The sequence below is a fragment of the Meriones unguiculatus genome, assembly GCF_030254825.1.
Source record: "Meriones unguiculatus strain TT.TT164.6M chromosome 13 unlocalized genomic scaffold, Bangor_MerUng_6.1 Chr13_unordered_Scaffold_39, whole genome shotgun sequence".
Taxonomy (NCBI): Eukaryota; Metazoa; Chordata; class Mammalia; order Rodentia; family Muridae; genus Meriones; species Meriones unguiculatus.
The window spans coordinates 1534269-1596217 of record NW_026843648.1 but is presented as its reverse complement, the minus strand read 5'-3'; the positions used below and the strand labels follow the sequence as shown (position 1 = coordinate 1596217).

The 61949-nt window shown below is 39.4% G+C and overlaps 1 protein-coding gene across 1 annotated transcript; it reads right to left on the bottom strand.

Moving 5' to 3' along the window:
- Positions 1-20817: 20817 nt before the first annotated feature.
- On the bottom strand, positions 20818-25571 carry LOC132651038 (zinc finger protein 120-like; the record flags this gene model as incomplete). The annotated part of the gene is made up of 4 exons (XM_060376348.1): positions 25566-25571; positions 23318-23444; positions 23045-23105; positions 20818-21517 (listed from the first exon to the last, which is right to left on the bottom strand). Coding segments are annotated over exons 1-4 (894 nt in total), but the record flags the coding sequence as incomplete, so codon positions are not given.
- Between the last annotated feature and the right edge of the window lie 36378 nt (positions 25572-61949).

Below are 61949 nucleotides of genomic sequence, written 5' to 3'. Positions count from 1 at the left end.
AGGGCTCAAGAAACTCTGCGTGCAGAGTGTAAGTGCCAGAGTGGATGAAGGACACAAGGGTAACAAGGCCTTGTAAACACAGCAGGACCAACACACATATGAATGCACCCTGACCCACAAGCTAGCTTTTCTTTCACTTTCCCCTGTTGGGGTTGCTTCTCCAGGCAAAGAGTATGTGTTCAGTCCTGATGCCACTTGATATGCTGGGGTGGGTGGGTATGCACAGGAAAGGCAGTGTGATCCCCTTTTCTGAAGAGCCAGGTGAGGGATGATAGTGGAAAAAGGGAAGGTAGGACTGGGAGGAGAAGAAGGAGGGGTCTAAGACAGGGATGTAAAATGAATAAATAAAAATTTAAAAAATAAAATTAAGAAATAAGGGGGCAGGACAGATAGCACAGAGTTTAAGATCACAGGCTGCTCTTCCAGACTTTCTGTGCTCAATTCCCAGCACCCACATGGTCATATCAATCTATAGTGAGACCTGGTGCCCTCCTCTGGCATGCAGACAGAATAATGTACAAATAATAAACAAATCTTCCATAATAAAGAGAACTACACTATGAATCATAAATAAAGTTTCCATCCCTCCAAAACGAACACTCATTCCCCTTAATAATAATAATAATAATTAATGAAAATCTTAGTTTTCTCCAAGGGACTCTCATTGAGGCAACAAACCAGACAAATGTGTATGGCAACAGAAAAATTCAAGGGTATACTGTGGGTTGTCAATGCTGCCTCTTCAGGCACCAGGCATCCACCTGGTACACAGGCACACCTATCCATGCAGGCAAAACAGTCATACATGTGAAAATAAACTAATAGATGGGATTTACACTTCTTAGAAGAGGGGGAAAAAGCACAAGGGTCCATTAGTAATTAAAGCTAGTTCATTGCCCACCCAGCCCCAGCTTAAATTTATGTATTCCCAGTTTAAATGTGCCAGTTCAAAATTCCCTGCTCAGCCAGGGCCCAGCCATTCCCTGCTCACTGCAGAAGGAATCCAGGGGGCCCTGCCCCCCTTTCTTTTTGTGAGTGCCAACTCTCCCAGTCAAAACAGGGCTGGTTTCAGGAAGGCAAACAGAGATTATAAGTCATTTTTAAAGACTATAACAAGAAGCCAGGTGTGGTGTCGCATGCCTGTGGCTGTCAGTGGGGCAAGCAGAGGCTGGTTTGAATTCCAGGCCATATGGGTTTGCAAAACGAGTTCAGGACAAGGCAAGGCCACAAAAGAAACCCTGTCTCCAAAAGCAAGGGTTTGCACCCCTGCCAGCTCTTCACACTCACTTGTCTAGACATGTCCTAAGTCATGAAGTATGACTTCAACCAGGCTATAAGAAAGCCCTGCCAAGCACAGTGCACACACATTTAATCCCAGCACTCGGGAGGCAGAGGCAGGTAGATGTCTGTGAGTATGTCTGTGAATTTGAGGCCAGCCTGGTATACAAAGAGGCCTGGACAGCCAGGGCTACACAGAGAAACCCTGTCTCAAAAACCCAAATTAATAATAATAATGATAATAATAAGATTGAAATAAAAAAATCAGAGCCTGGCCTGCTGGCACATTGCCAGACCCAGGTTCCTTTCACAAGGAAGGCACACAGTAGAGTTTATGGGAAAAATAGCAGATGGAAGAAAGATTTTAAACTTCATTTTATTTCATTTTTAAAATCTCAATTACATTAATTCTTAGTGGATTAGCGAAACCAAAGACTTAAAGTCAGTGGGTATTGTTTTAAAGTTTAAAGCAGAAGCATGAATAAAGGCTAGTTAGTTGGAGACATGTCCAACCTCCTTTGAGGAAGAACTAGCCTTAATGCCCTGAGGGGACAAATTAGCCTTACTACATTCTTTTCTGCCCACTAATTATACAGTTGCTAGGAAACTGGCCCATAGGGCCAGGCCAGAACTGTTTGTACTCTTGCTGCCCAAAGTGGACCAACCATTTCAAAAGTCAGTTTCCATTTCACAATCACATAACACCAAAGCATGTAAGTCCCTGCTTGCGGTTTTGCCCCATAAAAACATTGCTTCCCTAGATCTCAGGGCTACATTCCTCTCCTGTGTCCACAGGAAGTTTGTGTCCCATGTCTGAACATGTATACAATTTTAAAAACCTCATGTATTTACAGTAGAGTGTACCCCTGGGCTTTTGGGGTTCCCAAACTGGGCATAACAGTTTCACTCTGAATAAGACCATTAGTAATTTATAAACATCTTCCAATGACAATAAACACTTGTAGCCACAGGAAACAACCCAAAAACTACCCAATCTCCCTTAAGGAATATAGGACATCATTCTCATTGATTTCATCTAGCTGACATTTTGGACATGCAGAAATATTTTTGGGGACCCAAAGAAAATTGGAAAAAATGTTTAATTAAATAAGAAATATTTGTGGTCCAGTCTTTGAATGTTGAGAAAATAATAAGTTAGTAAAAGTCCTGTTTAGAACAGTCTAAAATGCGGGACCAATTAAGATTTGTAGCTTTCTTCAAAGCTCTCTTGGGAACAGGCTGTGATGAGAAACAACAATTGAAGCAGTTGAGGCAGAAACAAGTAGAATTCTGGAACATGCAAGATTCTGAAACAGATGTGTTAATGTCTCAGCATGCTGGAAGGAGTATTCTGTCAGGTTTTGTCCAGCATCTCCAGTATTCACTTCTTTTGTTCTGCAAACATATAATTTCTCACAAGCATTATACAGTTCTAAAAGTATAAATGTATGAGATGTTCAGAATGAAATTAAACTGTAAACCAATTTTATCAATGCCAATTAAAAGAATGGCATAATAAATATTGAGGATATTATAGCCAAGGATTTATTGGTCGTGTACTGCTGAAGTTCTGGCTAGAGACATTTTTTATGTCTCAGTCAGCTTTAGAATTATGTGAAGCGATTATCAATTTATATTGCCTGTTTTGTTTGGTATTCTTAATTTCTTTCTTCTTGTGTGTGACCAAGGTTTTCGGGTGGTCTTCCTCTGTGATATCTGATTTTTATTTGTTTTGAAGGAACCCATAATTTCTCTTCTCCTGTATGAACATATGAAAAACCTCTTCCCCAGTATGTAACACATCCCCTACTGTCCATTGTGAAGTTAGGGTATCTTTGAAATATATAGGCTGAAATAATTCAGCAATTTTTTTCTATAACCCAGTGTCTTTGTGCAGCTGTTGTTTGTTGTTCATTAACATTTAAGAAATTTAAGGTCAAAAAAGCATTATGTAATCTATCTCGTGGGGGGGGGTTAAAACCCCTCTCTGTTTGTTAAGCATGTCCCTTAAAGTATGATTCAATTTTTCAATGACTGCTTGACTGGCAGGATTCTGCGGAATACCTGTTACATGTTTTATCTTATAATATGTAAAAAAATCTTTCCATTTTATTAAAGACATATGCTGTAACATTATCAGACTTGATTTGTGTAGGCATAACCATAACTTCCAGAACTTCTAATAAATTTGTAATAACTAAATCAGCCTTCTTAGAACTTGTGGCTTCGCCTGAAAGATGGAGCTGGTTTCCGCCATCCACCTTCCCGATGGTGAGTGCTCTCTGTCACAAACAACTCCGCATTTGGCTAAGGCTGAGGATCTGGCTTGCTTCCATGTATGTGGACCTATCTGCATTGCCCACGTGGCATGCTGAGGTTGGCTACCCAGAGGATATTTAACCTGTGGGCTGGCTTTACCCAGGGTCAGATGATTGTTCAAGGTTCCTGAATAAACTGCATTGAAAAAAAAAAGAACTTGTGGCTTTTGTTCATTGGAACCCTGAATATGTGTCTATAGTATGGTGCACATATTTCAGTTTACCAAACTCTATAAAATAAAACACATGATTTGCTAAATTTCATTTCTTTGTTTACCATTTGGGTTACTTCCTGCAGGTAGTGGAGTTTAATTATATAAAGAACAAGTGGGACATTTTCGCACAATTTCTTTGGGTTGTTGCCAAGTGATAGAAAACTCTCTTTTTAAACCTTTGCTGTTAACATAGTGTTTTTAAAATGAAATTCTGAGGCCTCTAACAAACTTCCTGTCAATAGTTGATCAATTTCATCATTGCCTTGTGCTAGAGTGCCTGGTGGATGCATATCAGATCTGATCTGTTATATACAATGTATTATTTTTATTTCTTATTACTCAGTGTAATTGAAGAAACAGTGAAGTTAAGTCCAAATAATCCTGAATTAGATCAGAAGTTTCTATATGTAGAACAATAATTTTTGCATATTGAGAGTCAGTGACTATATTAAGAGATTCTTGAAAATTTGATGACACCAAGAGAATTGCATATAATTCTGATTTTTGAACTGAATCATAAGGACTCTCCATCACTTTACTCAGATTTTCTGACTTAGAACCTGCCATTTTTGATTTATTGGCATCCATATAAAATGTGGGAGCTCCAAGAATTGGAGTTCCTTTTATTATATGAGGAAGAATCCAATTGTTTCTTTTTATAAACTGAAGTGACTTGATTTTGGGGTATCTGTTGCTGATTTCTCCGAAAAACTCACAACAAGCTCTTTGCCAATATCCGTTCACTGCCCATAATGATACAATCTCAGCATTGGGAAAGGTCACCACAATTCCAGCTGGATCTATTCCAGCCAACTGATGAAGTCTCATTTTTCCTTTTAAGAGTAATTCAGGAACTTTTCTATATCGATTTTTAATTTTTTTTTATTTTGCTTGTGTACCAAAAATACCCCATTCTAAGACAAAGTCCACCTTATGCATTAGAATTCCTGTGGGAGAATGAGTGAAAAGCAAGATAACCAAAATATAGGCCATCTTTGGATCAATATGGTCTATATATGCATCTTGTAATTTCCTTTCTACCAGAGACAATTCATTTTCATCTTCAGTTGATAACGTTCTTGGACATTTAAAGTCCTTATCATCATATAAGGTTTAAAATAAGTTATTTAGCTTTGAGTAGCTAAACAAAATGTAGGCTATAGCCAGTTAATATCTTACAGTAATTTTTTGAAAATCATTGAGAGTTTTTAATTGGGTTCTTCCAAGTTGTTGAGTTTTTTTGTAGACCTATTTTGTATCCTAGGTAATTAATAGAATCTCCTCTTTGTACTTTTTCGGGCGCAATCTCTAAACCCCAACAAGGCAAAGTTCTATTTATTCCATCAAATATATTTTCTAATGTTTTTCTATCTGAATCAGCCAATAAGATAGCATCCATATAGTGGTAAATTATTGATTGAGGAAATTTCTTACAAATTACCTCCAACGGTTGTTGTACAAAATATTGGCACAAAGTAGGACTGTTCAACATCCCTTGTGGTAAGACCCTCGAGTGGTATCTCTTTATTGGACAGCTTCTATTCAAAGTGGGTCCTGAGAAAGCAAACCTTTCCCTATCATACTCATGTAAAGGAATTGTGAAAAAGCAATCCTTTAAATCAATCACTATAATAGGCCATTGTTTAGGTAACACGGAAGGCAATGGGATTCCGGATTGTAATGACCCCATTGCTGGAATAATTTTGTTAATGGCTCTGAGATCTGTTAACATCTTCCATTTGCCAGATTTCTTTTTGATGACAAATACCAGAGAATTCCAAGGGTTGTTGGACTCCTCTATATGCTGAGCCTCCAGTTGTTCCAGGACTAGCTGTTCTAGTGCCAGTAATTTTTCTTTACTCATAGACCATTGTTCAATACAAATAGGTTGGTTTTCCAACCACCTTAGTGGTAAGGCTGTGGGAATTTTATCAGCAGTGGCTTTCCAACAGGCAGTTGAAAAAATGGCCTCTGCTGTATTTTGTTTATGGACAGCCTGGACAGTCTGAAACTGTTTTTGATGGCATTTTAAAATAATTTTAGCTTCTTTATCAGGAGTATTACCTGTTTTTTGCCTCATAACATGGGGGGATGTTAATCTGGGTCTTCCATTGTTGTAACACATCTCTTCTCCATAAGTTTATGGCTATCTCAGCCACATATGGTCTTAGTTTTCTTATTTGACCTTCTGGTTCTGTACATTTAAACCATCTAACACTTTGTTTCACTTTAGATAAAGTCCCAACTCCTTGGAATTGAATATCCACCTCCTGAAGTGGCCAATTTGGAGGCCAGGATTTACAAGTAATAATTGTGACATCAGTCCCAGTATCCACCACACCTTCAATTTCAATACTATTTAAAATTATCTTTAACTTTGCCCTATGATCATTTATAGAGGTTTGCCAATATATTTGCTTTTTTGTTCCCTTCCCTTCCTTTTTTTTTTATTTACCTATAAAACCTACCCTGGCCTCACTGTTGAAATTTTTAATGTTTATTCCCAGAGCAGTGGTGTTTATCTTTCTTGTGGAGGAGTATCCCTGTCCTGTACTGGGGCCTGAGAAAGGCCCCTTCAGGCAGTTTTTGATAAAGGATTACCCCATTTATCTGTGCTCTATATTCACTTATCCGATGTCAACCCTTGCCACATCTGCTGCATATTCTAGGAAGTATAGGCTTCCTTTTTGAATTATTTTGTTTTTTACTGGTAACTCCATTTGCCCATCAAAATTAAGACATTTCCCAATGTCTTTAGGGGTAGCTTCTCCTATCAAGGCTAAATTGGGTGACTGAGGTTTGTTGTCAATTGTATTTATAACCCATTCATCTATTTGTGCACACCTTGCTTTTAATGGCTGTATTACCTCTTTGCATTCAAAATCTTTGCATTTCAAAAAAATTTTCTAGCTAGTGGATGTGATATATTTGTATCCCCAGCTGAAGTCAATCTTTGCAAAACATTAATGAATGTTTTACATGGAGCTTGTATGACCTGAGAGAATGGATCAAGCCTTTTTCCTGATTCCTCAACCTTGTCCCAGGTATTTAAGGCTGCTAAGTGACATAATGCTAAGGTTTCTTCATTATATACAGCTTGTATCTCTGTGTCAGCCTATTGGCCATCACCAAACAACTGTTCCTTAGAAACACCAACAGCCCTGACTCTATTTTTGTATGCTATCTCTCTAGCCTCTTCTCTTCACCATGAAAGCGATTGTAAATATGGCTCAGGTTCTTTTATTGCCTTTGCCATATCCTCCAGAGTCCTTTGGGATTACTCTACTGATTGGCCAGGAATTCAGCACTTATTTTAAAAATGGTGAATGCATTCCAAAATTGTTGACACTTTCTTTAAATTTTCTCTAGTCTGGCACTTCCACAGGGTGCCATTCAGCCTCATGGTGATCCTGTGGGAAATCATCATCTGCTGGTCTCTGTTGTACACTGACTGGATAAGCTAATGTTTGTTTTCTAACCACCTTTGTTTGACTTTACTTATTATTATCTTTTGCCTCTGCCTGAGTATTTTCTTTACTTAGTATTCTAAACAATTTTTTAAGGTCTGTACCCATATTTCACAACTATCTCTCTGTTGTTTGTTTTGTTCAATAATCTCTTCAATCTCTTGTTTTATGCCTCTCTTCTAACTTTTAATTTTTTCTTTATAGTGTTCTTGTTGTTTGTTGTGTTTTCCAGTATCTTTTCTAAAACCTCTGTCCTATTTTCCTGTTGTTTCTTATGTTCTGTAAGTTTTTGTATCTCTAATTTTATTTCCTGTTTCCAACCTTCATTATTTCTTTATATTTTTCTACTTGTTTTTTTTTGTGTTGTTCCAGTATCTTTTATAAAGCCTTTGCCTTTGAGAATACATAAAAGGCTAAATCAATTATTAAAGTTAAATTGAGGAATATGAATGTAACCATAGTCATAATTTCTAAACTTTCCTTTATTTCTGTCTTAATACAGTAGAAGAGATTATCAGCCAAGCTCAAAGAAGTCTGTTTTAATGTTTCTCTCATCCTGTTAGACTGTAGTGGCAACCAGTTTTGTTCAGTCTCAGGTCTGCCCACAGTAGGCTGTCTTTTGCTCTGAGGCATGATTAAGAGTCTCTTTTAAAGAGCCAGTAATTTATCTGGGAGTTTTTAGGTTTAAAGTTTGGGTTGTATTGCTGAGAGCTTATTCCTCTCCCCCACCAAATTATATTAAAGAAGTATTTAAAGTGTGTGGATACTTAGATGAGTTGGGTGCCATTTGTTGTAGATTATTAATATTTACTATTGATAAATATTTTAGTTAAGCAGTGGTTATTCCTAAACAGCTGTATAACCAAATCACCACACAGAGACTAGGATTTATTTAATTAACCTAGAGCACAATGCAAGCCAACAGTTACTCCATCCTAAACCTCTAAGCCCACAGAGTTTCCTACCATTCAGATTCACCCATCATATGGCGTTTAGTGATATCTTAGTTCCAGTTCATTTCTACATGTGGTGTCAAGACCTCTCTTGGAGATTCTCCTCCTCTCCTCTCTTGTCTCCTTCCTCTTCCTCCCAGGACCAGGGTGTCTCACCTTATCCTCTCCATTACTCAGGATTTGGGCTGGTTGTTTTAATTGACAATATAGAGAACAAATGGTGGCATGTTTATGCAAACTTGAGACAGGTGATGCTTATAAAAAGCATCACAATGCAGTATCTGGATTGAAACCAGACAATAGAGGAGAGAAATCAGCTTTTGAATGAACAAGGGTAAATTGTATACATTCCAACAAAAGAATATTATAACAATATAATCTCTTGTATCATATTAAAACAACATGGTCTAAAACTAGACCTTAATAATAACAAAAAATAGTAAACAGCCTGCATATACATGGAAACTGAACTCTACTCAATGACAGCTGGATTATGGAAGAAATAAACTAATTAGACTTTCTAGAATTTAACAAAAATGAAGGCACAACTTACCCAAACTAATGAGACATAATGAAAGTAATTCTAAGAGGAAAGTTCATAGAACTAAGTGCCTTCATAAAGAAATATGAGGCATCTCAAATCAACATAACAACACACGTGAATGACCTAGTCAAAATGAAGCAGACATATACAAGAGGAGTAGATGGCTAGAAATAATCAAACTTAGGGCAGAAATCAATAAATTAGAAACAAAGAAAACAATTCAAAGAATAAGCAAAAGCAAGAGTGGTTCTTGGAGAAAATGACAAAGATAGACAAACCTTTAGTATAACTAACTAAAACACAGGGAGACACTATATAAATCAGCAAAATCAGAAAATAAAAGGGGGTTACAGACACTGAGGAAATTTGAAGAATCATTAGGTTTCACCTTAAAAGTCTATATGCCACAAAACTTGAAAATCTAAATGAAACGGAATATTTTCTTGCTAGATTCTAATATTTGATTAGATTCAACTAATCAAAGTTGAATCTGGATCAGGTAACTAAATTAATAGACCTACATGCCCTTTTGAAGCATTCATCAAAAGTCTCCCTGCCAAACAAAGCCCAGGGCCTTATAGTTTCCATGCAGAATTCTACTAGACCTTCAAAGAAGAGGTAATTCCAATACTCTTCAAACTATTTCACAAAACAGAAAAAGAAAGAATATTACTAAATTCTTTCTATGAAGCCACATTCACCTTGATACCTAAAACTCACAAGAGCTAAATAAAAGGCAGAGATACACTAACAAAGATTATTTCAGACCAGTCTCTCTTATGAATATTGAAACAAAAATACTCAATAAAATACTTGCAAAATGAATCCAAGTAAACATCAAAAATGTCATCTACCATGACCAAGTGGCTTCATCCTAGGCATGCAGGGGAGATACAATGTACAGAAAACCATCATTGTAATCCACCACATAAACAAACTGAAAAAGAAAAACCACATGATCATCTCAATAGATGCTGAAAAGCATTTAATAAAATCCAAGTTCCATTAATGTTTAAAGTCTTGGAGATATCACAGATAAAAGGCACATGCCTAAACACAGTAAAGATAATATACAACAAGCCTATAGCAAACATCAAACTAAATGAAAAGCAATTTAAACCAGTCCCACTGAAATCAGAGACAAGTCAAGTTTGCTCACTCTCTCCTTTCTCGTCAACATAGTACTGGAAGTTCTAGCTATAGCAGTAAAACAACTAAAGAAAATCAAGGGGATACAAAGCAGAAAGGAAGAAGTCAAAGTATCACTATTCACAGATGATATGATAGTATACATGAGTGACCCTAAAAATTCTACCAGAGAACTATTACAGCTGATAAACACCTTCAGCAAAGTGGCTGAAAACAAAGTTGCTAAAAAATATCTGAAGCCCTCTTGTATAGAAAAGACAAGAGGACTGAGAAAGAAATTAGGACAAAAACAACCTTGCAATAGCCACAAATAACATAAAGTGCACTGGTGTCACTCTAACCAAGCAAGTGAAAATCTGTATAAAAAAACTTCAAGTGTTTGAAGAAAGAAATTGAAGAAGATATCATAAGATGGAATAATCTCCCATACTCATGGATCAGTAGGAATAACAGCAAAATGGCCATCCTACCAAAAGAAATGTAGATATTCAATGCAATTCCCATCAAAATACCAACACAGTTCTTTACAGACCTTGAAAGAACAATTCTCAACATCACATAAAAACACACAAAAAAAGCCAGAATAGTTAAAATAATCTGGTACAAAAAAAAAGCTTCTGGAGATATCTCCATCTTGGATCTCAAGCTGTACTACAGAGAAACAGTAAAAATGGTGTTTTATTGTCATAGAAACATACTGGTGAATCAGTGGAATTGAATCAAAGGCCCAGAAATAAATCCACACACCTACAACACCTGAGTTTTGACAAAGAAGCCAAAACCATTCAATGGAAAAAAGAATATCTTCAACCAATGGTGCTTTTCTAACTGGATGTCCACATATAGAAAGATACAAATAGATCCATAATTACCACCCTGCACAAAAGTAAAGTCCTTGTGAATCAAATACCTTAACATAAAACTAACATTCTTAATCTGCTATTTAAAAAAGTGAGGAAGATCTTGAACACATTGGCACAGGAGACAACTTCCTGAACAGAACACCAGCAGCACAGGCTCTAAGATCAACAATCAATAAATGGGATCTCATAAAACTTAAAAGCTTCTCTAACGCAAAGGACACTGCCAGCAGAACAAAAGGATGGCTTACAGACTGGGAAAGGATCTTCACCAACTCTACATCTGACAGAAGGCTAATATCCAGAATATATAAATAACCCAACAAATCAAATAATCCAATTTAAAATAGGGTTCAAGGCTAAACAGAAATTCTCAACAGAGGAATATTGAATGGTGTAGAAACACTTAAAAATGCCCAACGTCCTTAAAAATATGAGAAATGAAAATCAAATTCTTGTCATAACGCAATGTCTATACTTCATATCTTTGTAAAATTTATTTATGTGCTAAATCTAAGTATTCTTTCATTAATTTGGTCATACAACACCACAGTGATACTGTGCAAGCTAATATATCTAGGAAAAGGAAGTCCTAATACAAACTTTGTTTGCCTTTTAAGAAAACGTTGTTCTGATTATTTTCTTCTTGAGGAAGCACAAGGGTAGATTTTGCAAGACTATCTTGGAGCTGAAGTCTCATAAGGAGTTATATGCCATTTTTATGTGAGTTACAACTTCCATGAGGAAGACATTCATGTAGGGCCAGATAATTGATATTTCCCCTAAAAATGAAAGGGGCAGTCTGCTTAGGTTTTTTCCTGGGGAAGCTTAGAAGCAGTACTCCAGGGTGAAGGCATAAATGATTCATTAAAAATTTTCCCATTGCTCCAATGCCCCCAGGTTGTCCATGTATTGAAAGCTCTCTAAGCATGTAACAAGTGGAGATCAAGACCAAGCCTGAAAGATAGCATGAAGTCTATTGTAACATGCAGCTCAGCTGTGCTTGATCTTTGTCAAATAGCTGTGCTGACTTCATGGCTTTAATTATACGTAAACTTTGGTGAGGTTTTAATCCATTTGGAGGTGACTTTTGAAAGAAAATAAGCATCTATTTCTATGTTTCTACATATAGACATCTAGTTTGGTCAGCACCATTTGTGAAGATTTTACCTGTTTTTCCAGTGTGCGTTTCTAGCTTTCAGGTGTGTATTTCTATTTTTTGTTATAATGCTAGTGTATTTACATAATCAAATATTACTCAGACATTTAAAAAATCAAATCATGAAATGTGAAGGTAAATTCACCTTTGCAGATAACTGAGAGTGAGAGAACCTAGACCCCAAAAGACACATAGGGTGTGTATTTGCTTTTACATATATATTACTTGCAAGATGTATGATATGCAAGCAACTGAACATAATAATGCAGGGGATACATACAGATTAAGAACTGGAGGTTAGGGGAGCCAGAGATTTCTCCATAGGAAAGAGAAATAAAATACTTGGTACAAATGGAAGTTGGGCTAAAAATATAGAATTGAAGGGGATTGGGAAAGGAAGAGGGCAATGAAAAGGTAACATGAGAAAACACAGGTAAAATTAAGGGTCATTTGTTTGGTACAGTGGAAAACTAATGCAATAGAAATATTTTTAAGTTACGTTCATATTAAGAGCCAATATAAATGAAATCACCACACAAGAAAGTCCCAACTGGAAATCTCTTGTCACTAAGTAAAGCATCCAGTACTGGTAATAGTTTATGTTTAATTGAGGTATTGGCCAAAGTAGTGTGATCTTAATGCCAAAACAATACAGGCTTTTGCCAAGACTATAGGATGCTCTCCATAAATTGACTGCAATGCAGTATTGCTGGAGACAACACTTACACTTACATGGAACATAGATAAATAGAGCTTGTGCCTACATATAACCTTCACACTTACATTCTAGCAATTTTGATATGAGAAGTACTCTGCAACTACAAGAGGAGAAATATAAGCACTAACCCAGCTACCAAATTTTTGAACTATAACATAGTCCTACCTGTAAGACATATTAGTGCAAGAGTTGTAGGAGTAAATAACCAATCTATAGTTTGATTTAAGGTCCACTTCACATGATGCTATCCACACCGGACACTGGATTATTGATCAAGAAATAGAAATTACATAGCCCAGGGTTCTAGGGAAAAAGCAAATACTACATTCTACTAAAAGTAATAAAAATGGACCTTGCCACCATTCTGCAATACTCATAGACCAGTATCTTGTTCATCCATCATGAAAGAAGCTTCATCCTGCAGCTGATGGAAACAAATTCAGAGACCCATAACGAAAATAGACAGTCAGTGAGAGACCTCAGAATATGCCCTCCAGGCTCTTCAGTAATTCAGCCAAAAGAGTATAAGAGCCAGAAAGGATAGAGGATATCAAAGAAGAAAGCATTTTAAATTAAGAGGACTGAAGAATATATAAGCTGTGCATGTGAGGCAGCATGCACAAGGCATTTAATGTTGTCCCTAGCCAAATCTCTAATTGATAAGTGCTTGCAAAGGAAAATATAGTTTTCTCCAAGGTACACTCATTTTATCCGAGGGACTACTCTTAATTGTACTTTTAAGCATACATTCCAAAAGGTAGATGGCAAAAATTTCGCTCACTGGCATGTTTGGATTTTCATGTCCTGTAATTCTGGCATGAATTTTAAAAAATTTATCACAGTTCTCATTTTAATTTGCTGAAGAGTTTTTACTAGTTTTAAAGCTACATGGACCCTCTGTGTGTACTACTGTTTTGTGTTTAATATTTTATGAGATTTCTGCATGTGTGAACAAGTCTACATCTTTTCTCCCCTTGAGCTCTTTTTCTTTTCTTTGTTTGTTCTAATAAGATGTGATTGTTTTTGTCTTTTTTCTATTTTACTTTCTTATTATACATTATAGCCCTCCTTGTTTTATATGAGGGTGAATTTAAACAGGATAGAAGGGGAGATGGGAAAGAGTTGCCAGGGTTAGAGGAAGGGAAAACTTTAATCAGGGTGAATATATGAGTAAAGCGACTATTTTGAAAAGAAAAAAAGGAGGAGGAGGAGCAAGAAGAGAAGCAGGAGGAGGACAAAGAAATGAAGATGAAGATGATTATTATGAACAACAAGAACAAACAAACAACAACAACTGGATAATTGCATCAAAAGAAATGTTAAATAGCCATGCACAAAAGATCCAGAATATTTAAAAAGTGCAAAAAATAATTTATGAATAATAGAAATAGAGGAAGAAGACAAAACTCACATCAAAATCCCAGAAATATTTTCAGCAAAATAATAGAATATATCCTTAACCTAATGAAGAAGGGGTAACCTATAAAAGTACAAAAAGTATAGAAAACAACAAAGCCTACCAGAAAAGAAATTGTGCTCATCACATAAAATCAAAACCCTAAAAGTAAAGAAAAGTATATTAAACAAAGAAGGTATATTAAAAGTTGCAAGTTGAAAAGACTAAGTTGCATATACATTCAGGCTCATTACAGTAACTCCTGATCTCTCAAGAGAGATTCTAAACCTAGAATGGCTGAGACCGATTGTATATGATCTTTAAGGGATCCTTATTACTATATCCAGTAAACTTTCAATAGTAAATGGTGAATAAAAATATATTGTACAATAAACCAAAATATGAGCAGTATTTTTGTAAAACTCCTTCACTACAGAAGCCAATCAAAGCAAAACTCCTATCTAAAAATGTTAATCACATCCAATAAAAGACAAAAAATGAATTATCCCAAGCATCAAATAAAAAGAGGCAAAACCCACACACCATAACTACAAAATAAAGGGAAATAATAAACATTGTTCTTTGAAAACTCTGAACTCAGTTGTCCAATTCTCCAACAGAAGGACAGGAACTAACAGAATGGACTAGACAAAAAATGTCCATTCTTCTGCTTCATCTACTGAACACTCTTTACCATCCAGGTTAGATAGCATTTCTGTGTAAAAGGATGTAAGGAGACAGTAGAAGAATGTGGACCAAGATAGAAGTTTAGGGGAACTTTATTTTATACAGTTCGCACAAAAAATTCCTACAATTCTTGAGTCAATTTAAAAGAGAATATATACTGTACACACTGAATGAGGAGTTCTACCATTATCCATATGAAAACAACAGATGACTTGCGCAAGTCCAGCACACATATATACTCATGTTTACTGAAACACAGCTGACTGTGTGCTAAGATAGAATAGACTTGATTGTCCTGAATCACATCAGTGCAAAATATTATAATATTCAGTTTTTTTATTCATGGAAAACATATACATTTTTTTGAGATTTTAATATAATCACATTATTTCTCACATCTCTGTCCTCCCTACAAAATCTCCCATACACCCCTCTTTTGGCTCTTTCAATTTCAAGTCTTGTGTTGCCAATAACTCCTATTACATGTATCACACATTATATATGCGTGTGTGTGCATGTATGTGAGAGAGAACATTTAACATTTCAAGAAAGTCAATCATTTTACTTTGAAATTGTGGACGAACTAAAAACGTATCATCAAAAATTGTGACCTTAGCTAGACACAGAAATCAAACATTGTCTGACTTCACTCCTAATTGGGCTATAAGCAGTCAGTACCCTGAAATAAGAATTGAATGGCCAGTATTAGAGCCTGAACATCAGGGTGTAGTGGCATGACTTGTCAAAGAACACATTTCAGTGACAAGAGGAATAATTTAAAGAAATACTTCAGGGTGCATGCATAGGAGCTATTACTAATAGCTTACATTGTTTACTTGAGAAATATTCTGTGTATATTTTTTAAATCTCAATAACCAAAATGTTTTAATTACTGTGTAAGAGATATTAATTTTTTATATATAATTTATTCTTCCATCAATTTCCTTTTATTTTCACCCTCCTGAGTTTTGAGTAATCATTCTTTGCTTCTTTGAAAATTCAAGCCACTTTTTCATAAACTATTTTTACACACTTAACATCAAAATTTGAATTGTAAAATATTTTACAATATTATAATACTAGGAATATATGACAAACCACTGAATTTTATCAAGGGTATTTATTATATATAGTATTACAGGAAAAAGGAAAATGAGTAGAGATGAAATACTATTCTTTCTAGTTGTTTTTAAGAGACTGTTGCCTGAGTCCAGCCATCTCAGGAAAAAAAAATCCTCCTTTTTTTCTTTTTTATTGATTATTATAATTTATTCACTTTATTTTCTGGCTGTAAGCCCCACCCTCATCTTCAACCAGTTACAACCTACCTTCCTCTTCTCCCGCTATGCCCCTCTCCTAGTCCACAATAGGGAAAGTCCTTCTTCCCACTATCTTATCCTAGCCTATCTTATCAAGTCTTACCAAGAATGGTTGAACCTTCTTCCTTTGTGGCCTGGCAAGGCTGAACCTTCCAGGAGTAGCTGATCAAGGAGCCTGTCACTGAGTTCATGTCAGAGACAGCCCCTGTTACTCTTAATAGGGAACTCACATGGAAACTGAGATACTTATGAGCTACATCTGAGCAGGGGTTCTAGGTGTTCTTCATGCATGGTCCTTGGTTGGAACAGGACCCCCTAGGCCCATATTTTTTGGCTCAATTGGCCTCCTTGTTGAGGGCCTCTCCCATCCAGGCCTTTTTAGCTCCTGAATCTTCCATATTAATCCATGCTTTCTGCACAAAATTTGGGTATGAGTCTAAGAATCTCCTTCAATACCCTGCTATGTAGATTCTTTCAGAGGCCCTCTGTGGTAGTTTCCTGCCCTGTTTCCTATCTTCCCCCATTACAGATGTCTATCCCATTTGCCCTTCTGAATGAAGATTAAGCATCTTCCTTAGGGTTCTTTCTGTTGTTTAGATCCTTTAAGACTCTAGATTTTAGTATTTTATTCCTATATTATATGACTAATATGCACATATGAGTGAGTATATACCATGAGCGTATTTCTGCTTCTGGATACCTCACTCAGAGTGATCTTTTCTGGTTGCATCCATTTGCCTCCTTATTTCCTTCTTTTTAATTGCTGAATAGTATTGCATTGTATAAATGTGCCACAATTTCTCTGTCTATCGGTTTGGGGACATCTAAGTTGTTTCCAAATTCTGGCTATTGTCGATAATGCTGTTATGAGTATAGTTGACCAAATGTCCTTGTTGTATGGTTGATAATCTTCTGAGTATATGCCCAGGGTTGGTATAAATGAATATTCTAATAGCACTATTCATAATTTTCTGAGAAAGCACCAGATTGATTACCAAAGTGGTTGTACAAGTTTATATTCCTACCAGCAATGGAGAAGGGTTCCCTTTTCTCCACATCCATTCCAGCTTGTGTTGCAGATGATGTGATATAACACTAAAAAATTCAACCAGGGAACTCCTACAGCTGATAAACAACTTCAGCAAAATGACTGGATACGGAATTAAATTTAAAAATTCTGAAGCCCTCCTTTATACAAAAGACAAATGGGCTCAGAAAGAAATTAGGGAAACAAAACCCCTTTACAAAAGCCACAAATAACATAAAGTACCTTGGTGTGACTCTAATCAAGCAAGTGAATGACTTGTATGAAAAAAAAAGAACTTCAGGAAGATATCAGAAGATCTCCCATACTCCAGGATTGGAGGATTAACATAGTAAAAATGGCCACTCTACCAAAAGAAATCTAAAGACTCAATGCAATTCCAATCAAAATACCAGCACAACTCATTACAGGCCTTCAAAGAACAATTCTCAGTTTCATATGGAAAAACAAAAAAACCAGAATTGATTTAAAAAAAAAATGCCTGCACAATAAATATTTTCTGGAGATATCTTCATCCAAGATCTCAAGTAGTACTATAGGGCAACAGTAATAAAAAATGGCATGGTACTGGCAACTGTACTTTAAATCTTAAAGGAGTGTGCATCTACTCATTAATCATTTTTATTAAATCATATCAGGAAGCTGAGGGGAAAAAACAAATATAGAGGAATCAACTGCTGTCTTAGTTTTAGACCCAGTTTGAGGGTGCCCAGACAGCCAATGCTACCTTGGGCTATTGTTTCAGCTCATCAACCTTAAAACATCCATGGCTTTACTATTAATAGTGTACTTTTCTTAAATTTAAATTGTTCTCTAAGAGTTTTTACAACAGAGCCGTTAGCAAAAACATCTTCCCTGACCTTATTAAACAATCTATTTTTTCCAAATTCTTTCTAAGTATAATGGTCATTGCTAACAATCTACATCTATAGCTCATTTCAAGGGCAATGCTTAATTCATTAAACTGCTCCCGTAAACATGTGAAAAGAGATCAAGCATTGTTAATTTTAAATGCCAGTGATATTGCCCAGTGATGAGATAGAAGCTTTCTTAAAGTTTTCATACAACTCATGTTATAAGGAATATGGGCATCACAAAGGCAACAAGCAGAGATATGCTACATAAGAACACAAAGTCATCAGGAAAATTAGTTCTTGGGATTATGCTTCTCCAAGAGAAACTCATCATGATTATGCTAACAAGGGAGCCACATTCCATGAGTTCTATCGCTGTTCTGCTGTTGCTCCTGCATGGTGCTTGACAGAACCAGGTAGCCCAAATAATTTGCCTATATGTGGGTGAGGGGGGGTAAGGTTATCCCAGGCCCTGGGAAGGAGAATTCAGGGTATTGCATGGGCTGTACTAGCCTGGACGGACAGATAACATGGAAGGACTGAAGGATTTCTGAGAGAAAATGGCAGGTAGGTTTGATTTGATATGTTAACTAGGAAACTCTGCCATTAGTTTCAGGTTTGAATCCTACTTCTATGGTAACATAAACTTCAGAGAGAGAATCATGGTCTCCATTGCATAATGATCTTCAACTGAGCTCACAGGGAAGAAAGGTGACAAAGACAAAGATTCTGTTTTTCTTTTCTTTCTATATATCGTCTTTCTTTTCTTTGAGGGAGGGCAGTTAACCAAACTAGACTCAAATTTTTGCTGTTTTGCTTTGTTTTCCTTACTATATGTTATTTTATTAATTGTTTTTATTTTTCACAATTTATTCATTATATATGCTGATTGAAGGTCACTCCCTCAACTCCTACTGGTCCCTCCCTCCACCTTCCCCCATCCCCTTCCCGTAGACTACTCAAAAGGAGAGTCCCTCTCCCCTGCCATTCACCCTTACATTATCAGAACAGTACTCAGCTATTAAAAACAGAAAAATAAAATTTCTGCTTGTATTTATTTTCCATGGGTCACTGTACTCACCTTAGAAGATTTCATACCATGAAGCTTGCCTGCAACCTTACCTTGAACTAAACACTAAGTATAACTCATTTTAATGAGTCCCATCCCAAGATACTGTTTGATTGACCATCTCAAATCCAGAAACATGTGAAATTTGAAATGCTATGCAGTCTGAAATATTTTATCACAGGCATTTCAGAGAATGTGATTCTCTTGCTGCCTGGAGGGCTGTTTCCCACCAGCCCAGGAAGGCATGAGGGGCAGAAGATGAGTAGTATAAAGCTTGGAAAGCTCACGAGCATAACAGTGGTTAGCCACTCTGGGAGCCACCTCAGAAAGTAAGTTCAACTTTAATTCCAGAAAACAGAACACAGTTGCTTATATTCCTTGGGGAGTACCTGGGATGCTCCAAGCATAGGTGTAGATAATTGTTTAATACTAGGAAATTCAGGAATGCTAGATTTGCATTAAACAGCACATTCCTATTATATGAATAAGAAGAACAAGAACACAGAACCAAATTATCCTATATTTGAAGGGAGGGGAGAGTTATCAGGGATCTGTGTCAAAGGCCATCTATCAAATTTGATTGGTGGTTTCCATGTCTAAAGATACTCTCCAGATGAAGTCAGGCAGAGAAAACGCACCATTGACATGGTTACCCATCTAGGCCAGAAGCAGAGTCATACATGGAAAAGAAAGCCTCCTCCCTCATATCTCAAAATTCAGTGTGGGTTGTGATGATTTTCAATAGAACCCCTGGAACAATAGGTATGTGTACACAAAGAAACTTCTACAGGCTACCACTGTTGTGTTACTCTCAGAGAACTTCCTGGCTGGTGTTAGTTCACCATTCCCTACATATTCATCCACTGGATTAAAAGTTTTTTGTGTAAAGTGAGGCAATTGAAAACAGTAAATGTTGAGAATCAGGATTATCAATAAGTCTTCCATAAACACCTTATTATATAATACTGTTGCATTTAATTGATATTTACCATTCATTGTATTCTTTTTAAAAATAAGTTTATTTACTTTAAATTCCAATCATAGTCCCCCTTCCTTCTCTCCCCCAGAACTACCCTCCTTTCCTATTGCCCTTATTCCCTTTCCCCTCCAGAAATGGGAGGTCATTTCCATTGAGCTAGTTTTTCAGTTCTGTTGGATCTCATTGGACCAAAGAACACAAAGGTCTTTCTACATTGCTTATAGTCACAGAATTCCTCTCCAGTAAGGTAATTTTGATGATGATGATGACTCTAGATTTGTGCAAGGCCTCACCATTTTAACACATTCATAAGTTCTCGCCAGTATGAATCCTTTCATGAAGATGAAAATTATACAAATGTGGAATAGTTTCGCCTTGTTAAAAGCACTCATAGGCTTTTTGTCCATTAGGATTTCTTTCATGAGTTTGAAATTGATTATGAAGTGCAAATGTTTATTCACATTGATTGCAGTCAGACAGCTTCTTTCCAGTATGTGTTCTTTTATTTATTAGGAGAAGTTATGTTCAAAGGCTTTGCCACATAGTTATATTCATATGGTTTCCCTGCACAATGTTTTGTTGTCTTAGGAGATGAATATTACATGCAAAGTCTTTATCACACTAATTACCCTCAACAGGCTTCTCTCCACTGTGTGTCTTTTCTTTATTGTGGATACCACACTGCTGTTCAAAGGCTTTATCATGTTGGGTATATTCATAAGGTTTCTTTATAATATGTGTTCTTTCATGGCTTATGAGATGACTTTTTTGTGGAAAGGCTTTACTGCACTGGTTACATTCATAAGGTTTCTCTCCAGTGTGTGTTCTTTTATGTCTTAAGAGAGTACTGTTTTCTGCAAAGGCTTTTCCACACTGGTTACATTCATAAGGTTTCTCTCCAGTGTGTGATCTTTTATGTCTTAAGAGAGTACTGTTTTCTGCAAAGGCTTTACCACACTGGTTACATTCATAAGGTTTCTCTCCAGTATGTGTTCTTTTATGGCTTATGAGATGACTTTTTTGTGGAAAGGCTTTACTGCACTGGTTACATTCATAAGGTTTCTCTCCAGTGTGTGTTCTTTTATGGATTAAGAGATGACTGTTTTGTGCAAAGGCTTTACCACACTGGTTACATTCATAAGGTTTCTCTCCAGTGTGTGTTCTTTTATGGTTTAAGAGAGTACTGTTTTTTGCAAAGGCTTTACCACACTGGTTACATTCATAAGGTTTCTCTCCAGTGTGTGTTCTTTTATGGCTTAAGAGAGTACTGTTTTCTGCAAAGGCTTTACCACACTGGTTACATTCATAAGGTTTCTCTCCAGTGTGTGTTCTTTTATGGCTTAAGAGAGTACTGTTTTCTGCAAAGGCTTTACCACACTGGTTACATTCATAAGGTTTCTCTCCAGTGTGTGTTCTTTTATGTCTTAAGAGAGTACTGTTTTCTGCAAAGGCTTTACCACACTGGTTACATTCATAAGGTTTCTCTCCAGTATGTGTTCTTCTATGGCTTATGAGATGACTCTTTTGTGCAAACACTTTACCACATTGATTACATTTGAAAGGCTTCTCTCCAGTGTGTGCTCTTTTATGCCTTATGAGATCAGTGGTATAGGAGAAGACTTTACCACATACAGTGCATTTAGAAGGTTTCTCTCCAGTACGACTGCTTGCATGCCTGCACAGATAATTACCACATGTGAAAGATTTACCACAATCAGTGCTTTACACTAATAAATATATTTATCTATATTAATTAATTTCATAATTTGATCTAATGGTAAAGGAGAATCAAATTTTAAAGTTTTATCATGTTATTTACATTAATGGTTTTTCCCTTCATTATGGGTATTTTTGAAGATCTCTGTGATGGTAAGAGCATTTGTTACGTGGTTCACTTTTATAGCTTCATTTTTCTATAAGAGTTATATATATATATATATATATATATATATATACATATATATATTATTGTAAGTATACAGACCTTTACCACAGCAATCCCATTTGCATTGTTTTTACTGTATGAATGACACTTCCTTTGCAAAGTGAGCCACGAGAAGCAGAAGAAGTTCCAAATTCTTAGTATTCATAGGTATTTTCAGCAGTATTAGTTGCTGATGAATTCTCAGTGAAGTTGCAAAACCAATTAATAGTAACCATTTATCGCATTCAGAAAATCTACTCAAAGTGGGGACTACTACAAAATTAATTGTTCCTGGAGAAAGACAGGTACACTGCTTCTTTCAATATTCCTCTGCTCATGTGCCTTACAAACATTGTGACATATGATATACCTATTTAAATTACAAGAATAATAAAGGATTCCCTCACTGAATTAACACAGTTTGTTTTTTGTTCATTATAGACATGTCATATAGGGATGAAGGTTTCTCCACAACAATATTCTTGACTCTCATAAGCTGCTCCTTTCACTAAACTTTACAATATGACTGCATGAATATGAGTAACAGTGGTTGTTATTAGAAAGTTTTGGACACATACTGATCACCTATTCAATATGTATACCTCTTACAATATCTGAGTAGATAAAATGAGACTAAACAGATTGGCAGTTCAACTCAGTAGCTGTAATGTCTATATGATTTAAATGGTATTTTCTGTTACAACATTATTTTATTTTCTTCTATCTTAAGGAATGCCTTGCAAACACAAATCAGATACCTGACATTGAGGTGAATGGAATTGTGAGATTATACTTAAAGCAGTGCTGGTTTTACACTGTTGCTTTTCTTTAAAACCTCTAGGACACAGCCAGGTGTGCTGCTACGTGCCTTTAATCCATGCATTCATGGAGGCAGAAACAGGCAGATATGTGTGATTTCGAGGTCAGGCTGGTCTAACAAGCAAGTCTAAGAAAGTCACAGATACCCAGAAAAAATTCTATCTCAAAAACAGAAAATAAAAAGCAGCCAATAAACAAAAACAAACAAACAAACAAACAAAAAAACACCAAACTTCCAGGACACATTAAAATTTAAGATTTATATCTGTATCAACATGCACATAAAGTTACCTTTTATTACTTGTAGAACTTTGAAAATGTTCTTCAATATTATGGTCATCCCAATTGTAGCCTAAAATATAGTACCAGAAAATATATATTATTGGAAATAGCATGTTATTATTAAGGCAAAACTTAAATCACTATCTTCTGTGACCCTTAGAACCATGCCTGTTTTATTTACCTCATTCCTCCTCATTCTCAATTGGAATTACAGAAGAGGATCAATAACAAAGTAAGAGTTGTCTTTTTATTTTAAAAGTGAAAGAAAAATTGCAGTCTTACCTATAGCAGTGAGGTTTTCACAGGTCTCTAGCATCACAACCTTGTAGAGTTGCTTCTGGGAAGGTTCCAGCAAGGCCCACTCTTCTTGGCTGAATTTCACATGGACATCATTAAAGGTCACTGAATTCTAAAATATACCATACATTTGTAAAAAAGAAAGACTGGCAACAATATAAATTTATATTTCATTGGCAATATAATCATATAATTCTAATGCTTCTTCCATTTATGTTCTGACACAGAAGTGCTAATGTTAGACAGTTGGGTGCTGTGCATCAGGTAAAGGATGGGAGAAGAAAAAGCCTAAAGGTTAGATTGTAAAGGAAAAAAAGGCTTGCTTTGAAAACCTGTGTTAAAGGTTTTGTATTGGTTTGTAAGACATGAATATGAAGTAGCCATTAGTTGGGTTCTTGAGTGATCTATGAATCATCTTCAGTTACTTGGGTGAGTAGGTCAGGACACTTTCATGAGACAGGTGGAAGGAAAAAACACAGGCATAATATTTTATCTAGCAACAAATGATATGTGGCTATCACGTGACAGTGAACAGATGGGTGGTGTCAGTCAAAAGACAACATGGCACTGGATATCATGTTTTGACCAGGGATCAGAGATATGGCATACCAGTATATGAAAATGGGGGCTCATATATTTGTGGAAGGGAAATTGTACTACAGTGAACAGATGGATAAAAATAATGTGAGTGGCAAGCAACAATAATCATAGCTGATAACATCATATTTCTGAGTTCCCAGACAAAAGAAAAGGCATAGAACACATGATTATTCTTTGATCATTGTTTTGTTTATTCTCCTTTCTAAATCATGTATAGTCTACAGTTTAAAAATAAAGATTAAAACTTTTCTATTAAAACATAAGTGTTAATGTTATCACTAAGTCATTTTAGAAGAAAACTGAATAATGAAGTTTAACTATGTCATATCTGAACTCTTTTGAATAGGATATAGCTTTTGAATAGTCATGGTAATTAATGTGGACAAAGACAGAGAGAAGAGAGCGAAATAGAAAGAGAGAGACAGAGACACACAGAGAAATTAAGAGATGAGCAGTACTAAGTACACATCAGAGAAATTTATGAACAGTTACTAACTACAAAAATTATGGACAAGCTGGGTGTATTCTATTATGCCTTAATTCCATCACTCAGGAGGCAGATGCAGGTGTATCTTATTGAATTGGATGCCAGCATGATCTATGCAAAAAGTTCCAGGACAGCTAGACCTATATAGTAAGACAGAGCCTCCCCTAAAAGTCAATCAAACAAACATAAAAGATTGAAAGAACTCAGAGGTCTTAACTGAAGCTTGTACAAGAAATTATACATCCACTCCAGTTGTGCATTCCTTTTCCAGAAATCTGCACTGCCCCAGCTTAAACTTTAACTCTAATAACATCTTACTAAAAGGGAATGCATGTTTAAACAGCTAAAAATAGAAAAATGAAAATATTAGCAATGTCAATGCTGATCATAAATAAGCAACATAAGGTAGAAGAGATGGCTCAGCAGTGAGGAGCTCTTGCTACTCTTCCAAATAAATGGGCTCAATTGTCATTGTTTACCTGGAACCCACTACTATCAGTTCATGAGTTCTGAACACATCTTCAGACTATAGTGAAGATCAGGCACACAAGAGATGCATATTCATGCATACAATCAAAATACTCATATTCAGTAAAAATTAAAAACAGATCCCAGCTGGAAGGGCTGAACTCACACTGTGTCTGATCAGCAGGGTAGCAGAGACTGCACAGTGACCAATAGTTGGAACTGTAAGCCTCCAAACACCACTGACTGTATTTACCAGGTGAGATGAGAAAAGCAGTTGGGTTCAACCTCAGAGCACTCAGCTAATCCCTTGAAAATTTCTTGGGATGTTTTAGCAGGAATAAGGTTTTCAAGCAAATAGACCCAAGAAGCAAGCAGGAGTAACCATTCTAATATCTAATAAAACAGACTTTCACCAAAAATTAATTGAAAGAGATGAGAAAGGGGTAATCCAAGATGGCGGTGCTGGGATGACACTGTCTGAGGAGCAGGGCAGCAATATTGGTACAGTGACTAAGAGGCTGAACTCTGGAACCTAAAACAAAAGCAATTGTGTTTCTCAGGTGAGAGGAAACTCCACGGAGTGGGAATAAGTTGGGTCTACTCTCAGGTCACCCAGCAAGAACCCAGAAGAAACCCCAGGTCACACAGTCACTGGGTCACTTGACCAGAAGCACACACTTGCATGTCCTGATCACCTTCCCAGGCTGAACTGTGTACCCCAGGGCACAAGAGACTGGGAGTCCCAGTCTTGAGAAAACCCCAGAGAAGGAAGCAAGTAGGGCTGACCTCAGGTCAACCAGTCTATCCCTGGAAAAGGTCCTGCAGACCTGCAGGCACAAAGCAGCCAGCCCTGAGTGGGACTCCAGCTGCCCACCCTACAACTAACTCTCCATCACAGACAGAACTGTGTACCCCAGGGCACTAGAGGCTGGGTTTTCCTGTTGGAAGAAAACCCCACAGGGAGGGAAACAGCAGGTCCCAGCTTAGAGTACTCAGCTGACCCCCCACCACCACTAACACCACACATATGGGAATGTTCTCAGAAAAAGTTCTCAGTTTCCTGTCCAGTCACCAGCTTGGAGCCACCACTCACAAGCAAGTGCCTACTCACTCCACACGCCCCCTCCCTAACAGTACAGACTGGGTTTTTCTGTTGAGAAAAAACCCAAAGGTGGTGGAAATATCTGGCCCTACCTCAGGACACCTAGCTCTAGAAAAGTTTCTGGTTATCCACAGGCTCCAGGCTCTAGCCTCCTGCTGCACACATGAGAGTAGTGCTCATATGCCACTGATTACCACTTGGGTACTGGGGCAGAGAGCCCCAAACTCAGACCTCCAGAAGCCTGGGTTCCCTAAGATCAACCCCCAAATACTGCTCCAAGGGACAATGAGTTTTCCCTAATTAAACTGACCAAACCACAAGGCACCCAGGTTACAGCAGCAGCTCACTAAATTTACAGCAAGAGGGAAGCTGTCTCCAGGACTTCTCTGGATGAGAGGGTAGTTCCCTTTACTAATGAATACCACAATTACTACTCAGGTCTGCATGCCTGAGATGAGCTGTGGCAATTCCTGAAAAACACCTGCCATTCAGTGACCATACCTAAAAAACGGAGGAGAGCTACTTTGGGAAAAAATCATCTTCCTGCCAAGGTGATTCCACCCACCACAGGATCCCAGGAAGTACCAGAAACTAACCCCCATCACCTAAGATAGCCTAATGGGTAGAGGCTAGCATAAAAGCTCAACCAACAAAAGACAGAGCAATATGGCATCCCTAGAACAAGTTATCCAGGAGCAAGCAGCCCTGGAGCAAGCAGCCCTGGATAACCCAGCGTAAATGAAATTCAAGAAGATGACCTTACATCTGTGCTTATGAACAGGATAATAGAGGAAACAAATAAACTTCGTAAAGACCTAGATGCAGATAAAGTCAAACAGAATATTGCCATTTGCAAAGAAATAGAAGAAGATAAAGACAAAGTGATTGTGGCCATCCTTAAAGAAATACAGGAAGTTGCAGCCAAACAATCTGTGGCCTTTAGAGAGGAAATACTTAAATCCCTGAAAGAAATTAAAGAAACAGAGGATTGTTCTAACAAACAGCTGAAGGGATTGAAGGAAACTAGTCAGAGAGGTGAAGGAAATCAATAAAATGGCTCAAGATCTGATGATAGAATTGGAAAAATTAAAGAAAACACAAATGGAGGAGATTGTGGAGAGAAAGAACTTAGGGAAGAAAACAGGAACTACAGAGTTAAGCATAATGAATAGACTATGAGAGGGAAGAAAGAATCTCAGGTGCGGAAGACACAATGGAAGAAATAGATGTAGCTATCAAAGAAAATGTTAAATCTAAAAAATTCCTGACATAGACCATCCAAGACAACATGAAAAGCAAAACCTAAAAATAATAGGAATAGAGGAAAAAGAAGATTCCCTCCTCCAAGGCCCAGAAAATATTTTCAACAAAATCATAGAAGAAAATTTCCCCAACTTAAAAGAGAGGTTTATAAGAATATAAGAGGCCTACAGAACACCCAATAAATTAGACCAAAATAGAAAATCCTCCCACCACATAATAAATGGTAAGTATACAGAACAAAGAAAAAATGCTAAAAGCTGCAAAGGAAAAAGGCCAAGTAACATATAATGGCAAACCCATTAGAATCACACCTGATTTCTCAACAGAGACTATGAAAGCCAGAAGGGCCTGAACAGATATCATGCAGACCCTAAGAGAACACAGATGACTGTCCAGGCTACTATACCCAGCAAAAGTCTCATTCATCATAGATGGAGCAAACAAGATATTTAATGACAAAAACAAATTTAAACAATACCTATGCACAAATCCAGAGGTACAGAAGCTCCTAGAAGGAAACCTACAACCCAGGAAAGCTAACTACATTCAGGAAAACACAGGAAATAAATAATGTCACTACAGCAAAACTAAAAGTAACCAAGCACACAAACACACTACCACAAGCAACATCAAAATAAATGGATCTAATAGCCACTGGTCATTAATTTCCCTCAACATCAATGGACTTAACACTCCAATAAAGACACAGACTAACAGAATGGATATGTAAACAAGACCCAACAATCTGTTGCATTCAAGAAACACATCTAAGACACAAAGATAGACATTGCCTGAGAGTAAAGAGCTGGAAGGAGGGTCCACGCAAATGGACCCAAGAAACATGCAGGAGTTACCATTCTAATGTCTAATAAAATAGACTTTAAGTATATAGAATCCATCAATGTAATCCACCATATAAACAAATTGAAAAAAAAAAAAAAAAACAACAGAGGATCATTTTCTTAAATGGTGAAAAAACATTTGACAATATCCAACAGTTATTCTTGTTTAAAGTCTTGGAGAGACTGGGGACAAAGGCACATATCTAAAAATAGTAAAGACAGTGTAAAGAAACCCCATAGCTAACATCAAACTAAATGAAAAGAAAGTTAAATCAATTCCACTGAACTCGGGGACAAGACACGGCTACACACTCTCTCTCAATCTCTTCAATACAGTACTCAAAGTCCTATCTAGGACAATAAGACAACTAAAGGAGATCAAGGGGACACAAATTGTTAAGGAAGAAATCAAATATCACTATTCACAGATATGACAGTATACAAAAATGACCCCAAAAATTCTACTGTAGTGAACTCCTACAGTTGAAAAACACTTCAGCAAAGTGGCTGGATATAAAGTTAACTCAGAAAAAAATCAGTAGCACTCCTGTATACAAATGACAAATGGACTGATAAAGAATTAGGAAAATAACACCCTTCACAATAGCCAGGAAAAAAAATATATTTTGATGTTATCCTCAACAAGCCAGTGAAAAACCTCTATGAAAAACAAAACAAAACAACTTCAAGTCTGTGAAGAAAGAAACTGAAAAAGATACCAGAAGATAGAAATATCTCTCATGCTCATGGATTAGTAGGATCAACATAGTAAAAATTGCCATCCTATCAAAAACAATCTACAGATTCAATGATATTCCCATCAAAATATCAACACAATTCCTTAAGGAACTTGAAAAAAACAATTCTCAGCTTCATATGGAAAAATAAACAAGCCAGAATAGCTAAAACAATCCTGTACAATAGGAGATCTTCAGTAGGTATAACCATCCCTGATCTCAAGCTCTACTATAAATTAATAGTAATAAAAACTGCATGGTACTGGAATAAAAACAGAATGGTGGGTCAATGGAATTGAAGTGAAAACCCATAAATAAACCCATACACCTATGGACACTTGATTTTTGATGAAGAAGTCAAAACCATGCAATGGAAAAAGGACAGCATCTTCAACAAATGGTGCTGTTCTAGCTGGATGTCTACATCTGGAAAAATGAAACTAGATCCATATTTATCACCCTGCACTAAACTGCAGTCCAAGTTGTTCGAAGACCTCAACATAAAACCAGATACACTAAATCTCTTAGAAGAAAAAGTGGGAAAGATCCTCGATGTCATTGGCATAGAAGGTAATTTCCTCAACAGAACACCAAGAACACTTGCTCTAAGATCAAGAATTAATGAATAGGATCTCGTGAAACAAAAAGCTTCTATGAAGCAAAGAACTTTGTCAATAGAACAAAATGACAGCCTACAGCCTGACAAAAGATCTTCACCAACCCTACATACAACAGAGAGGGCTAATAAACAAGATATATAAAAAGATCAAGAAATTTAACTCCAGCAATCCAAATAATCCACTTTAAATCTGGGGTACAGAACTAAACAGAGAATTCTCCACAGAGGAATATCAAATGGTGGAGATTAAATGCTCAATATCTGTAGTCATCATAGAAATGCAAATGACATTCCATCTTAAACCCATCATGGATAATGTCAAAAGCTGAAGTGACAGCAAGCTAGTGAGAATGTGGAGAAAGAGGAACACTCCTGCATTGCTAGTAGGAGTGCAAACTTATACAACCACTTTAGAAATCCATCTGATGCTTTCTCAGACAGTTGAAAATAGTGTTACTTCAAGACCCAGCTCTACCATTCCTGGGAGTATATGAAAAAGATGCTCCACCATTCAACAAAGATATTTGCTCAACTATGTTCATAGCATCTATATTTATAATAGCCAGAATAGTGAAACAAACTACATGTCTCTCAACTGAACCACTGTTTTACAGAAATTGTGGTGCTTTTACACAATGGAATGCTATTTGGGTATTTAAAAAAAAGGAAACCATGAAATTTTCAGGCAAATATATGGAACTACAAATGATCATCTTATGTGAGTTATTCCAAAACCAGAAAGACATGCATGGTATGTACTCATTCATAAGTGGATAATGGCCATAATATAGGATAAACATACTACAATCCACAGACCTAAAGGAGCTAAATAAAAAGGAAGACCCTATGGAGGATGGTCGATTCATATTCAAAAGGGCAAATAGAATCTACACCAGAAGTGACTGAGGAGAGGGAACAGGATGAGAGCCTAACATACATATCCTTCATATCCTTCAAAAGACTACCCAGCAGGGGATCAAAGCAGAGGCTAATACTCACAGCCAAACTTTGGGTAAAACACAAAGAATCATAGAAAAGACTAGGGGGTAGAAAGTAGAAAGAGCCAGATATGGCAGGACTGCCATAAGAAGACCAACAAGGACAACAAATCTGGGCTCATGGGGACTTGCAGAGATTGATGGACCCACCAAAGGCCATGCATGAAGAGGAACCAGACCCCTGCTCAGTTATAGCTGATAGGCAGCTCAGTCTCATGTGGGATCCATAATAAGAAGAGTAGGGGCTGGCTCTGACATGGACTCCGTTACCTGCTCTTTGATCACTCCCCCCTGGTAGAGGGGGCATTGCTACACCACAAAGGAAGAGAATGCAGGCAGTCTTAGTGAGCCTTGATAGGCTGGGGTCAGATGGTAGGAGAGGAGGGCTCCCCCTATCTGAGAATTGGAAATGGGATCAGGGTGAAAGAGGAACAGAGGGGTGAAACCAAGAAGAGACTAGGGAGGGGGCTAAAATTGGGATGTTAAGTGGATAAATTATTTTTAAATTTTATTTATTTATTTATTACAGTTTATTCACTTTGTATACCCACTGTAGCCCCCTCCACCATCTCCTCCCTGTCCCAGCCATTCTCTTTCTCACCCTATGCCCCTTACATATTCTCCTGATAGCGGAGGAACTTGTCCCCTTCTGTCTGAACATAGCTTATCAGGTCTCATCAAGGATGGCTGTAGTATATTCCTCTGTGGCCTCACAAGAGTGCACCCCCCAGCAGGAGGTGTTCAAAGAGCTGAGTTCATGTCAGAGAATAAATTATAGAAAAACAAATTTAAATTAAAATGAGTTAAGTTTGAATAAAATAAATAAATAAAGTCTTAAAACACGAACACAACAGGTAGAAAGAATGTCATACACATGAAATTCAATAACTCAGAAAGCTCAGACACTGTTAGTGTCATGAATACATGCCATCCTAAGAAATTAGATATACTCTCTGCCAAACTTCAAAGGTAAGATGTGGATGAAGATCAGCACAACAACCTATGCTTACATATACAAAACAAAACAAAATGCTACATTCCAGGCTCAGCAGTCAATGTTTATGTTGATGTTGAGGCCAGGCATGTTGATCTAAATTTAAGACCAACACTAAACTGGAGTTAGATCTGTAAGTTCAAAACCTTTTTGGTCTACATACCAACTTTCAGGACAGCCAGGCTACAAAGAAACTTTTTTTTCAGTGTCAAAAACAGAAACATGATCTTCTCTGGGAGCTTTTTTGATTCAATCAAATAAGTTCTGACCAAGTTCACTATAAGCTTATTGTCATCCCATGACGAAAATGTAGTCTAACTTCAATGATCCTAAAATTCTGCCATAGCTCATACACTGTTCAAATGTTCACAGTCTCTTCTGATACACAGAGAATCTCTTGGGTGCCACATCTTGTAACATCAGAAGCAAGTTATATCATTCCAACATAGATGCACAGAATACCCCTTTCCAATTCTTGTAGAGAGGAATGTGTACATTTTTAGGGAAGAGTAGACCAAGGAAAGAAGATCAGCAAGGAAAACAACAAACCCTGATGCTGTTTGGAAAGGCTTAGATGGTCTTATCCCTGAAACATCTCATACATCCCCAAGATTGCTTACTTCCGCTGCCTATAGGCAGCACTATATGGTAGGTGTCTCCTAACTTAGGTATCTCAACATCTTGTAGTGTCAAGATGCAACTCAGGCTTCACCCTCACCACTTCACACAATAAACAGTTACAGTATCTTCCCTGGGGAGCTGACTCTGCCAAACACAGATGGCTGGCACAGTGTTGAACTAAAAACAAAAAGGAAGAATCTATTATCTTAAATTTTGCATTCTTCTTGTTTCCAGAATGTGCATAACATGAGTGAGACTGTCAAGTTGGATTTTAAGTAGGGATGGACAAAATGGGATGGATCTTGCCACACTTGGAACACATTTGGAGCAGGTTTTATATGAAGTTCTTTCCGGGTATTAGGAATCACTTAGCCTACTTCTTTGATTAATGGAAGAATTATCAGGAGGGAGTGTTAATTTAAGGACACAAACTTAGGCTTCAAATCCAGACCTAGGACATTCTCTTTGATGATGATCTCCTTAAAAATTCCAGTCTCTGTTTCAGCATGTGACTGCCATCTGAAACTACCTAGTGATGCTTTTCTCTACAAACCAAAGACTACATTTATTTCTGCTCCACTTGACTCTTTCTTCCACTGTGGTCCTGAAGGTCTCATTAATAATAACCATTCAACAGATTAAATGTTCTTCCTAAGAAATCCAGCCCATGCAGGGGGTGCATGTGTTCTGGTAGGTTGTATGCCACCTGATACCATCAGCCTTCCATCATGGCCTCTGAGATTCATCATTTATTCCCATCTGGGATTGCTCACTGGCCCACTGGGCCTAGGCCTCACTGGGTCTGTGTCTCACTAGGCCTATGTCTTGGTTGCAAGCCAACCAGGCATGGACTTTTACTTGAACCTCTGAGGTGAAAGTCCTTAGAGCAAGGCACAGCAGCTTATCCAAGAATGGTAACACTTTGGTATTGCCATAGGCTCTGGAATACCAAAGTTTCCACTACCACTGGTGATTTCATTTCAAAAGAACTAGCTACCTGTAATAGTCAATAGAAAATTCTTTCCACACCCCCATCTAGTGAAAATGGGTGTTGCCCTAAACTGTTCTAGCTGTCCCTGAGAGAAATGGAGCCACTGTTCTCCATCTGAAAGCTGAGCTCCAGGCCTCCGCTGAATGGAGAATGACAGAATGAAGCACATTCTAGAAATATGGAAATATCAATAAAGAAAGCAAAAACAAGCTGGCCATGGTGGTGCACACCTGTGATCCCAGAACTTGGGTAGGTAGAGGCAGAGTGACTTTGAGGCTAGCCTGGTCTATAAAGCAAGGCAAGGACAGCATATGCTACACAGAGAATCCCAGGCTCAAAAATCCAAAAGAAAATTATTTTTTTAAATGCAGAAATTTAGGGAATCCTGGAGTTCCCTATCACAAAACATCCAGGAATTCTGAGACATTATGAAAAGACAAAACATGTTGATAATCAGATTAACAGAAGGATGAGATCAAGGGTCCAGAAGATATTTTTAACAAAATCATACAAGAAAAATTTCTTCACCTAAAGAAGAAGATGTCTATCAAGGCACAAGAAGCATACAAAAATACCGAAGACACTGGACCAGAAAAGAAAGTCCTCTTACCAGAGAATAATAAAAACGCTAAATATACAGAACAAATAAAGAATATTAAAAGCTGTAATAGAAAAAAAAATCAAACAGGCCACACTAACCAATAAAACAGACAAACCAAAACAAACAAAAACCAACCAAGAAATAAACAAAGGCAGATCTATTGGAATTAATCCTGTGTTCTCAGTAAAGATGCTAGAGGTTGAAGGACATAGACAGTGTGCTTCTGACTCTAAAAAACTACAGAAGCCAAGAAAAATTACTAACTATGCCCAGAACCTTTCAATCATCAAATGGAGAAAATAAGATGTTGCATGTTAAGGTCAAATTTAAACAATATGTATCTATAAATACAGCCCCACACAAGGTGCTAAAACCACCACCACTTTCACCACCAAAATACCAAGATTAACAATCACTGTTCATTGATATCTCTTAATACCATTGACCCAAATTCACCAACGAAAAGACACAGGCTCACAAAATGGATGATAAAACAGAATCCACCCTTCTAAATACATCAAACACAGCTTCACATCAAGATAGATATTATCTCAAGGTAAAGTGTTGGAAAAGATATTCCAAATAAATGGACTAGAGTATCAAGCTTGTATAGCAATTTTAATATCTAACAAAACAGACTTCAAAAACAACTAAACACAAGATGGCAAAAGACATGATATATTAAAATAAAACAACCAGCAATAAAACATATCAATACTTAACATCTATGCCCCAAATATAAGAGCACCCAAGTTATAAAAGAAACCCTTCTGTAGCTTGCATCACATCCTGGTCCTCATAAACTGATAGGGGAAGGCTTCAATATATAACTATCATCAATGGACAGCTCCCCCTGACCAAACTGAACAGAGAAATGCTCCAGTTAACTAACATCAAAAAACTAAATATACCCAAATGATGTTTACAGAACATCCACCCAAGCACAAAAGATTGTTCCCTCTTCTCAGCAACACATATATTGTTCTCCAAAATTGATGATATACTTGAACAATGGAAGTCTCAAAAGATATAAGAAACTTGCAATAACCTTCTGCATCCCATCAGATCACTGAGGTTTAAAGCATCACATCACCAATAACAAAATCAATAGAAAGCTTACAAACTCATAGAAATTGAACAACTCTATTGAATAAAAAATGGATCAAAACTGAAATAAATAAAGAAATTAAAGACTTCCTAAAAGTCAATGAAATGAAGACACAACATATCAAAAGTCATAGTACACAACGGAATTGTTGACCAGAAGACAGTTCATACCACTAAGTACATTCAGAAAAAATAATCAGAAAGATCTCTTAGTAGCAACTTAACAGCACACCTAAATACTCTAGAAAAAAAAGAAGTAAACAAAACTAAAAGTAGATAGTGAGAAATTACTGAACTGTGTCTTCACTGGTAAAACCGAATGTTTCCACAGGAAAAGAAAGGTGGATCCTATCAAAATTGATAATGATTAGATTTGAATAGTAGAGATCTCCTGAATAAGCAGAGGTAACTGTTCATCAGATAGTGTGGTCATTCAGTCCAAACTAACTTAATAAAGACTATAGTTTTCTTCTCAAATAAAAAAGGATACTTTTGTCATTTCATATTTAAAAGAGTTAAGAGGTTTAAAATGTTTGAAGTAAATTCAAAGGTATAAACTGGTTTGAGTTGGAATAACTTGGAGTGAATATAACATACTTGAGCAGTGTGGTGATAGGCCATGCATTTAATCCCAGCAGAGACAAGCAGTTCTCTATTAATTAGTTGTTTTCTAAATTCAGCAGTTACAATCACAGGGTGTTGATTGTTCATAGCCTTAATCCCACCATTTGGGAGGCACATGTCTTTTACATACCACCTGGGAGGGAGAGGAAGGCACATAGGATTTACAGTGATTTTATTTAAAAGCTGCTTATAAAAGGCAGGCTGAAAATCAAAGTGAATGCCCTTTATTATCTAGAAATAAATACACTTTAAGGTATATTTGTAAACTTTCAAAGATTTTTTAAACTTTAATTGAGATATTATACTTTTCTATTTCCAAAAAATCATTTTGCCCTTTAAAAGATATAACATGCCTAAAAAGGTACAACCCTCATCCCTGAATTAGGGATGGGGCAAGGTTTTGATTTAATCTTTTCAGGAGAATAAAATCATCCAACTACAGAATATGTAGACCACTGGACACATGAAACTTCTGAAGAAAATGACAGATCACCAAAAAAATGTTAAAAGAGAAGGAGTAAACTGGCCAACTGGTATCACTCACCTTCATGTTATCTCTTCTGTCTTCTACAGACATAAGTGCAAATTGTCTTTATATGATTGCTAAAGAACAATCCAAAATCTCTATCTCATATCAGAAAAGCCACCTGGTAAGAAACAGAGGAAAACAGAAAAAATAAGGGATGATTCTATTGCCATGAATCTCATAATCTTCTGGCATGATGTGACTTTTGTACTTACCACAAACTTCAATCATCAAGAATGTGTACAGTGTTTGTGAAAGAATAAGGGGGTGAGAAAAAAAGCCAAAAAAATAAGCCTAAAATATAGCCAAGTTTACATGAAAAGACATAAGTAACCTCTAGCATGAAAAATTTGCATGGGACCAGAGATACCTTTGATTTTCTAATTAATACAAATTAAATAAACACAGATTTCACAACTGCTAGAAGACAAACTCAAAGTGACACCTAAACAGTTATATTTCTGACCATCCAGCTACTACTAACCTCATTTACAGAGAGTCCTTTTGCTTTAGAAGTCTCTTAAAAAATGGAGGTGATCATAAGCTGGGCTATGGCTTGCAGTCCCTCATGTCCCCTTGTGGGTTCAGGCACAGCCCAGCCATTGCAGACAAAATGATGGAGAATAATTTAGTTTCTGTTTCCTGCTGCATGATTTATGTCACAATATGTGGAATCTTTCCTATCCACTTATTTAAAACCAGGCACACATGACAAAGTTCTGCATCTCAGAAATTCCCTTTGTACCCTGGAATTGAATTTCCCCAAGTTATGCCATTGTGACTGGTGGTAGTTGAAAAGTTAAAGAAAAAAAAAAAACATAATCAAGTATTGCTGAAAGATTACCACCACCACTTCTTTTCTTCCAGTTTCAAAACGAGTTCCAAAATTTGTTACGCAAATCTCTATGTGGAATACAACATTCATCATTTCTAGAAATGAGAACTTCAGTTTTCCAATCTGTCCACTGCAAAACCAATGCTTGCGTGTGTACACTAGATAGTGATATTATAAGCACCATAACTTTCTACTGCTTGGCAGCAAAGTCATCATTTCTCTGGACAATCAACATTCAGGAAGGGTCAGAGGCCAAGGGTCTCTGCCAAGATCACCACATGGAGACCAACAGAACCACAGCCTGAACCACAGTCCATCTCGGCCAAAGCAGATCCGGATGTGATAGCTCAGCAGCCTGCTATTCCTGGCCTGGGGACAATGGCTCCACACTCAGCATGACATGGTCTCTGGTCTCAATCACAGCTCTTTAGAGCTATATCAGAGGAAAATCCCAAAACAAACCCATAAATTACCTCCCACTATTGCTCCTGACTGCTAGGCCTACCCAGAATCCCTCATTAGCTTGAACAATACAGCTGAGTCTTAGGACAGTAGTAGCTCCTCTACCAGTGGATCAAAGATCAAATGATGCTGATAGCAGAGGCATTCTAGCTTTGCCCTAACCCCTATGGGCACACAGAATGCTAATGTTGTTATAAAAGAATGAAAATTCCAATTATTCTATTTTAAAACCTTCCAGTGAAGAGAGGCAGAGAAAGCACCCATCTGACCATCCTACTCACCTCAACTCCAAGAGTAAAAAGCCCCAAAAGCTCACCAGTTCAGATGACAGATCAGGGTGGATAGGCCAAAGGACCCAAGGCCAAAGGCTTTCTAGCTCAAAGCTCAAAAAGCCCAAAATCTACTATGCTAAAGCTCCTTCCACTTTTACACTCTTTCTTAAATACATTTCAGCTGAAAGTTCCGCTTACTCTTTAATCCCTGTCAGCTGGCTTCTTGCTTTGCCTCTTGATCTACGGTTAACATTATTAAATCCTGTGCACAGAAAGCTTTTGAATTAAAGGTATGTTCCATGGCTGACGGAACCATACCATAATCACCTGTTTAGAATAAACAGAAAGTTCTTGGAATTAAGGTTTGTGTTAAGGCTCAACCATACCAAACAAAGCACAGGTTTTTACAGTTCACAATCTATGGGATCACACTGGGATCAAATATCCTGCAACATCCTCATCTTGGAAATGTTTTAAAATACAATCTTCTACTTTCCCAGGGCACCTGCTCATCTTCCAAGATACAGGTCATTTATGTTGCACATTCCATTACATGATCAGTGTCCAACACAGTCATCTCTACCTCATATTTGGGAAGTCCTTCAGCCAAACTTTAGTCAAAGCCAAATAGTAACAACCATTAAAGAAACAAATGGCCATGAATTTGAAAGAAAGGAGTAGTTAATGGGAGCTCAATGAAAATGAGAAATAAAACAAAAAGGATATGGCTGTACCTAGGAATGTTGGAATAGAAAGTTTATTATAGATATATGAGAGAACATAGTCAGACACAGGAACATCTGGGACAGTCTAGGATTGACATGAACTTGAGCCATGTGAGAGGAGAAGAGAGCCAGATGAAAAGGGTAGGAAGGTAAATGATAAATGAAAAAGACCAGGTAACCAAAATGGTTGGAATACATAAAGAATGAGAGCTGGGAGGAGGGCAGCTCAACTTCTGAGGTAGAGATCTGTGTATGACACCCATACCTTGTAACAGGAAAAGATTGAGGGATGCTGGGAGAACCTGACAGCCAGGTCTGCTTTGATTGTTAAGTAGCCTCCTTAAAGATTCATCCCAGCATTTGAGATGTAAGAGCAGAGAGGAATGAAAAGGTTGAAATGATTTCATTATAACCTTAAAATTATTTTTAAAAGTTGAAAATGGCCTTATGGTCCAATATTCTTCAGAGACTTTGAATATGTATTAGAGAACACCAAGTATTACTCACAACTTCTTTTCTCAGGTTGTGCACTTTCAAATGTGGGGAGGGGAAACATCCCTGTTAGTCACTACCACAGCAGTTTATCCAGAACTTCTGTTTTGTTTGAACTCATGCAACTATAGAAATTTGCTTCCCAGAAACAAGCTCAGCAACTAATCCATATTCTTGATTCCCTTTGTGTATGACTCCCCCCAAATGTACAGTTTTCACTTTTATTTACCATCTAAAATTGATTACATGACTCATTACCATCTTCCCTTCTCCCCCTCCCTTTCTGTGTTGTGACTACACCAGCTTCAAAGTAGGTTAGTGAACTCAATTCTTACACAGGTCCCTCTTTATTTGTAATTGCCCATCTCTAAAAATTTAGGGTCTTCAGGGGACATTAATTCACTGTTCTATTTTACTTCACACTCACTAGTCAGGGCCCACCTAAAAAGAGCTGCAGGACTATGTTCTAGGCACTAGGCAGTAGGGGCAGCATTCAGTGTTCCAATAAAGTGTAAACTACATAGTATGTGAAAGGCTGATCTACAGGAGACATTGCTTTAACAAAAACAAATATCAAAGCACTAGGGGAAAAGGAATGAAATTCTTAATGACTGGATTATCAAAGAATATTATCTAATAAGAGACTAGAGCAGTAATGCATCAACAAAATAAAATTTAATAATACCAACAACTGACTTATTTATTTATTTATTTATTCATATATTTATTTATTATTGATACAGTGTTCTGCATGCATCTACACTTGCATGCCAGAAAAGAGCACCATATCTCATTATAGATGTTGTAAGCCACCATGTGGTTGGTGGGAATTGAACTCCTGACCTCTGGAAGAGCAGCCAGTGCTCTTAAACTCAGAGTTGAAAAAAAAAAAACACATAGCATACTGACTTTGAAAAACACAGGCCATTCTCTTGTAGAGGGAAAGCCATTAATAAGATACTGTTTGATGTTATCCCTGTGTACAATATTAGCTGCTGAGACCTGTAACCTGACAGACACAGCTTAAGCCCATAGCCTGTGTCTCAAATTTGAACTGACAGAACTGTGTCAATGAGGATTGTACATATGGGCATAGGACAGTCCCTTAATTTGAAATTCAATATTTACTGGAGCAAGATACCTGACCCAAATTGTACACCCACCAATCTTGTCTGCTTTCATTTGCATTCATGAATTAATAAATACACATTGGGAATTTACAAATTAAAAAGACATAACCCTGACACATTTCTACACAATCCTGGTGAGCAAACATGTGTATCCCGGGATCCTAATCTCTAACAGGTCTGGTTAGCATACTGCGTATCTGTGGAGTGTTTTACAGGCAGTCTTCCCTCAGCTAAATTCTAACTGGTACCACTAGTTTCTCAGCGATAGTAAATCCTTTACATCATCAGTTCTACTCTTCTATATCACAGCTTAATATTTGAGTGCTCTCTGACACAGGACATATAATTTATAACCCCCACAAAATCCAAATGGATCTTTTAGAATGGAGAGACATCTTCAAAGGTCACCAGGAACTAGGCCTAAAAAAGGGCACTTAAATTTCACCAGAATTGTGACTCTATTATAAAGCCACCAGGAATTGGACCATGGGTCACCAATTCCAAATACAAGGTTGTAAGATTCCTTACCCAAGGAACAGCCTGAGGATAACAAGAATGGGAAGGTATCTTATCTCAAAGTGGGGCATTTGTGCTGAGAAGTCTACCAACTTTGTAGTAGAACCTTCAGTGACAAAGAAAATACCCAACATTCCTGAGGCATAGAGATAGCTCCCTCAATGTTAGTTATGTTAGCTAGCCAATCACTTTGTAAAAAGCTTGCCCTTGCTGAATGTCAACCAATCCTGTAACTATTAAACCAGAACTTCCTGGTCCTTCCTAAAACCCCAATCAAAACCCTGCCATGCACCTGCTCAGGGCTCTCTCTGATCCACTGTGTTTGTAAAAATGGAGAGACCCAGCATAAGCCCAAATAAAACTCTTTGCTCTTGCATATGTGGTCTGGCTCCTGATGATCTTTGGTCACCCTAAGATCTGGCCATAACATATGGGTTCTTATATTGGATCCCCAAGTCTCCCAAGCACCCCAGGCACATGGAGCTGAACAACAGCCAGTAAATGAGCACTCTGTCTGTATCTGTCTGTGTCTTTCTCGGTGTTTCTCTAGTTTGTTTTTTTGGGACTCAAGGCAAAATGTGTAATATGTGTCGTCAGAAAGGTTAGAGCTGATGCTCTGGACAGCTGTGGGCCACAGGGGGTCTGGAAGACTTTCCAGATCCCCCCCCCAAAAGGGCACATCTGTAAAGGGAGTTGAGCACCGAGTTTTCTTTGATCTCTGGATCTTTGGACAAGGATAATGCAGGTAGCTCCTGCAGCAGAGATTCACTGATATCCTACTTTCCTTTTCCACTGCAGGAGTGGTGGGATCTGCTGTCTGGCTCTGTGTATTTTTCTGCTGCACAAACAATGGGATCTAGTCTGTGTCTTGTTTAACTGTTTTGACTCTCGCTGTCATTTTTTGTCTCTGGGACTGACTGAGGACATGGGACAAAATCCTTCTATCCCCCTAGACCTGATTTTTTTCCCATTTCAGGAGGCTTGAGCCATGCTTCACAGTCTCCAGTGAGAGTGGCAAGAATGTGGCAAGGGATTGATACAGTATGTGGAGCTCAGGATTGGCACCTCTGCCAATGTTCTCTGGTCTCTGGTCTGGCAGATCTTATCCACTACTCTGGCCTCGGGTCTGGCAGAGTGTGTCCCCTGCTCTGGCCTCTGATCTGGCAGAAATTTGCTGCTGCTGTGGTCTCTGGTCTGGCAGAGTTTGGCTGGTGCTTTGGGCTCTGGTCTGGTAGACAGAGATCAACAAATATGTTGCTGCTCCATTCTCTGGTCTGGCTGAATGCAGGTCATCATTCCAAACTCGGGTGTAGTTGGATGGAGCCTGATTTGGGGGTAGGTCACCACTAATGGAATAGGATAGAGGGCCCATAGAGAGACAGGCCACTGTTCTGAGTTTTTGGTATTTTTTCTTCCATTCTCTTCGAGCGCATTATACCCAGTACATTTTTTTTCCTTTGTTGTACTTTTGTGATTTTGTTTGCTTGTGATGGTCTCAGTGGGCTGGTGATCAAACAGCTGTGCTCCATTGTGACTTTGCCTTCCCCATGCTCCCAACACTACAAGCTGGGGCACCTCTGGTCATCAGTGGAAACACATATTTCCACATATTTGGCGAGGAAGGCTCGGTTGGAGAAGGGTCTGTGTGCAGATAGTCTTTCTGGGTTTGACCTTGTTGCCTCCTTGCTATCTCTATGAGGAAGTTCGGTGACCTGAGGTTAGCTCTAGCTTGGAACAATGACCACCAAATAATGCTCTTAGTTGAAAGGTATTGTAGTTATTACTATTATTATTATTTGGTTAGGGTCCCCTGTAGCCCAGCCCAGCCTTAAACTAAACAGCTATAAGATGACCTTGAATTTCTGATCCTTCTGCTCCACCTCGTATCAAGTGAGGTACACTCCCAATCCCACAAACTTCTTTTTTTTAGCCATAGGTGGCTTCAACAAGGAAGTGAACCAAACTCAAATAGGGAAGGCTTGGCTCCACTGAGTTCCTGGGTCTGAGCCTGTGTACTGGCACTGTACACAGAATACCCACCTGAGCATCTTGATATGTCACTTATTATCATGGCTGTACTTATGAGATTGTCACCTGAGAATGAAAACAATTCTTTTTTAGTTAAGGTCTCATACTGGCAACTAAAAGAATTTTATTAGAAAATCTTAGAAAGCACATGTATGATTGTGGTTTGAATGGGTGGGGAACCTCTGTCAATGTGCTCCCCAAAGTGCTAAAGGTCGTAAGCATGGGGAATGGGGAGGAGTAGATGAGGAATTCACCATGTCTGAGTATCTACCCCTACCCCCCAGAAAATGAGTTGCTTTAATTAATCACCAATGCAAGAAAAAAAATAGCTAGAATGCATTTGAGGTTCAAGGTTTAGAAGTGAGGCTGCAGGGGTCCTTTTGGCAATGCTTTGAAGAACTGCATCCATTCAAGTGCAATGTTTGTAAATTCACACTGAGCAAGGAAGGCAGGGAAGGGAAGGGGAGGGAGGAGAATAAAAAGGAGGACAGGGGAGAAACATGTTCAAACTTTTCCTGTCAAGAAAACGAAAAGAAAAAAAAATCTTAATGAAGTCCCACTTTTTGTATGTGTGCCCAAGAATTTTTTTATCATTATTTATTTAATTATTTGTGTCAAATATTTTTTTAATTTTTTAAACTTTTATTAATTACACTTTATTCACTTTGTATCCCCCCATAAGCCCCTCCTTCCTCCCCTCCTAACCCCACCTACTTTTCCCTTTCTTCATGAATGATCCTCCCCAAGTCCACTGATAGGGGAGGTCTCCCTTTCCTTCCTTCTGATCTTAGTCTGTTAGGTCTCATGAGGAGTGGCTGCATTGTCTTCCTCTGTGGCCTGAGATCAAAGAGCAGGCCAATCAGTTTATGTTACAGGCAGTCCCTCTTCCCATTACTATGTAACCCACTTGGACACTAACTGTCATGGGCTACATCTATGCAGGGGTTCTAGGTTATCTCCATGCATGGTACTTGGTTGGAGTATGAGTCTCTGGAAAGACCTTGGTGTTCAAATTTTCTCATTCTGTTGCTCTCCTTGTGGAGTTTCTGTCCTCTCCAGATCTTACTATTTCCCACTTCTTTCATAAGATTCCATGTACTCTGCCCAACACTTGGCCATAAGTCTCAGCATCTGCTTTGATAGTCTGCAGGGCAGAGCCTTTTAGAGGGCCTCTGTGGCAGGTTCCGAACTTGTTTCCTGTTTTCTTCTTCTTCTGATGTCCATCCTCTTTGCCTTACAGGATAGGGATTGAGCGTTTTAGTCAGGATCCTCCCTCTTGATTAGTTTCTTTGGATGTACAGATTTTAGTAGGTTTATCCTATATTATATGTCTATATGAGTGAGTATATACCGTGTGCCAAGAATTTTTAAGTTGTGTTTATGTGTACATTCCTTTCATCATATTTACATATATACTCTAAACGTTTGCTGAATAATGGTGTTTCAATGTCGTTCCCACATTTCAACTGAATTATTTTTGGGCACTAAATCTAAACCTAATTCTTATCCATATTTGGAGGTTTTACTTTCTCCAATGTGTGGTTTTATTTTCTTAGTTAACAGTGTGTACACAGTCCCTTACACCAGGGTCATCATATTTGTGTCTCTAACAAAGTAATGAAAAACATTAAATAGTACTAATAATGTTAATGACTAAAATGAAAATAAGTGAGTGCATTGTACAATGATCTCAGATGCTCTTTTCAGACAGGACATTTTATGATGAAATTTTTTTCATGAGGCACAAAATGCCTGCTAAGCTTAAGGCTTGTTTACAACATTCTCTTGAAAACAAGGTTCAAGATGAATCCTGAAGTCATAACATCAAATGATGTACAGAGAGGACATAATCACCTTTGCAGATATGGGCTCCTAGGGATAAGTATGGTAGGATTCAAAGCTCAGGACACTTTCTGAGAATATGACTTCTCATAAAACCTAATGAAAAAATTGATTCATCCCAGAAAATGAACATATACATAAAACCAAATACATATAAAGCAGGTAAATGTCAGGAGAAGGACCAGGTTAAAAACTAACACCAAATAAGTATCACTGTTGCTGTATCTGGAATTTCTACCTTATTTGGAATGCAGAGACAAGAAGACTGTTAACTCCTGTATTGAAGGAAGTGCATCTGCATAAAGAAAAGCAATGTTTCAATTCTCCTGTTCTTTTTTTCTTCTCCCCTTCCTCCTCCTTCCTTACCTCCTATATATGAAGCAAATGTTCTACCTCTTAGTTGTATTCCTGCCTTCTGTACAAAACAGGCAGAAACAGATAATCTTTGGATATAATGAAGCCAGATGCTAAATCTCACTAAAGCTTAAAGGAAGTAACTTGTTATGGGATAAATTAAAGAGAACACAGAGAAGGCAACAGGCATAGAGTAGGGTGTCCTAGTAACAGCAGTAACAGAACAAGATAAAAAGACTCCAGGAAAAATTTTTTACAGATGGCACAATGGCTGGCATTAACAAATAAAATGCTACATGCTCCCATCCTTTAGGTGAGAATTCTGTTTTACTATCAGATTATGAAGACTTTGTTAAAGGAATTTACTTTTTAAAAGGTTATTTGTCCTTTCACAGAGAGTTATTGTGAATTAGGTACCCAATACTCTGCTAAGTCCTGAACACACAAAAATGATTGATGTAAACACCACTTTCTCTATAAGCTTACAGTCTTATGGGGTAATCCACCATAAACAAACCCATAGACCATGCATAGAAATGTATACATCACTATAAATTCCACTATGAAACCTAAAGGAAAGCAAGAGGTACCTAACACCCCAGAAAAGATAAAGAACATACATATTCAAAGGCTGAGAGATGAGAACATTCTAGTTCAGTAGGTGAAATGAAAGAAGGTGAATTTGTTTTCAGTATACTAGGGAAGAAGAATGGAATGATGATGATGATGATGATGATGATGATGATGATGATGATGATGATGATGATAATAATAATAATAAAAAGATTAAAGAAGGATGGTAGCCATCCCTCTCTGCTGCTGCTGTTTTTTTCATCCTTGCACCCTCTCATGTGACTCTATGCCCTCTAGTGGTGACGGGAGGCAACTTCTCCATCATTTCTCTCTGGAACTGTTGATGGTTTGTTTAATCAGCAGAGCCTGCAGGGCTGGTGGCCTCCAGGGAGAACCCATGAACTGGAGGCTCTGGCAGGGTGACTCCAGGAAGTGACCATGCTTCCTCAGCCCGGTTCTGGATGGAACTCGGAACCCTGGTTGCCAGGTAACGGGAGGCCAGCAGCAGCAACAGCAGCCTGGACAGACCAGCCGGTCCAGAGGAGCTGGAGAGATGAGTCTCTTCTGCTTCCAGACCTCCACGGGCTCAGGTCTCAGAGAAGACAGCGGTGGTCGCCTGTGCCGCTGCTGGAGACATGTGGTGCGCTCCCTGACACATTTCTGGCCTGTTCCCCACTGGGAGACCAAGGTAACCAGGGCCGTCCTGCAGCAGGGAAGCTTTCTGGTCCACCCCACCCCCCATCCACCGCGATCGCAGCCTGGAAGAGTGTTCCTGTTGGGACACTGAGGAACGCTTTTCATGCCTGCTTCCCGCTTAGGTGTAGGGAAATTGGTCATTGGTGCCCCTCGGGGTTTGCACACTTAAAGCCTCCCTCCTGCCCTGGTCCTTCCTCATAGCGAAAGGTAGTGAGCCTTCCTTCATGGCATCCTCATGCTCAGCAATGATCACATGGACTATGTGAAGCAGATGATTCCCTATTTGCCCACCTTCTGGCCCTTTATCCAAAGATTGCCACCATCTGGTTGGTTCTGGACCTGATGCTGAAAAGGCAGGAGAGTGGTTCCACCAGGGATCTAGCCAGCTCTCAGATCTTCTCCTGCTGTTTCCCAGGGCCAGTGCCCTGTGCCCTCACAGAACCGGACGTGTGAGTCCCAGCAGCCTGAGTCCCAGGCCAGACCCCTTAAAGTGACATGGCCAAACATGGGTGATTGTGGCAGGGTGGGGCTCTCACAGGTGCCATTCACCTTCCCCAGGGAATCTCACACACCACCATTTCTCATGCCCTGAGCGACCTTTCCCCGTTTGTGTAAAGGATTCTGGACCCCATTTGCACTGTTTGTTATGGATGGAGCCCCTAGCACCCCCACACCCATCCCTGGGAAGATTCTAATAGTTCCTTCTAGATGTCTGGGTGACTTGGGGACATGGGGCAGTAGGGGTATCACCCCCATGAACTGTCACAGGTATAGATCCTTCAGGCGGAAAAGCAGACAAAGACATGAGTAGGCTTGGGGTGGAGGGGGAGGTGAGCAGGAAGGGGCGTTTAAGGCCAGGGTGGAGGGCCAATTTTGGCCAGGAGCCTCACCTTTGGGGTTCTCTACCTAGGGACTGTCCTCACGACCTAACCTGCTGGTAGAGGATAGAGGTTTCCCACTGGGCTCCTAGGTTTTGAGCAGCAGAGGGAGAGACAAAAAAGGAAAGGCCCTGGGGGATACCAATGCCCCCACGCAGTTCCAAAGAGAGGCCAGACTCCCGACACAGTGTCCCTTTGCCCTGCTCTCACCCACAGTGCCATCTTCTCGTTCTTGTCCCAGTGGCTGCAGAAATTCCCCCAGGATTTCTCTGGGCCCCCGGACCTGGCCATCGTGAGACGGCTGCTGGACTATGCAAGGATCCATGTGCCCACTGCAGAGTCGGACTGCCAATCTGGGGAGATCCTCCGGGCAATGGATAAGCCCTAGATAAGCTTAAGCCTGAGAAGGAGGAGGAGAATTAGGAGGAGGATGAGGACCCGAGGGAGGCGCCTAGTGAGGTAGCAGCTGATTCCAACCCCGTGTCCCACAAGGGAAGTGTCCTGAAGCTCTGGCCAAGGAAGCAGAGGAGGAAGACTGTCAAATCGACTGTCCTGCGGGTAGGAGAGGGGACTGTGCCTTCCCTGGCATGGAGAGGCCATCTTGGGTTAGCTCACCCCATTCTGCGTGCCTTCAGGCTGCTCCCTTATCCCAGATGACGGCTCACCCCTTTCTTTGCCCAGATCCGGGGCTACTTGGGGCCTCAACTGCAGAGCTGTCCATGCAAGACACCTTGGTGGCACAGGAGAAACGGAGCCTGGTTTTGGAGGCAGATGCTAAGCCCAAAGAGGATGCTGAGATCCTGGATCCCATGGCTGCAGGATCCCCAGTCTTGCCAGAAGCTGGACCAGTGCAACCTCTGGCTTTAGCATCAGAGGACACACAGGCCCTTGTGGACTTGGCGGATGAGCTACTGTTTCTCTCCACTGTAGTGCACTTGGGGGCACCCATTCCCCTGTCCCCGCTGCCCGAGGTAGACATATAGTTCGTACAATTGCCGGCTGAGCTGCATCCAGCGCCTTCTCCCCTTAGAGAAAAGATTCCCTTAATTTTGTATATTTTTAAATTGCTGTTTTTCACTCTTGTGTTATTGTTGTTGGTTTCATATTATTATTATTTAAAACGTGTTGCTTACTCAACTTAAGTGATGTATTCAGAGATGGGGCCTCCCCATCGGCCCACAGTGGGTGGCTTAGCCAAGGGGTATGGAGCCTGTTTTTGTTGAGAGTTTCCTGCGAGTTGGGCATGTGCATCCATCTATAGAAGATGCTGCCAGGTGTGTAGTTGGTGCGCAGGGGGTCTACTGGGATAGATTGAGCCCCAGAAAGAAAAGCCCAACAGGGCCAGTGCTTGACAGCAGAATTTTGGGGCCACAGCTGGGCCAAGAGCTAGGCTCTGAGGACCAGGACCAGGAGCAGGACCAGGAACAGTACCAGGACACAGCTCTGTGGACACTATCCCTGAGGGGAAAAAAAACCCTATAATTTGAGATACAGAGTACATTTTGGGGGATCATTTAAATACATGATATTTCTACATAGCCATGCCTGTTTTAGAACTCAGTTTTGGAGCTGGGCATGGTGGCACACACCCATGCACTCAGGGAAGAAGAGACTTGAATTTGAGGCCAGCCAGGTCTACAAAGTAGATCTAGGACAGCCAAGACTACACAAGGAAATTTTGTCTAAAAAACAAACAAATAAATGAACGAACAAACACAAAAGAGAGCTAATTGTGTGGACCAAGCTGACCATAATCTCAGAAAGATTAGGTTTCCATGGACTCCCAGGTCTACGATGACAGGGATGCATCTCTGAGCAAAGCTAAGATATTTTTAATGACTTATTCTTGAATCAAGGAATGAATGGATAAAATAAGATGTACACAGGTAACATTTTTTTCTTTTAATGAACAGTAATAAGTCTTCAAATTCTACATTTATTTACAATTGAAAAATCATTTCTGATGTTGTCAGTAAGTGGGTTTTCTCCTTTGCTTTAATTTCATCCATTGAAAAATGTTTGAGTATGAATGTGCCATGAGAGGACAACTTATTGCTGTTTACTATCTGTTTACATCCCATATATGAGTTTTCAACATGAAACCCAAAGAGTCTTTTGACCAGTGAAAGAACTGGCCCTTATTTAGGTTTAAAAATGATTTATGTATGTGCTGGTGTGTGAATTTGTACATACAAAGGCCCAAGTATAGAAATATTAGAAAAATTCTATAGGAGTAATATTGGCTACCCAGAAATTGAGCTCAAATCATCAGGCTTAGAAACAACCAACTATTCCCACTGAGACAACTCTCTGACATTCACTTGTAGATCTGAGACAGTTTTATGAATAAGTCTTTACTCCTAAGAATGAACTAACACATTCCAAAAAAATGACAGCATTATATCATTTTAATTTGTACATAGCATTTATTATTATTATTATTATTATTATTATTATTATTATTTCATGTTCTTCCATCCTTATAGGACAATAGGTTTATAATCTGGATAGAAAACAATGTTTTACTGATGTAATATTTCAATTAAGTTTATTTGAGTATCAATGAACTCAGTGGGGAATGTCTGTGGTAAGCAAAACTGGCAACATGACTTTGAACATATAACAATGACTAAAATAAACCCCACAAAGCTGTCACCAAGTCTTCATACATTTGTCATGGCCTAAGAACCCATAGTCAGATTACACATACACACACAACATGCTGTTTTGAAATAAATATCATTGCTGTTACATTATTCAGCACCTCTAGATAATTCTCTCAGAAGGCAGTACTTCAACATTATGTGTCATGTAGTAACTAATGGGAACATAAGAAGAATGGAACTTCAAATAACATATATATGTGTGTATATATATATATATTCATATATATTTATGCATATATACATACATACATATACACTATTAAGCATTTTAACATTAATGTTGGTAAAAATAGAACACATTGGGGGAACATCTTCCACCCTTGGACGTGTACTCAGAAAGCTGACATGAGAATCAAGACTTCAAATGCAGCTTTGCCTAATTACTGACATCCAAATCAGGCTTGAAAACAAACATCTTAAAGGAATTTATGAAAATGAAAAACAAAAGCACCATGCTTTCTCAGAGGCCCTTCATTGAAAAGCATGATCACATACCACATGGTATAAATAAGCAATGGATCACATAGATGATGGGAATCCCATTCTATACTTTTCAGCAGAAAAATACCTATCAGCAAGTGGAAATGCATTATATCAACAGCAGCCACAGAAAGAATAACAGATTTACCTAATAAACTTCTGTGATTGGATTTGATACACATACATCAAACTTCAATACCTACTCCAATGTTTCAAAATATAGAACACAACCACAATTGGTGACTTCCTCCTTTACGTTATAAGTGAACATGGTAAATAATTTACTTCCTCCAAGGCTATGATGAAAAACAGATTAAAAAAAATTTTTTAGTAGATTTTTAGGGAGTACAGATTTTAGTATGTTTATCCTGTATTATATGTCTAATACCCACTTATGAGTGAGTAAATACCCTGTGTGTCTTTCTGATTTTGGGATACCTCACTCAGGATGATCTTTTCTAGATCCCACCATTTGCCTGCCAGTTTCATGATTTCCTTATTTTTAAATGCTTAGTAGTATTCCCATGTGTAAAAGTACCACAATTCCTATATCCATTCCTCAATGGAGTGGGACCTGGGTTGTTTCCAGCTTCTGGCTATTACAAATAAAGCAGCTACAAACATGGTCCAGCAAATGTCCTTGTTGTACACTTGATCAAATTTTGGATATATACCTAGGAGTGGTATAGCTGGATCTGGAGGTAGCACTATTCCTAATTTTCTGAGAAATTACCACATTGATTTCCAAAGTGGTTGTACAAGTTTACATCACGACCAGACATGGAGGAGTGTTCCCCTTTTCACACATCCTCTCCAGCATGTGTTGTCACTTGAGTTTTCGATCTTTTCTGTTCGGATAGGTGTAATGTGATATCCTGGGTTCATTTTGATTTGTATTTCCCTGATGACTAAGGAAGACTTTTGAGGGGGCAGGAGTTCCACAAGGAGAGCATTGGGACTGATACTCCAACCAAAGACCATGCATGGAGATAACCTTGAACCTCTTCAACTCCTGCCCAGATATATTCCATGGCAGCTCAGTCTCCAAGTGAGTTTCCTAGTAATGGGAACAGGAACTGTCTTTGATATGAACTCAGTGTCTGGCTCTTTGGTCACCTCCCCTTGATGGGGGAGCAGGCCACAGTAGAGGACAATGCAGCCAGTTCTGATGAGATCTCATAGGCTAGGGTCAGATGAAAGTGGAGGAGGACCTCCCATATCAGTGGACTTTGGGACAGAAATGGGAGTAAGTTAGGAGTTTGAATAAAGGAGGGGATGAAGGATGGAGCCACAGCATGGATACAATGTGAATAAACTGTAATTTACAAAAACATAAATTTTTAAAAAGTTAAAAAGAAGAAACAACCTTCAGATACTAGAAGGTTTTTTTGTTTACATCCCAGGATATTGTTTTTTGAGAAAGAGATTTTCTCAATAGCCTTGACTGACCTGTCATACTTTCTAGACCAGGCAGGCCTTAAACTAACACAGATCCATTTCCTTCTGCCAGTCATAGTGCTAGTATTAGAGGCATTTGCCAACAATCCAGGCTTTGATTTTTTTAATTCAATTTAATGTTTTATTTTTGCGATATGGTATCTCAGTGCATCATTGCCAATCCAGGACTCTCTTTGTAAACCAGGCTGACCTTGAACTCACAGAGACCTACCTTCATCTGCCTCTCAAGTGCTGGGACTATGGATGTGTGTCACCATGCCTCGTAAGACTTTCTTATAGCCTTGTCACACTATGTGATTTCAGATATATCTAGCCACACATCTAGCCTGTTTTTTTAGACAATGTTTCTCTCTAGCCATGCATGTCCTGGACTTGCTTTGTAGACCAGGGTGACACTGAACTTACACAGCAGCATGCTTGTGTCTCCTAGAGAGACAGGATTAGAGATATGTGCCACAAAGCCTGGCTCAGATTTTTTATTTCAATAATATATCTATATGATTAAAACATAAATTGAAACATATACATATGATTAAAACAAAATGTATATATTAATCTATAACATATTTATTAAATATATTGGTTTATATTACTATATTTAGTGAGAATATATTAATTATACATATGAATATTTTGGTATTTTGAGAGAGGGTTTCTCCTTTTAGCCTTGGCTATCTTGGACTAGATCTGTAGACCAGCCTGACCTTGAACTCACAGAGACTGGCCTGCTTCTGCCTGGCAGAGTACTGGGATTAAAGGCCTATGCCAACTCTTAGTATTTAGGCACCTGTTTCTGGCTTTCCTAGCAACCTGTGATGTCATTACGTGTTGACTGCCAGGGAGGGCAGGTGTGGTTACTTTGCTCCTTAAAAGGATCTGCCTGCCCACTTTGTCTCTCTCTTGGCCTCTCGCCCTCTTGCTATTGCCTTCTTGCGCTCTCCCCCTTCTCTGTTGGGGTGCCCCCTTCTCTCTCTTCCGCTATCATGTCCTGCTGTCTCCTTCTCTCTCTCTCTTCATCTCCATCTGAGAGACCACCTGAGAATGCAAACAACTGTAAAATAAAAAACAGCTGTGACTATTTCCATCTTTGAATTAAAGCCAGAGCCACGTAGCTCTCAAAAGGCAGGATGAACTGCTCTGAGATAGGTTTTAAAAAATAACGGCAGGGTGAATTGTTTTGAGAAAACTCACAAATGGCCAAAAACTGCAAACAACTAGCTGTAAACTATCTTCATGCTATTCTTGCTGACCAATCAATGTATAGAGCAAAAGTGGCCAGATTTTTAAGTATAAAAATCCTGTGCTTTGCATGCTTGGGGTCGTCTCCTGTCTTTGGAGGGGTGACCGTATCACGATTGGAAAAACAAAAAACAAACAAACAAACAAACAAAAAACTCTTGCTTTTGCATGGATTCGTGGTCTGTGGGGATTTCTGGGAAGGGCGCAATCTTGAACTCCTGAGCTGTGAGACCCCAGGCCTTACATTTTTGGTGCGTTTGACCAGGAAAGGGCGTGCCCCTTCCCCAACCCTCATCAGACTGAGTTCGGAGGTTGAGCTCAAAACAGGTTAGTCTAATTTCTGTTTTGCTTTGCTTGTTTCTGTCTTACCAATCTGTTTCTGTTTAGGCGCCTATCTAGACCTTTTTTTAGTCATCTGATCATTCATTGTGATAGACAGACGTATCAGACTATCACTTGACTGGGAACTGGAGGACGCTCCGGTTTGGGAGGCTAGGATTGGGACGCTCCTCCTCCCATCTATTTTCTGTTAGAGATGGCTGCCGCCAGGCAGCCTTTCAATCAGAGTTCTGTGGTACCACCCTCAAGGGCGTCCTTGTCTAATTGTCTGTCTTGTTCTCTTTGTCTCTATCTGTGTTTCCTCTTTGACTTTCTTGACAGACGACTTTATTATGGGACAAACTGTGACTACACCCTTATCCCTCACCCTTGATCATTTCTCAGAGGTGAGATATAGGGCACATAACATTTCAGTTGAAGTTAAAAAGGGAAAATGGCAAACTTTCTGTTCCTCAGAGTGGCCTACTTTTCAGGTTGAATGGCCACATGAGGGCACCCTTCACCTTGACAAAATCCTTGCTGTCAAGATTAAGACCCTCCAGACTCCAGGAGGCCCTCTGTCTAAGGATCAGTGTGCATATTGCAAGGAGAAAGGACATTGGATCAAGGATTGTCCTAAAAGGACGAAAAAGCCAGAAAAACCGAATGCCCAAGCCCTGGAGACCCAGGTCCTAACCCTGGATGATGACAGTGATTAGGGGGGTACAGAGTTTGACCCCTTACCCAGAGCCCAGGGTAACCCTTAAGATGGACGGGAAGCCAGTCGACTTCTTGGTGGACACTGGCTTCCAGCATTCTGTTCTGTTACAAGATTTTGAAGCTAAAAAAGAAGAAATCATCGGTCCAAGGAGCCACTGGATGTAAACAATACTCATGGACTACCCGAAGAATGGTGGACGTTGGAGTGGACCGGGTATACCACTCATTCTTAGTTCTCCCTGAATGCCCATACCCGCTGTTAGGGCGAGATATTCTAACTAAGATAGGAGCCCATATCCATTTTAGACCAGATGGCCCACATTTGACAGACAATAAAGGAGATCCCATTCATGTACTGACAATTCAACTGGAAGATGAATGCCGCCTTTCTGAAAAGGTGGTAAGTCCAGAAAAAGACTTTGACTGGTGGCTACAGAGATTCCCCAGGCATGGGCTGAAACAGATGGCCTAGGAAAAGCAGAGAAACAGCTCCAGTTCTGATAGAGCTGAAGCCTCAGGCTACCCCAATCACGGTGTAACAATATCCAATGTCTAAGATAACCCGTGAGGATCCACCCTCACAAACAGAGGTTCCTTGATCTAGGGGTTCTCAGAAGGGGCTATTCTGCCTGGAATACTCTATTGCTGCCAATTCAGAAGCCTGGATGCAATGACTATTGACCCCTACAGGACTTGAGGGAAGTTAACAAACAGGTCATGGACTTACACCCTACCGCACCCAACACATATAACCTGTTGAGTTCCCCTCCCCCTGACAGGGTTTGGTATATGGTCCTGGACCTTAAGGACACATTTTATTTTTTTTTGTCTCCAACTCAGCCCTACCAGGCAAGACATTTTTGCTTTTGAATGGAAAGACCCAGACTCAGGGGACTCAGGTGAGCTTACATGGACTCAACTTCCTCAAGGTTTAAAAATTCTTCTACTATATTTGATGAAGCCCTACACTGGGACCTGGCACACTTCCAGGCCACCAATCCCCAGGTAACTTTTCCCCAATATGTGGATGACATTCTATTAGCTGCAAATTGTAAAGAAACCTGCCTTAAAGCCACCAACTAGCTGTTACAAGAGCTGGGTGACCTTGGATATAGAGCATCAGCAATAAAGGCCCAGCTCTGCAGGAAACAGGTCAGTTATCAGGGATATATATTAAGAGAGGAAAAGAAATGGCTATCAGAGGCTAGAAAAGAGACTGTATTTCATATTCCCCCTCCACGGACTACTAAACAACTGAGGGAAATTTTAGGTACAGCAGGGTTTTGCCAGCTGTGGATTGCAGGATTTGCCAAGATGGCAGCCCATCTGTATGCCCTTACAAAGGGCAAAGACTTTCATCTGGGGAAAGGATGAACAAGCCACATTCGATAATATCAAACAAGCCTTAATGTCGGCCCTAGCATTGGGACTCCCTGATGTAACCAAACCTTTCCATCTTTATGTGGCTGAGAAACAGGGAATGGCCAAGGAGTTGCTAACACAGAAAATTGGACCCTGGAAGAGACCAGTAGCCTATCTATCCAAAACGCTTGATTCAGTAGTGGCACGATGGCCAACCTGCCTTTGAATAATAGCAGTAGTAGTGGCACTAGTAAAAGATGCAGACAAACTGACTCTATGACAGGACCTCACCATCTATGCTCCTCATGCCCCTGAGAGTGTCATAAGGCAGCCACCTGATTGCTGGCTCACGAACACTTGCATGACACCTTACCAGGCTTTGCACTTGAATAATGATAGAGTCACCTTTGAACTGGCTATGGAGCTAAACCCTGCCACCTTATTTACGGATCTAGAAATCCAGCCCCTGGAGCATGATTGTTTGCACGTTCTAGCAAAGGAACAGGGATGGTGCAAGGACTTGAAAGATCACCCTCTTCATAAAGCTGAGGTGACATACTATATGGATAGGAGCAGTTTTTTTGAGAATGGAAGAGAAAGGCAGAGGCAGTGGTGGTAGATGGACATAAGGTAATATGGGCCCAGGCATTGCCAGAGGGCACTTCTGTTCAGCAGGCTGAATTGATTGCTTTAACCCAGGATTTAACTCTGGAAAAGGGTAAAAAGATAAACATCTACACTGATAGTCAGTACGCCTCATAAACAGCCCATGTGCACGGGGCCATCTATCATCAGAGAGGCCTGCAAACATCAGCTGGTAAAGAGATAAAAAATAAAAAGAGATAAAAAATAAAAACAAGATTCTGACTTTGCTCAATGCACTGTTGCTGCCCAACAAGGTAAGCATTATTCAATTCCTAGGACAGCAGAAGGTCGAGACTTCCAGGGCACCAAAGGGGAATAACATGGCCGATCAGGAGGCTAAAGTAGCTGCTAGAGGAAACTCTGCCCCAGTGGTATTAACAGCTGAATTGCCCAGAGAAGAATGACTAAACTGCTCAGAAACTGACTTAAAGTTAATATGGCAAAAATGGGATATTTAACACCAATGTGGGGGCATGGATTGACTTTAAAGGTAAGATCATTCTACCCCAGGAAGATGCTGAGAGATTGATAACTCAGATGCATAAGTGGACTTACTTGGGGGCAAAGAAATTGGCTGAAGTTGCCCTCCAATACCCGTACCGAATACTAAACCTCACCATCCTAACTGAGAGAGTGACTAGGACATGTGAACCTTGCCAGAGAGTAAACATAGGTAAGAATTTCCAGAGCCCAGGAAAGCGGCTAAGAGGAAGTAGACCCAGAATGCATTGGGAGGTTGATTTCACTGAAATTAAACCAGACAGGTATGACAATAAATATCTCCTGGATTTTGTGGACACTTTTTCAGGATGGGTGGAAGATTTTCCCACAAAGAAAGAAACCACAATGGTCGTGACCAAAAGATTCTGGAAGACATTTTTCCTCAGTAAGGTATTCCAAAGCTAATTGGGTCAGACAATGGGCCAGCCTTCCTTGCTCAGGTAAACCAGGAGGTGGCCAGATTTCTGGGACTTGATTGGAAGTTACATCATGCTTATAGACCCCAAATCTCAGGACAAGTAGAGAGAATAAATAGAACTCTAAAAGAGACTCTCACAAGATTGACAATGGAGACTGGGGGTGACTGGGTGGTGCTTCTTCCCTTGGCCCTCTTTAGAGTCAGAAATACTCACTCCCTACTAGGCTTAACTCCCTTTGAATTACTATATGGGGTTCCTGCTCTCCTACCTTGACTCTTCTTGGGGACCCTCTTGACATAACTAGTGGTAACTCTGACATGTCCAGGCTAAAAGGACTGCAGTTAATGCAGAAAGAAATATGGAGCAAGGTTGACAGTGCATATGCGCCCAGGTCCTTGGAGGTGCCCCATCAGTTCCAGGTGGGAGATCTGGTATATGTGCAGTGACATGGCAGCCAGAATCTGGAACCTCAGTTGAAGGGTCCTTATTACATCCTGCTCACCACCCCAACTGCCAAAGTAGAGAGCATCACAGCTTGGGTCCATGTGTCACACGTTAAGCCTGCTCTTCATCAACCTGCAACACCTGGAAAGTCCAAGCCTACAGCAACCCACTAAAACTGAAACTCATCAGGGACAATAAACTCTCAGACCAGAACTCCCCTTTGTCAGGGAAAGTATAAGTGAAGTTCAGGTCCTGATGCTCCAGAAAGAGTATCAACCTCTCCATGAGGTTGATCTACAATTTTAGGGTTAAAATTGAGGCAAAAAGGGGGGGTGTGAGAGACCACCTGGGAATGAGAAAAACAACAGTGATTATTTGAATTGAAGTCAGGTGTAGTTAACTCTTGAAGGAAAGGGTCAACTGTTCTGAGAACAACTATCTACAACCACCTGTAAACTATCTACAACCACCTGTAAACTATCTACAACCACCTGTAAACTATCTACAACCAGCTGTATACTACCTAAAACCAGGTGTAAACTATCTTCATGCTATTCTTGCTGAACAATCAATGTATAGAGCAAAAGTGGTTTCAATTTCAGGTATAAAACCCTGTCCTTTGCATATTTAGGGCTGTCTCCTGTCTTTGGAGGGGGGACCCTATAGAAATTGAAATAAAACGCTTGCTTTTGCCTCAAGTTGTGGTCTATGAGTGTTCCTGGGAAGGGCACAATCCTGAGCTCTTGAGCAGTGAGACTCCAGGTCTTACAACATGAAACTAAAATGCTTTTGCAATCCATTCTTTAGGTGGTGGAGCAGCTTATAAAATGGGAAACCTCTTTACAAGCTATACAACAGACAGGTTCAATTCTAGACCATTCAAAGAAGTCATAAAATGTAAACATGAACAAAAAAAAAAAAAAACAATCCAGAAAGATAATCCTCAGTGAGGTGTCCCAGAAGCAGAAAGACATACATGGTATACACTCACTTTTAAGTGGATGCTAGACCTATAACATAGGAAAAACATACTAAAATCTGTACACCTAAAGATGACAAACAAGAAAGAGGACCTGGGTTAAGATGATCAATCCTCACTTAAAAAAACAAATGGGATGGACATAGGAGAAAACAAGAAACAGGACAGAAACCTGCTCCAGAGGACCAATGAAAGACTCTACCTAGCAGTGTATCAAAGCAGATGCTGAGACTCATAACCAAACCTTGGGCAGAGGACAGAGAATCATATGAAAGAAGGGGTTGTTTGTGTGACCTGGAAAGGAAAGGAACTCCACAAGAACCAAATATATCAGGGCACAGGGGTCTTTTATGAGACTGTATCTCTACCCAAGGACCATGTATGCATGTAACCTAGCACCCCTGCTGAAATATATCCATGTCAGCTCTGTATCTAAGTAGGTACCATACTAAGTGCAACAGGGACTATTTTGGACATGAACTCAATGGCTGGCTCTTTGACCTCCCCCCTCCCAAGGGAGGATCAGACTTGCTAGGCCACAGAGGAGGACATTACAGCCAGTCCTGATGATACCTGATAAGCTATGGTCAGTTGGAACAGGAGGAGGCCCTTCCCTATCAGTGGACTTGGAAAGGGGTAGGGAGGAGATGAGAGGGTGGGTGGGAAAGGGACGAAATGAGGGACTGGGCTACAGCTAGGATACAAAGTTAAGAAACTGTATCTCATATTAAAAAATAAAAAATTAAAAAAGTAGGACATAAAACAAAGTTCCTAAAGATGAAACACAAAATGCTGACAGTTTTTTGTTTGTTTGAAGACAAGATTTTTCTGAATAATTTTGGCTGTCCTGGACTCTGTTTGTAGAACAGCCTGTGCTCTCTGTGCTCACAGAGACCCACCTACCTTTAACTTCCTGAGTGCTAGCACTGCAGGTACTCACCAACAGCCCTAGCTGATGATAGTTTATTTTGTTTTAGCATTTTATTTTTTGTTCTTGCTTCATGCACTACATCCCAACTGCAGTTTCCTGTTCCTCCATTCCTCCTACCCACAATCTATCCACCTCTACTCTGCCCAACTCACCTCTCCTTCAGATCCACTGCTTCATTATTTTCAATGAAAAAAAATTCTGATGGCATAACAAGTTACAATAAGACTAGGAACAATCCCTCACATCAGAGTTGGTCAAAGCAATACATGAGGAAAGTGTAGCTAGAGCAGGAAAAAGAGTCAGAGTCACCCCTCGACACACACACACACACTCACTGTTGGAAGTCCCTCAGCAACATCTAAGATGTATGCAGACAACCTAGCTCACAAGACTCATAGAATGTTTGCCTTTTTCTTTCAGTCTCTGTGATCCCCTATGAGCCCAGTTGACTTAGTGAGCCATGTTCTTGTTCTGTCCTTGATATCTCTGATTCCTACAATACATATTCCATCATTTGTGGCGTTCCCCTAGATACATAATTGTGTTTGGCTGTGGTTCTTTGCATCTGCTCCCATCAGATGCCGGGTAATGTCTCTCTGATGACAACTGGGCTAGGCACTCATATATGATTATAGCGGAGTATCTTTCATTGACATTTTTTTGCCTGTCATGTTTACAGATATCGTGTGTCTCTAGGTTATCTTGACTCTGATTCATGGTCATCCAGGCAGTGTCAGGCATGGACTTCCCCTCATGGTGTGGGCCACAATATGTTTTCTGGAGTGTATTTAATATTAATGGGTTGGGGTTTTCCTTCTAGTATCTTCTGTAGGGCTGGATGGCTGCATATATACTGGGTATAGTAGTCTGGGTTGGCATCGGTGGTCTCTTAGTGTCTGCATGATATCCATCCAAGCCCTTCTGTCTTTCATAGTCTCTGCCATCAATATACCCAAAAAGTTATGTAGCATTTTGATTTTGCATGGTGATGAATATTTTTTCTATAACTCCTCATATGAAAATTACTGTTGTTTAAGTGATTCCTGAATGAATTACATAACATTATTAAAAGCAGAAAATTTGGTAGTTCTATGTGAAAGATAATTATATGCATAGTTTATTTTCCCTCTAACTCTCTCTTTATAGGAAAGGATTTATGAGAATGATTTACAATCTGTGAGTCAATTAATTCAACAGTGGATGGCTAAAAATGGAAAATCAAGGAATCTATCAGTGGCTTGGTCCATGAGGCTGGTTGGTGCAACTCACCTTCAAATACACTGAAATCCTCAAGAAGAAAGTTCTATAGTCAATGAAGAAATAGACTTGCTACCAAAGCAAAAAGGAACAGGAAAAGAGTAAAATATTCCTTCTTCCATGTCCTTGTATAGGTTTCCAGTAGAAGATGAGGCAAAGGTGAGTGGTTGGTTTTGCAGTATGAAGATATGGATTAAAGGTGTGTTTTTCAGGCTTATAGATCCAGAAGAGAAGTAGAGAAGACTACTTCAAATAAGGAAGAGTACTTCACAATTGTGTCCTTAATTTGGGTGTTTTGCTTAATTCCATATGCAGTCAAGTTAAAAACCAAGACTCATGATCACACCTCTTTTCAGCTTGAAAGATAATCATATCTCCTCTTTACATTAACTTCCAAATGAAAACAATAACCAGGTCATAGTAATGCCTAAAAGTAATTTAATGATGCAGAGTACAATAACAGACAAATTACATATTTATACTCATCATAATTGAAGCTAACATGATATAACTGTCCTTCAAAAACCGTCCAGGTTAGAAACAACAAAGTCCAGGCTAGAAACAACTTTCCACCGCCGCTGTGCCACTCCACAACACTTCCCTCATAGGGCAACCCACATTAAGCCCAAGGATTCACCTCCCACCTGCTACGTGTGTGCAGGGTCCTTAGGTCCAGACCAAGCATGCTCCTTATTTGATGGCTCAGTTTCTGCAAGCCCCCTGGGGTCTGGGTCACCTGTTTCTGTTGGTCTTCTTGTGAGGTTCCTCGCACCTCCAGGGCCTTCCATCTCTTTCCCAACACTTACTCAGGATCGCTAGAGCTCTGCACCTTTCATAGGTGCAAGCCTGAGCATCTGTCCAAGCTCATTTCTGGCTGGAGTCTCTGAGACAATGGTCAGGTGAGGGTCCAAGCAACAGAGTTTTACAGTCCCAATTCTAGGGGTTACCAATGGGGTCAAATATCATACAACAAAGACTGATATTCTTCTTCCGTGAGAGGAGCCTCAAGTGTTGGTTCGATCTGCTCTCATGGGTCATCTGGGTCCAGAGCAGCTGGTACCTGTTCCTTGACTTCCGCTGTACTCAGCAGTTGATCCAGGAAAAGCTGTGCAGGGCAGGAGTTGCTGGGTTCTGGGTAGGCCTCTGTGGAGAAGGTGAGCTCGGATGTTGGCATCAACGTTTCTCCATACTCGCCTCCTGCAGAACCCGGTGTCAACAAGCTGTCGCGGGAAGCCTCCTGCTCAATGCAATACGATGCTCCAGGAGCCCTTTCTGGGCCAGGAGAGGCAGGCAGGTCCTCACCTTTAGCTGTGCTGCCTCCAGCGCGGCCTTTCTGCCTGGCCTTTCTGTTCTGGAACCATATGTGTTCGGTGTCCTCAGGCAAACCTGTGCTCAGTGCCAGTTGCACTCTCGTGGCATAGTCTGGGGATGGAGAGATCTCAAAAGATTAGCATGCTGATCTGCGCTGGACAAAGCCGCGTTCGAGGCCTTCTCCGTTCTGAGGGCGGGCCTCTTGCTTGTTGTACCCTGGCGACAAGCTTTTCAGGAGGCTGTTGGGAGGCTTCATGGCTGGAGCCTGCGGTGGTCTGTTTTGAGGTCTTCCTCTACACGCCAGTCTTATTTCTGCAGTTTTGAAACCACATGCAGATGCAGGACTCTGGAACCCCAAATTCCCTGGCCAGTTCCTGCCTGGTCCTGAAGCTCGGTTAAGGTGTCTTGGCGAAAACTGAGAGCAAGACCTCCTTCTGCTTAGCCTGCCAAACAGTCTTTAGACGCCAGGATGTCTTTGTCTTACTGCAGCCACCCACATCTGCC